The 72089-nt window shown below is 38.4% G+C and overlaps 1 pseudogene; it reads right to left on the bottom strand.

The window, feature by feature from the left end:
- Positions 1–36384: 36384 nt before the first annotated feature.
- Positions 36385–49029, bottom strand: LOC114651149 (uncharacterized; annotated as a pseudogene).
- Positions 49030–72089: the final 23060 nt, after the last annotated feature.

Genomic DNA, 72089 nt, shown 5'->3' with positions numbered 1-72089 from the left:
CAATCAAATGTGTGCAATGTCACGTATCCCAAAACCCCATGTGTGCATTTTAACAAAAAAAAAAGGTTCGTCTGAGGGACCAAAATAAATGACAGAAGAACAACAGAGGAAGCGACGTCAGAGATTGAGACATGTGTGACCCTTTCATCTGGACGTCTGAGAATGTGATCTGTGAAGAACAGTGATTGTTATTCAAAAGCTACCAAGGACATCATGGAAACTTTGATATTTCTGATTTTCAAGACTGTTTATATCCAGACCTCGCTATCTGTTTTATTTTCCATTACATTTTCTTCTATTTGGTATTGTTATATGTTAATAAATACCACTTAATAAATACCACTTTGCTTTTACACTTTCTATACTTTGTCTTTTATCTTGTGTGAATGACATAATATGAGGGCATCTAGTATGGGGAGATTGCTGATTTCTTGCCCACATGGTTTATCAAGGCTATTGCAGTTAAAACTCAATAATTGGAACAACTCTATTACAAGTAAGACATTTTTTGTTTGGTAAGTGGCATATAACCAAAACAGTTGTACTTTTACATGTGTTTCGATAACATGCTTGTTAGTGCTGGTGATAGTGGGTCTCTATCTTATGCGGAATACTCGGAGTGACTTTGTTTGGCTACAATCTCTTTGTGTGTGTAAAGAGAATTCTTTGTGGAATATTGCAGAGTGACAGGCAGCTGGCACAGCCTGAGACTTTAACTGGACAGGATCTCTGTTTTTGTGTGTGTTAATCTTCAAGGGAGGGAGTAGATTAATTATCTTGATTAACGTGCCTGGTAAGTCTCATAAACTTCATGATAATACATTTGTGTAGAACTTTTTGCTTGCTCAGAGCACTTCCAGAAGTTTAGAAATACTTGTGCAAAAATAGTAAACTGCTAAAATTTAAGTCAGTAATATACACAAACACTAAAACTACATTGAATATGGATAATAAAGAAGGCTCTTTGTCATGTAGTTTTAATCTCTTATTTAGTAACTAATTTCTGCTTCTGAAGGAACATTTTTTATTTTTTTGCTTTAATTTTAATTGACTTGCTTTTTAGATTCAAAACACTTCATTGCTTACTATTTTATTAACCAGCAGCCAAAAAATAATGAGATGCAAACCTAGCCAATAGATAACTAGGTAACTGAGAGGTTTCAAATAGTCCTGGAAGGCAACTCCATCCAAATACCTGCATAACTGTTAATGAAATGCGTTTAAATTCAGAGATTGTTGGCTCTCTCATTCATGCACAACAGATATTTCTAAAGCTGTTGATTTCCTTTATTCCGAGAGGTCCAACCAAATATTTCGTAGACCAGAGCAGACATTTTTTTTCAGACCTTAGCTTTTATTATTTTCACATTTGTATTGAGATGGGGATTGTATTAAAGTTAGTCTGGTTATCTATTGGTTTTTCACCTCATCAATTTTTTTTTTTTTGGCCACAGGGTAAAGAAGAATGAAACTATTAAAATCAAGGCAACAAAGTCTGCTTTATTAGTGGCAGTAATTGGTTGCTAATGAAGAACATGGAGGGGATGCGGCCCTCTAGGATCTGAGTTTGACACCCCTGCTGTAAGTTATATTTGGAAAATATTCAGGGATCAAAATGAATTAGGAACAAACATTTTCTCTGATTTAAAAAAAGTAAGTACACATCCGCTCATCCATTTTCTTAATCTGCTTATACTTTCATTAATTACAAAAGAATTTTCATACTGTATACTGTATGCTAATTTTCAATTAAAACAATTATTAAGTAGAATACTGAACATAATGGACAAATATAATTAAAATCAGCATGCAAAGAAACAAAATAATATCTCTATAATAATCAGCTGAATTGCCAATTTGGTCTTGGGAGGTCCACATGTATCATGCCATCTCATTGCAATGCTGCAGCCGCAGACAGACTTTAGCTTCCAGCCATAAGTGTAGGGTTACAGCACCAGCTGTAAGGAGGTCAAACTCTACGAACAAACAACTCAAGGCAAAACTGGACTCCACGTGCTGATTTCTATTAGTCACAATACAAAACAGACAAGGTAAAGTTTTACAAAGAACACATTTTTTATTTTATTTGTACTAATAAAGTTGGCATCTGCAACAGAAAAATAAAAAAAATGCAAAAAAAACCCCTCTCAGAGCTAAACAAGTTCTGTACTACTACCACTATCTTTCCCACAGAGCCACCTGGATCTCCTATTGAGACTGTTTTCTAGCAGATGGTGGCTTTTTGAAAAGGTGCCTTCAGATATTTATATCAGACAGCAGGATGTCATTTAAGATTTCAGAGAATCAACAACATCAAGCACATGATCATTTATTTGAAAAGTTCCGTTCAGCAAACCACACGAAGGTTCCAATCAGATTGCCACCAGTTATTTTATTAGTTGAATATTCATTTAAATCTAATTCAAAAATAAAAGAACAGTAAACAATTAACTTGTTTTGAACAGAATTATTATACAGACATGAGTGGCAGCAAGCATTTACCCGCATATTTATTCCCCTTATTTTGCTGTAGAAAACTTTATAGCATACATCAAAATCTCCTAGTGAGTTGAAATGAGTCACTTTTACTAGATTGCAGCTTGGCATTGATTCCGTAACTTACCAAGACAAGTGCATGTCATTCTCAAGGGCAACAAATGGCAAATCACTTTACAATAAAAGGAAATTACACAGTTATTCAATGTATTGATGTAGAAACATTATCAAACTGTATCCCTGTCTCCATTGTGCAAGAAATTGCACCAAATGACTTCGACAGCATGATACATACTTAAAGCTTCTCATTTATCAGGATTCACACTAAACAGTAAACCAATATGGAGATCAGAGTCAGAGTTTAAAGGCCTTGTTTTGTCCAGGCTACGTATGGAGTAACTCCTTAACTAAAACTAAGTTTATTTGCCCAGATTTTTCTACCATTTTGTATTCATTTTGTTTATTCCTTTCTTACACAAGCTTAAAATTTGTTATTTCGAATATGTGTTATTAATTCTTTTTTATTTTGTTTATAATAGCGCTGTTATTAGTTTCTGTGTGATATATATTTGACTTCTTTTACTGTTCTTCATTTCTTATTATGAACTACTAGCTGTGTAAGCCCATGCTGTAAAAAGCCAGGGGTCCTAGAAACTATTGAAATCATCAGAAAAAAAACTGAAATGTAGAAATGTCAGGTAATTGAAAGGAACTACTCTGGGAATCTCTCTCTCTCCACGTTTTCCCGACGTGCTTGCATCACTTGTGTATTAGCGGCCGGAGGAAAAGTAAAAGGGATACTGTTTTGCTGATGTCAGTGGCTAAGCGGACTTTGTCTTTCTTCTGAGGTTTCGTTTTGCTGATGTGCTGGCCCAGCTTGTGCTATTAGCGGCTAAGCGAGTTTTCTGTTTCCTCGGAGGTGGAGCCTTTACCCCCACTCCACCTCTCACTTGTGGGTCAGACAGACACACACACTTCCACGCGGACACTTTTATATATAAAATGAGGAAAAATTGAGAAAGTTAACCTGTTTCAGTTTAAGCAAACAGAGTTAAAGAAATTACACAACTGTAATGTTTAAAATTATAAACAGAATTACTATAGTGGATCCAGACTTTGACTTTAAAATAAAATCTTCAACAGGAATGTATGTACAATGGAAATTTGTTAAGGACAAATTTCACACAGTCCTGCGGTGGGTTGGCACCCTGCCCGGGATTGTTTCCTGCCTTGTGCCCTGTGTTGGCTGGGATTGGCTCCAGCAGACCCCCGTGACCCTGTGTTCGGATTCAGCGGGTTGGAAAATGGATGGATGGAAATTTCACACAAATGTTAGAACTTTTTTCTGCACACAAAGAACCATAGAAATGTGAAGCAAATTACCAAGTAGTTATATAAAGAGTGGGACTTTATGGACCTTCAAATCTTGGCTTGATATTACTTTGCAAGATCTACTGTATCCACATTACTAACCGAGAATGGTAAACCGGATGGATGCAGGGACATCCGGCAATGGGCCGTGGCCGCAAAAGACGTACTGCGCAGGCGCCCCACAAATCTCCCCCCGTCCCCCCCCCACCCGCAAGCAACGGGAACCGGATGGAATGCAACGTAAAATAAGAAATGAGGCGTCGCGCACACAAAAAAGGAGTCAGACCACAGAAAAAGGGAGTCAGACGCCGTTGCACATGAAACGGGACACACAAAGAGGAGGATTCAACAAGCCCCTAGCACACAAAAAGAAAGAAGCCGCGAGCACCACACAAAGCCCATTGGACACGAAACGGGACAGACTACGGCCATAGCACACAAAACGTACACAAAAACGATGATTCAGACCCTCGACCACAGTAACATAAATAACAAATGACACACAAAGCCCCATTTCTAAATGAACCGTCCGTATTAAACATACGTCATCTCAACACGTTCACACTATGCAGCATAGGTGGATCTCATTACAATAAGGCACTATTAACCGTTCAACCGCAGAAAAGGCTCCATATTAACAGTGAGTGCGATCCTCCTTATTACTTATCCATATTTCTCACGCTGAAGAACAAACAAGTCATGAATTCACGATCACGGGTACAAAACAATACGGCTCGGATAACGGGAACAAACACAATTCACACTATGCAGCATAGGTGGATCTCATTACAATGAGGCACTATTAACCGTTCAACCGCAGAAAAGGCTCCATATTAACAGTGAGTGCGATCCTCCTTATTACTTATCCATATTTCTAACGCTGAAGAACAAACAATTCATGAATTCACGATCACGGGTACAAAACGATACGGCTCGGGTAACGGGACCAAACACACGAACCCACATGATAAAAAACAATACACGTCGGCTCCAACGTGCTTCTGAAACTCTGGAAGAAAAAATGTCTCGGCTCCAAAAACGCAAAGCTCAACTAACACAGTTACAGAAACGAACCCAAATGGACAGACACACTGAACGTGGACGTATGCAGCGCGCGTCTCACAGTACTGCATCGAAACAGGCACGGGTTCAAAACGAAACACCTCCCGTCTCAGACATACAGAAACAGCAGCGAAGGGACAAAATAAATAAACGCAGACGTCTACACTGCGCATCTGGACTGCCGGAAAACAAGCACGCAAGGCTCCAAAAAGAGAAAGCTCAACTTACCGACATACAAAAACGGGCAAGGCTCAATACAAACAATGCACGCCATAAACTACAACGGGCTTCTCACACAGCACAGGCAAATCGATTACACCTCCAAAACAACACGTCCCAAATAATGGACATACAACGACGCGACTCTCAAACAGCACAAGCAAAAGATACACGTCACAGACATCAACGACAGACACCTGCTAAACGCTTGCGCCAGTTAGCTGACAACGCGTTCAATAATGAGTCCACTATTCAGGAAAATTCATTGGGATTAATGAATGTCATTTGCAATCATTGTCATTCACTTAACTTCCCTGAAGAAACAACTGGCAATACAAATAATGAATTTACACGTTGTTGTCAAAAGGGTCAAATTAGACTGCCTCCTTTACATTCATATCCTGAATATCTACAGAAGCTTCTAACTAACGATGTACCTGACAGTAAAAACTTTATGAACTGCATTAGATCCTACAAATCGGTATCCACTATGAACATGAACAGTAGCACTGCACGTGACATCCGTCTTGCAAAACTGTTAATTATTGATGCATGTACAATGGCATCCAGTCACTTACTCAACACCATTCATAAACTTCTACAAACATTGATGAATAATAATATTCCCTTTGGAGGAAAGGTACTTTTATTAGGAGGAGATTTTAGACAGTGCTTAGCTATTGTTCAGTGCACCTTAAAATACGCAGACAATTGGCATTGCTTTCAAAAGATACAGTTAGTACAAAACATGCGATGTCCAGATCCAGATCATAACAATTGGTTATTACAACTGGGAGATGGTACACTCACCAATACAGATAGACTTCACCCAGATATTATTACAATTCCTCAAGCCTTTATCTGCGACGACTTAGTTACAGACAGATTTGGAACAGCAATCTCATTAGACCAATTGCCCCTTTTAACACAACACACTATATTATATCCAAAAAATATTAATGTGGAAAACATAAATACCCAAGTCATTGCATTACTTCCTGGAGAGACACAACTCTTTCTAAGCTCTGACAAAGTTGACTCTGATCACGACAATAACCATCTTCATTGACCTTACAAGTTCCATCCATCCATCCATTTTCCAACCCGCTGAATCCGAACACAGGGTCACGGGGGTCTGCTGGAGCCAATCCCAGCCAACACAGGGCACAAGGCAGGAACCAATCCTGGGCAGGGTGCCAACCCACCGCAGGACACACACACAAACACACCCACACACCAAGCACACACTAGGGCCAATTTAGAATCTCCAATCCACCTAACCTGCATGTCTTTGGACTGTGGGAGGAAACCGGAGCGCCCGGAGGAAACCCACGCAGACACGGGGAGAACATGCAAACTCCACGCAGGGAGGACCCGGGAATCGAACCCAGGTCCCCAGGTGTCCCAACTGCGAGGCAGCAGCGCTACCCACTGCGCCACCGTGCCGCCCACCTTACAAGTTCTCACCTGGAATTACCTTTTACACTTAAACGGCGTGTACAAAGAAATTTTCCAATAAACCTTTACACTGTGCCACACACTTTATTATTTGCTTTCTATTTGCATCATCTACACCTTCACACTATTCTATATTTCATTCATACATCACGCTCTTTGTCATTCCCAACACCAGGGGTTGGCAAGCGAAGTGAGCAGGGGGCGGAGCCCCCTAGTATGAATAGGATTGGAGACCATGCTTGGCTGAATGGCCTGCTTAAAAGTGTTCTTAATGTTCTATTGTGAGTGCCACAGTAGTTAATGCTCATGCTTTATGGATTAAGTGTCCTAGATTTGAATTCTACTCTGGTCATTGTGGACACTGAATGTTCTCTCTGTGTTCATGCACAGAATGTTCTCTTTGTGTCTTTTTCTTCATCTCATAGTTGTACTTGTTGTTATCTATAAATTGGCCCATGGGCACAAATATGACAAAATAAAACATTTAACAACGTTCCACTACATCCCAATAGAAATTCTCATATAAATTATATATATATATATATATATATATATATATATATATATATATTCATTGCATTCGTAGTCTGTGTCACAATCTGATTGTATGGGTGGTTACCTACCAGGTAACGCTTGTGGTTGGTCAGCAAGTCAGCTAACATCCGCCACGGTGCCCTCATTTCAGTTGAGAGTAGCAGATCGTAGAATGGTTGAAATAGTTTACTGTCAAATAATGCAAAGAGTGCGCGACACGTGTTTCGCCCTAATTCTGGGCTCATCAGGCGTACATACTCACTGCACCCCCCTGTCTCTGGGAATTGAACCTCGGACGTCAGCAGCGAAGCCTCTAACGTTGCGCCACGGCGTGTGGTTCATTCATTTGACAGCATGTAGATCGGGGTAATTACATTATAATAATAAATATATTGTGAAGAAAACACAGAGACAATGTTTAAGGGTTGGGGATTCCATCCCCGTATACTGTAAACCACTGTCAGAAATGCAAAATAACGGTCAGTTTATGAGATACACAAGTGACAACCAATGGGGGAAACACAGATGTATTTATGAGGTGGGAATGGAAGTAAGAATGCTGGGAAAGATAACATGAAGGATCTTGGCATGTTGGTGATGTCATCTGCAAGGGACCGGAGGTGACTAGACAACCCGGAAGCGGCCCGGTCGTCCAGATAGGGCTTTGGAGATGAACTCAAGGTGCCGTGTTCTTTTGTTGCTCATCTTTCCTGTTCAAATAACGAGACAGCGGTTAGCACATTGTCCCAGTCCCCTGTCTTGTGGTTTTGCGCGGCTTGTCAGGCCCTTTAGCTGCCCCTAGCACTCGTGTGTGACAATATCTATATATATACAGTATATATATATATATATATATATATATATATATATATATATATATATATATATATATATATATATATATATATATAATATATATATACATATATATTACAGAATACATTTTTGAAGTTAAAAAGGGCATATGCTGATTGCCTAAATTCATCACGTCAGCATAACACTATTCCCCGACATTGTATCTTGCTAGAAAATGTGTTGGCACAAATCAGGCATGATGGATAATGATGGAACAGTTTTCTGTGTTCAAACCGTTTGATATTTTCGACGTAAATAGCAACTTTTGATACACAGTTGAACACAGTTATTGCTATACCGATTTTGATGAAACGTAGCCCATATGTAAAGATTTTAAAGTGTATGCTCAAATAACATTATGCACAGTTTCATACAATGGTTTAAATATGAAAATTCAGAATACATATTAAGAGATTGCATTACATTAGTAAGAATGTTATTGTAATAATTAAAACACCATCAAATGTATTAAAAAATAGTTTATTTCGAAGTTACAAAGTAAAAATACAAAGAAAAAATAACAAATTAATGTGAAGGGTGAGCCTGATGCATTTTTAAAAGTTTGTTAATATCTGGTTCCACTTTCGTTAAAAACAGTCGTAAATCGCCAAGCTCAGTTATATGCAATCGGTTCCTTTTCTTAAATAGTAAATTCGCTAAAGCACTAAACCCACCCTCAGCTAAATAGGAATATGGAAATGCAATTAAAAATTTCTGCACTATTTCCCATAATCCAGGGTACAGTGTCAGTATTGATTTCTGAATCCAGAATTCTTGGTATCCACTTTTGAATTTTATTTTTAGTTCTTCATTTGTTGTGAGTTCTATGAGTTCCACTTCTAAATTTGATGATCCTGCTATGTTTACATGTGAGAAAGGATCTAGAACCCAATTTGGTATATTCATGTTTAGAATATCCTTGAATTGCTCATTGAAATCAGCATGGAGAACCTCCAAGTGTTGGCAGTATGTACAGTAAGTAAATCTTCCTTTTTGAGAGACACTGCTGATAAATTTGAAAAGTGGCCTAGATTCTGCTTGAACAGAAGAAGTTTCCCCACAAAAGCAGCAATAACATTTTTTGTTTTAATTAAATTCAATTTATCACCTTGTAATTGTAGATTGCTGTCATTAAATATTTTATAGAGGTCTGTCAAATAAGCAATGTCATTTTTGGATGTAATCAGGTTGGCCCACAATCCGTCGTCTCTGTTTTCTAGGAACTCTCATACTGAATCAAACAAATTATAAAATCGATTCAGACAAATACCTTTTGAAAGCCAACGAACTTCTGTGTGAAGCGGCAAACGATTGAAATCTTCATTGTTTTCAATACAAAGTTGGCTAAACTATCTGTCACTCAATGAATTGCTTCTAATCTTGTTGACTGCTTCAATAACGTAATGGAGCGACGTATGCAGGTGTTCACTTAAATTCTTCGCAACCAAATGTTGACGATGAAGAACAGAATGTATAGCGAGTACATTTGGTACTGCTTGTTTCACATGCACTATGAAACTCTTGTGGCACCCTGTCATTGCAGGAACACCATCAGTAGCAGCAGGACAAAATATTACGAATAGGAATGTCTTTCTCTTGAAAAAACTTATTCATAGTATTAAATATAGATTCTCCCTTTGTATCCGCTTCCAAATTTTTAGCAAATAATAATTCTTGACAAACTGTTTCTTCTTTTAAGAATCGTATGTATGATAAGAGTCATGCTTCATTATTTGGGAGAGTTGATTCATCGAGTTGAATGGAAAATTGGCATGTCTTCAAATAATCGCACAATGATTTTTCAATGTCTTCAACCATTTCATTGATTCTTCTTTGCACTGAATTATTGCTCAAAGGAATTTTCCTGATGATATCTGACGCTGGCTTATGAAGCACAGTGTTTATTACTTCTTTTACTGCCGGCAAGATTAATTTCTCACCAATTGTGTGTGGTTTTCCCGCTTTTGCAATTAATAATGAAATATTATAAGAAGCTTGTAATCCATTATTATCTTGTTTAGTGGACGACGCAAAAAGTTTTGATATAGTTGGACGTTTAAAATATTTTTCTACTAGTACTTGAAAATAAGACAAATCTTTATCCTTTTTGTCAGCATGCATTTTAGTCAAATGATCTTGTAGCCTAGAAGACTTGAAGACATTGCTTCATTTGAAAATACTTTTTGGCAAATCAAGCACATAGGTAATAATTGGTTTGTAGGAGACTGAATAAACCCATATTTCAAATACTCAATACTGTACTTCTTAGATTCAGACATAATGAAGTAATCAAATTTGCAACAATATTCACAAAATAAAAGATTTAATTTACACTTTGTATGACTCCACTTATCTATCACACTTCAACTGATGATTGCTGGCAAAGCACACAAAAAATAATGAAACTTATTCCTAAACCACTGGTATTTATAGATTTGAAATCCAGCCCAAACTGATTTGCATGCATTGACTTGTTCACGATACCATCGTACTCGTACTGTGAACAAGTCAGTGCAAGTACCCATATTCCTGTCGAAACATGCTGAACTGCGTGAATTACCTACATAGTAGTTGTCCGACATATTACTAGTTAAGACTCGTCTGCTGCGCGGATAGACTAAAACCTGTATGACACGATCAATTTTTACAATAGCAGAAAATGAATACATTTTTTAAGTATATAAAAAATTGAAGTTAAAATATCCTGTATGACACATTCAATTTTTTTATTTTGCACGTAAGCGCATTTTGTTCGTCCGACCACGACATTGTCCGAATAATTATAAATAATAATTAATAAATAAAATAATTACACAAGATATAAACACTAAACCTACAAAACATAAGTTTCAAATAATATTTGCTTTGTCTTTTCCCTCTAGTTAGCAATATAAGTTGGTACTAACTAGGCTAACTAAAATTTACAATTTTATTTCTTTCTTGCCATTATTATTTTTACTTGTAATATTAAATTATATAAAACTGGGTTTATTTTTGTACAAATCAATTAGAAAAGTGAATTTATATATATTTTATATATATTTTGGAATGAAATGTAATGAATATATTTGCTATTGTAAACATGACCTATTGTACACACATATATACATGCTCTATTTTCTCATTGTCATAGAAAATTGACATATATTTCTGTCAGACATGGTCAATTTTCAAATAATTAAATAATTGAAATAGAAAATTGATGAAAAAATTGATCGTGTAAGACGGGCATAAGATAAATTAAAATGCAGAATTTAAGTTTTAAATGATTATTCAATCGCAAAATCAACAAAAATAATTAATTTTTTAAAATATATCATTAATTTCTCCTATAAGGAGCCACCGACCCCTAGACTGCCTGAACGCCCCCCAAATGCTTCTGAACCCACTATCGCCCTCCTAGAAGGCTTCAGCGCCCAATTGGGGGCGGTACCGCCCATTTTGGGAACCTATGTCGTAGAGTATCAATCTTATGTAGGACAGAGATGATATTCTCACAGACTATTATTATTGTTAGGAGAGAGTGGGAGAAGTCATTTAAGGTAATTCTTTAAGGGATTTTTCAGAGAATACTCATGGATGAAAGCACTGGCCTAAACACACAAGTTGTAATGTCTTTTATAAAGAGTCAAAGCTGAAACATAATACTTGTTTTCTTGATGGCACTTTGGGACATTTCTCACTGTGTGTAGCCTTGTTTTATAATGCAGTTATGATGACATCAGTGTGAGCAAAGTGCACTTGAGTTTGTGCCATGGCCATAGATTCAAAATGACCACTCTATAGAAGCAACTGCACAAAAGAAGTGAGACAAGTGTGAAAATGAGTAGCAAACATAACACGACAACATGCTCCTGATACAGAGCACTTGGCTATCAGTGTCTTAAGTTTTCATTAAAAAATAACTTGTATTGCCAAGGTTAACTTCATCTGGCTCTGTCCTACAAATGAACATCATCCAGTGAACAATTTACATTATAGCTTCTTGTGGCTCACCCACTCCAGCCTCCAGGAGCTTGCTAACTTGATTTTTGATAACATCATGATGGAATCTGATTTTTAGTTCCACCTTTGATAGATCATTTAGATTGATTTTCTAACAGTATTTCTAACAATTAAGGTTATCATGAAAGGAGACTGTGCAGAGCATGGAAGAAGGGGCATGATTAGGGAGCACTTACCTACAAGCAATTTGGAGATACTTCTGTGTTGCTAGTCTAGTTGTATGACCACCTCCAAGTCTCCCACCGAGTTGTGGAAAGTGAGGCAGATGAAGTGAGGTGCAAGGTGGAGCTGAACGTCTAAGCAGTGAACAAGGCAGATGAGAGAGTGTGTATCAGCATGGAAGGGGCCACTGGTGGCTACATATCACAGTGGTATGGTGAAGTAAGGAGACAGTACATGGCATGAGAGGTGTGACACCTACGAAAAACACCCTACTTTCCGCCCTGGTCATTCCAATATACAGTACATCCATACAGAGGCAGGGGTGCTGTAAGAATTATGTTTCTGGACTTCTCTAGCGCCTTCAACACAATCCAAGTAAGTTCGGAGAATGACTAACAGATGTGTGCAGCAGAAAGAGCACATTGAAAGTTGTATTGCAAGTCAACAATTTTTCTGTCCTTATTTATAGTGATGGGCTTTGGCAAGCAATCAAAGAATTAGCTCATTGGTAAAAAAACAGGGATTATAAAGGTCACTCAGAACAGCAACAAAAACTGAAAGCAAAACACAATTTTTCACAAAACAAAACAAATCTAAAATGTTCAAATTTTAAAAACATGTTAACAGATTGATAATATTATCATTTCTTCCTTTTGTCATGAAATTATATATATATATATATATATATATATATATATATATATATATATATATATATATATATATATATATATATCTGTCTATTATATAAAAAAATCGAGATGTGATCTTCTCGGAGAGACACTTTGAAGTCCTGCAAGACTACTTGCACGTCATGCCCTACTTACAAACAATTTCTCTTTAATGTCCTGTGAGACAAAGAAGTGAGACAAAAGGACAGCTGCTGTACAGGCTTTTAAATGATTGTCGTGCTGCTGCCAGCTGCTACTTATGCCATGCTGCGTGCTCTGCATATACAGTATATATATATATATTGTAATAAAGCAGAAGACACTCATAAAGGTTTGGGGTTTAGCCCCGTATACTGCAACAAAAATTAGTCAATAATTTCAATTCAAAAAATCATCAGACATATAAGGATAGGTAGACGGACAACTTATAGGGTTGGACCGGAAATTAAACAGTGGGATGCTGGGAAAACCGTGGTGATGGATGGGAGACTGATGTCATCAAACAGGGACCAGAGGGAAGAAAGGGACCCAGAAGAGCTGCAGATCTTTTGGTCGTCCAGGCGATATTATGGCGGCGGTGCCTCGTTCTTTCTGAGGAAATAAGAAGAGAGAGGTTAGTACGCTGCTGTTGTCCTGTGGCACTACTTGTCGCGGTATGCATCGGGTCCTTAAACTGCTCCCCATGTGCTCATGCGTGACAATACATATATATTTATATATATATATATCTTAAACATTTTCCCTGTAAGCCTAAACACCATACTTACCCAGCAAGTATAGGGCACAAGGCAGGAACAGTCCCTAGACATGGCACCAGCCCATCACAGTAAGTCTAAATATTTCTCAAGTAGTACATCCCACATAACAATTTTCAAAGCTGGGTGGTAGCAGCAAAATCCATACAAAACAATTTTTTAGCTGTACTTACTGGTAACAAATATGCTTCCTCTTCCTGTTACTTAGGCCAATGTTGAGTTTGCCTTTCATGCCTCAAATATGTCTTGTCAATTTAAATGAGAAGATGTTGGAAGATAACCTGTTTATTTGTCTAAACAATCAAAGAAATCTACATTAATCAAACATTGTTTTTTTAGACACAATTGTACAATTAAATGTATCATTAGTAGGCTAAAAACACCATTAATTCTATGTTACCTTGTTGCCTTTTTGTAGGCAGATGTAGAAGGATGACATTTATTATTTTTTGTTTGATAGATGATGTTGGTAGTTTATACAATAAAAGCAGTTATTGTTGAATATTAGGTTACTGAAACATTGTTTTGTGAGGTAACAGGTTTTGTGACATGGTTTATTATTGTTCTGATGTATAAAATTAGTCCTTTTTTTATAACTTGTGAAAGATAGAGGCACTGTCGTCCCCTTGAACCCTCAGATCAGACGCCAGACAGCAGATAAAAATCCAATTATTATTTATTTTATAATAATAATATGCACCAAGCACCCTTCTCTCCACAATACTCATAAATAATCACCAATACACACTACAATAATCAATCCTCCACTCCCAGACGCGTTGCCACCCTTCCACCCAGCTCAGCTCACTCGTCTGGGGTTTCCCAGAGTCCTTTATAGTCCCTGACCCGGAAGTGGTTCCATCCCAACAATCCATAAGTCCTCATCACTTCCGGGTCAGATTAAAAGTCCTTTTTTTCAACCCGGGAGCATGTCTTTCCTTCCGGTCATGTGACCATGACGCACTTCTGGGTTATAGGGCACATAGCCTTCTGTAAGTCTCCCTACAGCGGCTCCTGGTGGTCCCCATGGTATCCAGCAGGGTTATTTATAACAACTACAATGTCCATAATGCCCTGCTGGAATTTCGGGACCTCCCATGCTGCTGGGAGAGCTCCATATGGCGGCCTGGAGGTGTGGACCGGAATATTTGGCTGGCCGTCCCTCACAAACTGCAGACTGTTTTTTAATTTTACTCAAACAAACCATGAATGACTGTAAAGGACTTTACAGGACCCTTCAGCAACTGACTTAATTAATTTACAAAGGGAATACTTATCTAAGTATCAACTTATCTAAAAGCTTATCAACTTATCTAAATACATCAGAAACCCAGAGCACACTGGAAGGTTTATGTTCTGGCTGAACAAGCATTACCGGATCTCCCATTAGGAGCTGAAGACTACTGCCTGCAATCATTGCAGTCATTGTTATTAAAGACTAGGGGGCTCCACACCCTGCTCGCTTCGCTCGCCAACCTCCGTGTTTGGTTAATCAGATATACAATTTTAAAAGCTTGTTTTTTTTCTTTGGAATTGTTTGAATTTCATTATTTAAACTTTTACTTTAAAGCTTCAGTAAAAACAATATTTGGAATTTCCTTTTCTTCAAGATCGCATTGAATTTTTATTCTGTTTTTGGACTTACATCGTAACAACGCAACGTATACCATAACTGCCCGTGAGTGAATATCATTTCTTTTTCTCTAATAAAAACTAAACATATTAATATGAATGGCATATCAAGATCTCTTTTGGTATCTAATGTTATCTGCGGAATATATACTACATTATCTTTCTTTTCGCCTGTTAAAATTTGCATCGCGTCTCCGTGATCATAAATATACACCTGACCGAATTGTGGTTTCTTAGAAATTAAATTTGTCGTTGCTTTAACTGTTGCGGGACCACGGATTCTCATAGCATATGGTCCATTATTGTGTAAATCTACGTTCTGAGCATTGAATGAGGAAGGAGAAAAGATTATTGTAGACTTGTAAATTTTGCTTACAGTGTTTGTGGATTCTGTGTGGGCTGGCGCTCTGCCCGGGGTTTGTTCCTGACTTGCGCCCTGTGCTGGCTGGGATTAGCTCCATCAGACCCCCATGACCCTGTGTTCGGATATAGGGGGTTGTGAAATGACTGACTGTTTGTGGATTTCACTTTCCCCAAACATCAAATCTTTTAATTCTTGCGGATACACCTCCTCATTGTGTAGAAACACTACTTTTCCCTGATGGCAACACAAATTAGATGATCTACAAGTCTCTGACTTAAACTTCAAAGCCTTAAAATATTTCCATACTTCTGACATATCACCTATGTCCATATATTCGATCTCTATTCGTCTTTCCATTATTTCACCAAGTAATAATTTCTCTTTGTTAGCGCTAATGCTATCTTTACTATCTTATTTTGATATTTTCTGCTTTTATATTCTGTAACTTGCTCTGCATGTGTTTCGCCCCCTCGTTTTTGAACCTCTTCATGATGTTTTACTTTGTTTTCTACTCTTTATCTTTTATTTCTGATCTTGCTTTGTCCTGCTATTTTTTCAATTACACCTGGTCCGTGATGTTTATTTTCCCTTTTTTCGAGTAATAATTTCTATTTGTTTGTGCTAATGAAATCTTCACTATCTCTTTTTTGATACTTCAAATTTTACTGCTGTCATATTCTTTAGCTTTCTCTGCATGTGTATCGCCCCATCGTTTTTTCTTTTGAGCCTTTCGAATTCCACTGCTTTCATAATATCCTATCTGCATTTTTTTCTCTCCAACTCTTTTGGGTGTCTTTTCTCTGCTCTTCCTTCTTCACTTAGTCATTGATGTTTCATCTAGAATGTATTGTCCTTATACGCTTTATATGAGCTGAGAGCAGAGGATCTGTGTCTGCTAAAAGCCTTTACACGACTGAGAGTTTTGATGACCGTGGTCTTATTTGAAAATGGTTGTAAGTAGTGCATGACTTGCAAGAATCTCATGTTCCACATCCCCGCGAGACGGTCCTGGGGCAATCACTTGGCACCAAGTCTCATGTTTAAGGTCCCTGGGAGACGCTCCGTGGCCAATCTCTTTCGTCTCACAACTCTTTTAAGTGTCTTCTGTGAAGATTACGTCTCATCTACCAGGTCTCCCTTCTAAGATTTTTTTTTATAATACAGAGATATACAATATTCCCTATTCAATAGGAAAGTAAATAAAAACTATTCATTTTTAACTCATAATCAGCAGCTAGGTAATGTTCTTATAACTCTAAGTTAATTTAAGTGAAATCTTGCATAGTACACAAGCAAGCTCATTTTATTGAAGTAAACATGAGTGTTTAGGCAGTGCTGTGCAGAAGAAAACACACTATTTTGAATATGACAAGTTTGGCTTCTCTCATTTTTAGGTACAACTCTCCCTCTATATAAATAAACTGGATACCACTTCTAAAGCATCTCTGCCACCAGACGTATTACAGCATTCCATGCAGATTTAGTTATGCGCTATGCTCCTTACTCATACTTTTGTGTTACTGAATGGAAGAAGTTTCAAGTATTGCACATGTTGTTTTGTTCAAGCACCTGTGCACATTGTAACCCATCTACAGCAAGTCTGCCCATTTTCTCATTAATGGCTCCTGGGACCATGCACATTACAGCTCCACACACCTACACCCACAGAGCCTGGACTGCACTGTTTTTATTTAAAAACTCACACACTGCCACGGATCCCTTACTTAGTTCACCACAGGGGTATATTGGACTTGGAATGAACAGCAACATACTGTATGTAAAGTCAAGCAAGTCAAACAACCTACACTCTACATTCCTAAACATTTGTTCCCAGATTGCTCATCTGAAAAAAAAAAAAAAAATTCCCTTGAATTTTATTATACTAAGGTATGTTTGAAAGGTTTAAGAGCAAAGAATGAACTGTCAAATTGACATTGACAAATGGGACATGTCTAAAAATCAGCAAAAGGATTTGAATCTGAACATCTGGCCACACAAAAGCATGCATCAGAATTAGCCATAAAAATTCTAGTCAGTGTACTTTCAATCTAAGAAAAGCCAAGAACTATAATTAAACTTTAGTGAAATTAAAAATATTTTAAATTTAAATCTTTTGGGTGTATGGATTTGAATATTTAACTTATTTATCAGTATTTTAGAAATGAAGAAAAGAATAATGTCTACGTTTAGCACATTGAGCTACAGTGTTTTGTATGAAAATGTGCTATGGAAATAAATGTTGATTAACTGCAGCCATTTCACTTTGTGTTTCATACAAGTTCAACTACTACCAGCTAATACTACTTTTCATACAGTACACACTTGTAACTGCTTAATATATAGTTCAGAACATGAGTCTATCCAATCAACACTGGGCACAAGGCCAGAAGCATTCCTGGACAGGACACACACACACTAACAAGGGGACAATTTACAGTTGCCAAATAATCTTTTCTGGGCACAGGGAGAACGCAAATAGACTAGGTGTGTATTTAGACTCATGTCTCTGGATCCAAGAAGCAGTATCAGTAACTACTGCACCATTTTCTTTGGCTAGATATTAAGGCAAATTATTTAATAAATTAAACCAGAAAGAGCCTAATATGTGTGTGGTCTGGGGGATCATCATGTATCTTTCAGTTTACTTTAAATAAGTATATGGTAGAGACAGAAAATGGTCAGCTAGATACCCAAAACCTATTGCTGTATTTTAACCCTCACAAACTTTAGGACATTCAAATTTTAAAACATAATGTGCTCTTGTGTGTATGCAAGCAAATTAAAATCACTTTCACATAAGTTATATAATCATGTGGCATATTTTGTAGGTTTTCCAGCTCAATCTAAATAAAAGTCATGCTTCATGAGACTGTGACCTCTGCCTCAAGAAGCATGACTTCACCTTCTTCCACAACATGGTTATCCAGCATTTTGAAGTAATTAACATATGAATAATTTGTGGTAACATGAATAGACCACCATGGTTCACCTCCCTTCCCTCCACTCCCCATTTTGTGACATGATCTGCAGCAATGTAAAAAATATTTTGTTAATCTGTAAGTAAATTGACCATGTAGAACTGCAGGCTTTATTGAATAAAGGCAACAGTTTTGAATGTCTTTATTTACAAAACTAAATCAGTCAGTGCAATGCATTTTTAAAATGTTCTTGTATTTTAAAGAACAAAGCACATACAACAGCGTACAAATCAGTCAAAGATACACTCATGTGAGCAAGCAACAGTACAAGCATGATGTTACAGAAAAAAACCAAAATAAAACCTTAAACTTGCCAAACACTACAAAATTATGGAACCATTCTTTAGTGAATATTTCATTTTTTCCAGTTTAAGACACCCATTTTTCATTTCCTTATGGGAGATGACTTAAGATTCTTTCAATTAAGAAAAATGAGCCTTCTTGAAAGGAATGTAGTGTAGGGTTCCACAACAGGTTTTCCCTTAGATAATGTTATCCCATATGGGTGACTCCAAATATTGCTAAAACACTCCCAACCCCTTGATCATTTGTTTATTAACATCTTTACCTAACAAGTTAGATAAATGATGAAGTAAAAGGTAGAAACAAGGTAAGCACAAAACTATATTAAAGCTATGGCTAAATTTGTGAAATAACAGAAACACTGTACTATTCCACTTTTCCAATCTTTAGGTTTTTTGGGGTTTTTTTGTATCTATCGTCAGGTTAAAAAATGTTCTTCTGTCTGTGTCAATAATCCAGTTGGGCCTAACAGAAGTACAACTGGAGTGGCACTGTGGTTAGGAAGCTGCTTCAGAGTTCCAGGTCTTGTTCTGGTCAGTGTTCGGGCAGAGTCTGAATTGTCTCCACATGCCCAAAATACTCCAAAAGTAGGTTTCCTCTTAAATCACAAATTCTGTGAACATAAGGTCAATTGGCCTGGTCTGTAATAGTTTATGCCCTGAAATAAAATGATGGCCCATCCAGGGAGGGTTCATGTGCTGCAGGGCTCTAGCCTCCAAGAATCCTGTATCAAATAAAAGCAGGTTAAGAATATGGACTGATAATAAAAAAGTCCATTAAGGACTGAAAAATAATACACAGTGTTCAAGGTGTTGCTTCCATTCGATGGAACTGAAGTTGCTGCAGAGCTGAGGATGTGACAATGGTACACAAATTATAAATGACCAGTAATGGCACACTGCATGATAACGTGTAGTGAATACACTTGACTTTAGCATTCATAGTTTTCATCCTCTTTCTCTGTATGTTTAGCATTCGTTTGCTCAGAGGTTGATGCGCTTGCTGCTTCCTGAGCAGCTCTTCTTTTCTCCACCCTAGCGCCCAGCTTCTTCTCTTCTTTTGTCGGCATTTTTCTGCATTAAAAGTGATTAAGTCAGTGTTTGTATTGCAATTACTTTGTACGTTTTAATTAATTTTTCACTTAACCTGGCACTTAAGTCTTCAATCTGCCTCAAGAGTGATTTAAGATAGGAAGAGGTAGGGGAAGTGACGGCAAAGGTGGTAGGGAATGAGAATGGCGCCTGTACACCACTGCCGAGACTTGATTCTACAATAAAATAAAATAAAAATAAAAAGAGGAATAACCTTGGAGGTCAATCATCACCCTGAAAGCGTATAGTAGATGTCATGTAGCATATGTTTACCAAATTTCAGGTCAATAGGTCAAACGGTTTGTGAGCTACAGGTGATTTAAAATCCTGGACAGACAAACGGACAGCCACGGTAGCGTATTATATAAGAAGATAATATCAAGGCCTAAGGTGACTTGAACTTTCATTAGTAAAAATAATTAATATAATCAAAAAAGACTTGCTAAGATATTGCTTAATTTTAATGAAAAAGTGTAAAAATTGGGGACATGTCTCTCTAGACTTCAGTTCTTATAAAGTTTTTACTATTTATGAAAAGAATACCACCTTCAGGTTAGTTTGTGAAGGAAATATTAAAAATATTCATGGAACAAATGTTTTCCCTAAAGAGAATTAATCAAATACCTCAGGGCATGGCTGACAGCTGAGAACGAGTAATGAGAAATTACCACTATACAGTGGCATAATACCTAACAGCTGGTATCAAGTACCATTAAATGTGTTTAGCCAGCAGCAAATGTACCAATGACCTAGATTTCTTGTTCAACCTCAACTAAATTTTATGAGTTTATTATTAATGTAGATCTTATTAAAAACTGAATAACATAGTTTTACAGTGTTAGCCTATATACACCAATCAATTTTCTGAAGTCACTAAATCTAGGAGCCAAAGCCTGTCCTGGCAGCATGGACACAAAGCAGATGTGAGTCCATTTCAGGGCACACTCAGAAGGAGGTTAGTTTAGCGGTGTCAGTTAACCTAGTCTGTACAGCTTATGGAATATGGGACCTTGTGATCCTGAATACTTTGAATAAAGGATTGATGAAACTTACATTGAGCGTAATTATTTCTACATATATTTTTCTCTTTGATTTAAAAGGAAATCTCAAAGATAGAAATTTCCAGTTTTTAACATTATTGATATTTGTGTTATATAGTTCCACTTCACAGATTCAGATGACTGAGTTTGACTCACAGCCTGATCACCATTTTTTGTAGATTTTTTTTCACATTACAAAGAAACTCAGGTTATGTTAACTAGCAAGTGTTAATTGGTCTGATATAAGTGAGGACAGGTTTGTTAATGTACGTGTTCTAAGAAGGACTGCCAGCTCTTTCAGGGTCGGATACTGCTGCCTTGCTGTAAAATGTTCAGGATAAGGTCCAGCTCCTAATGTCTGTAATGTAATAAGTGATTTCTGAAAATGAATAGATGGTTTAATTTTTTTCTCTATAAACCTTTCTATCATATTACATTCTGTTAGACACCAGCATTAAAGTTTGGCCTTGACCAGCATTTTTACATCCTCAGTACTTCTTCCATCAAGTAACCTTACTTCCATTAGATTAATAAATTAGCTGCTAGTTGCATTTATATTTTTCTGTAATGTTACATTTGAAAATGGCATCAACAGAACCAGATAATTTACAATCTCTTTATTAAAACTGTCACAAATTCTAAAATATAATTGCAAACTAAGGATTAGGAAGTAGACTATGTGGATAACAGTAGAGTCCTCCCTCAGTTATCAGAGTTTCTCAGGTTACCAAGTCAACTCTTTTTGACTTAAATGAACAAGTACAAGAATTTAAGGACACTTGCCATTTGAAGAAAAGTGCACAATAAGAAAAAACGAATCTATTTTGGGAGATGTGTAAGGCCAATCCCCTACTGTGCTTTAAAAAATCCCAGAGTGCAAAAAGGCATTCTTTAAAACAGAGAAATGGAAATGTATAAAGCAACTGGACTTGATGGTTAATAGCAATTTATTTAATTATTTACTTCAATGTTCAGAAGATAAGTGCTTTTCACTGGGATGTGATTTGCCAAAAATCTCATGCTGTTCTAATCCCACTTCGCTTTAGAATGATAAAAAAGGACTTGTTTCTATAAAGGTTTACCTGAAAAAATGGAAATTGATCATTTGGATTAATGTAGCAGAGCAAGAAACGTAGCTGAACCTGTCCTGCTGGCACTATTATCTAAAGTAACGGCAGTTGATAAACTATGCTTAATGCTGAATGGAGATTAATTGACTGATTAATCCCATGTAACCCCACTAGTACCCATTGTGGTTAACAATGAAGCGAAAAGAAGGACCTACTGAAGATAAATTAAAAATAATGATTGCATATTTTTGAATATTTACTGTATGTGTACTTTAAAATAAATTCCCTCACTAGCTAAGGTCTTATGATAATTTAAAATATTCAACAGGTAATATTATTACAATTAGCGTGAAACAAATTTTTTTTTTATTTTATTAATTTTATTGTAATCATTCCATACAAATAGATACATTTTTACAAAAGATAGGATTGAAAACAAGTCGCCCCCCACCCCTGAGAGAGAGAGCATGGTTAACAGAGTAAAACTTAAGGCTTGTAAACATACCTAAATTGATGAGTTTAATAGGGTAATAGAGATTGATGGAGAAGAAAAAGAAAAGTGGAGATAATTGCTGCCTCGATGCATTACAAGCTTATTCTAAGATATTATTGATTAGATCCTGCCAGATTTTGAAAAAATTCTGTACAGATCCTCTAACTGAATATTTGATATTTTCTAATTCCAAATAGTATAAAACATCGGTTTCCCACTGACTTAAAAGAGGAGAGTTAGGATTTTTCCAGTTTAGCTAAATAAGTCTGTGTGCCAAAAGTGTAGTGAATGCAGTCACAGTTTGTTTGTCCTTCTCCACTTTAAAGCCATCTGGAAGAACACCAAACACAGCTGTTAATGGGTTAGGAGGGATTGTGACCCCAAGGCTGTCTGAAAGGCACTTAAAAATTCTGGTCCAAAATGATGTTAATTTGGTGCAAGCCCAGAACATGTGACCCAGTGAGGCTGGGACTTGATTGCAGCGTTCGCAGGTTGGATCTTGCCCTGGAAACATTTTGGACAGTTTTAGGCGAGACAGATGTGCTCGATATATAATTTTGAGTTGAATAATTGTATGCTTTGCGCATATGGAGCTCGAGTGAAGTCTCTGCATTGCTATTTTCCACTCCTTTTCTGATATATTGATTAAGAGATCTTTTTCCCATTTTCCTCTTGGATCTTTAAAAGGGAGGGACTGCAAGATAATTTTATATATTGCAGAGATGGTGTCTAAGTCCTTGAAATTGAGCAATATTTTTTCCGGCATGGAGGAGGGTGCAAGATGAGAAAATCAGGCAGGTTCTGTTTAACAAAGTTCCTAATTTGAAGATAGTGAAAGAAATGTGTGGCTGGAAAGTTACATTTGGACTGTATTTGTTCATAGGATGCAAAGACGTTGACTATATAAAGATCTCTAAGCAATTTAATCCCAAATCTTTTCCAAATATTAAAAACTGCATACAGTATGTTTGTGAGGGTTGAAAGAGGTGGTTCTCTTGCAGAGGTGCCACGGATAAAAGATTCAACATCTTAAAATGCTTTCTACATTGGTTCCATATTCTGAGTGAGTGAAGCACAATTGGGTTATTAGTATATTGCTGATAACTTGCATTTATTGGGGCACAAAGCAGGGAATATAAAGAAGTACTGCAGGATTTTATTTCTATTGTGGACCAAGCCTGTGTATGTTCATCTATTTGTGTCCAGGTTTTAATAGCTTATGTTTGCTGCCCAGTAATAAAACTGAAAGTTGGGTAGAGCCATGCCACCTTCTGCCTTAGGTCTTTGTAGGGTCGCTCTTTGGATATGTGGATGTTTTGAGTTCCAAATAAATAAGGCTATTGTTGAATATAATTGCTTAAAAAATGATTTATTAATGTATATTGGAATGTTTTGAATTAAAAAAGAAGCTTAGGAAGAATATTCATCTTAACAACGTTAATTCTTCCAGCTAGATTGAGATGAAGGGTTGACCATTTATGCAAGTCTTGCTTAATTTTTTCCATACAGATGGCGAAATTTTGTTGATAAAGAGCTTTATGTTTACTTGTGATGTTTACCCCTAGGTATTTAAACTCATCTGTAATGATAAAAGGGAAGGTGTCCAATCTAATATTGTGTGCTTGAGAATTCACTGGAAAGAGCACACTTTTATTCAAATTAATTCTGAGACCAGAGATCTTTTGAAATTCTATAAGTGCTGTTAAGACTGCAGGCACAGAATTTTGTGGGTCTGATATATACAGTATCATATCATCTGCATAAAGAGAAATTTTCTGTTCCAGTCCTTCTCTGAAAATCCCCTTTATCTGATAAGAATTTTGACAGTGGACCAAGCGTGAAACAAATTATTAAAATAAAACTTGATTTTATGAAATTACTGTAACCTCAGTGTGACAGCAAACTGTTCTTTTTTTGGCATGTAACCAATTTTCTGTATTAGGGTCTCCAACGGTACTTTCATGAACTATTGTAGATCATCAAACAATAGCAAAATGTTCCTAGCAATACATATGAAAATAAATTGAGTCCATGTTTAAATTTTTGATTTAAGTATCATATATCAAATTATAGATTAGGCTAGTACCATATCTCTCTATATATAAAATCCAACATCTGTTTGTCTATCTGCTTTTCACGAGAGAACTACTGTACTTAATGGATTTAGATTGGGATTTTTTCTATAATTTGCTTGAACATTCCAGTTGATTTTACGACTTCACTCATCATGCTAAGTATCATAGTTGGCTTGTGGCAGCGATTAATAAGCAAGAATTGAAGAGAGAACCTGCAGGCTAATGGCAGGGGGAGGCAGGACCTCAGGAGTAGGGAGCTGGGCAGGGCCATTTTCACTCACGCGCCAGCCTCCTTTTGAGTCGGGTCTGTATGTCTGCCTGCTTTTCACAAGAGAACTACTTAATGGATTTAGATCAGGTTTTTTTCTATAACTTTCTTGAACATTCTGGTTGATTTTGCGACTTCCCTCATCACGCTAAGTATCATAGTTCGCTTGCAGCCAGCGATTTATAAGCGCAAAGTGAAGAGAGAAGCTGTGGGCCGAGGGGAGACACACGGTCTTGGACATACATTTCAATAAATACCATTTTAGACCACAACGATTCAATTCATTATCCTACAGAATTTTTAAATTCCATTTATCCTCCTGGCATGTGCCCCACAACTTAGCATTGAAAGTAGGGGCACCGATTATCCTTTTGAGAAACCTGAGCCCACCCAAACATTGCGATGGTACCCGTCTCCAGGTCTGTCAGCTTCAAAACAACATCATAGAAGCGATAATCATCACAGGATGTGGCATTGGCGAGAAGGTTTTAATCCCTTGTATTCCTCTAATTGCGACGGACATGCCCTTTCAATTCAAGAGATTACAGTTCCCAGAGAAGCTGTGCTTTGCAATGTCAATTAACAAGGCCCTTGGATAGACACTTAAATTGGCAGGGATTGATCTTAACTCACCATGCTTCTTGCACGCTCAGCTTTACGTTGCTTTCTCCCAGGTTAGTTCTCTGAGAAACCTATATGTCCTCGCCCCTGATAAAACTAAAAATATTGTATATCAAGAGGCCCTTGGATAGGAAACCTATCAATATAAATCGTTCTCAATACAAATTAAATTTGTAAACATTTTTTATTGATTTTTAAAGTTTGCCCAGGTTATTTGCCAGCCTCTCCTATGTAACTATCTTTGTTTTCTATAAAATTCATTGACAAAAACAAAAAACACAATATTGGCAATAATGTTCTTACATTAGCTTGCCAGCTAAGGTTGAATCCCCAAAATGGTGCTTTAAAAGCTTTTCACTGAAAACTGGACAACCTTTACTGAGCCACAAGCTATATACAAATCAAGCCTAATCATGAGTAATGAGGCAAATCCATCTGTAACGGGGACTTAAAATATGCTGAGGAAAGAACTAAAATTGACTGAGTTAAAGACTGCACAATATGCAGTTGTTTTCTGAAAATTGTTTTGTTTCTATTGTTTCAATTTGTTGATGTGTATTTGTAATATCTATCATTTTGTGGTAATTGTCTGTACAATGTCTTTAATGGATGAGTTTGAACTGGTCACTCAGAAGAACGTAGGAGCCTTCTGATAGTAAGAACCCTGTATGTTCTAAGTGGAAAAGTCAAAGGCCCTGTGGCACTGTAAGGCCTTTTAGGAATGCTGCTATGTTATTTTATTGTGCGCTAGTATGAGTTAAGAATCAATTTAAATTAAATGCAGCCTCCACAAAACACAGTTTATAGTTTTACAACCTCTGTTTCTGAGTGCAGAGTAGTACATACCAATTCTGACTTGTTTTAGTGGCACTGTTTCTGAGCGTATCCCACTTCTGATGTGGTTCTAGAAGTGTCACATCTGGCTTCATAGATTTCCGATCCCTAAGCACTCTACACCTCTCACACCCCAAAAAGAAAGCCTAGGAAATGAGACAAGCAGTATTTCAGATTTATGAGCCTCAGATGAATGAGTTGATTGGAGATGAGAAACCAGAGCTGGGGGTTTGGGGGGAATGAAAGAAGTCACCAATTGCATATCCTTACAGGTTTTTAAGTGAAAGAATAGGCAAACGCGATAGTGACAGAAGTGTATACCATATAATGTAGGTCTACGGGTGTGCATTTAAGAAAGAGATTTACATATGCTGCGGTGGGCAAGGCGCCCTGCCTGGGATTTGTTCCTGTTTTGTACCCTATGTTTGCTGGGATTGGCTCCACCAGACCCCCGTGACCCTGTAGTTAGGATATAGCGGGTTGGATAATGGATGGATGAATGGATGGATGGATGGATTTACTGTACATATGTTTTAAGGATAGGTATATGCAAAAGGTTTTCCCACATAAACAATCATATTAAAAACAGAAGATGTACTATTTTCCATCAGCCGTGTAAGAACAAGTATTTTTGCACAAGGGTAAAAGGCAAGAGTGTCTGCCTAATATGTGGTCAGGGTGCAATAGTAAGGGAAAAATGGTGTATTGAGTAGCACTTTACTATAAATCAGAAGAACTATAAACATGATGTCACTGCTGGTAGTTGTCTGTTCACTGAGAAGGTAAGTGAGCTGAAAGCAAGATTGGAAAGGTAGCAGTCATTTTTCTTAAAGCCAGTGAAGAAATCCCAGGTTTCATCTGAAGTGTCATTAAAAATGTCTCATCATTTAGAATATAAAATCCCTTTACAAATAGTAGATCTGCTAACGATTAAATGATTCTCCTCTCTGAGTATTTAAAGATCACAAAAAAGGCTTTATCAGAGAATACAGTTAGGTTGAAATACAACTGTCTGTCAGCAGATACAGAGTAGCAGAAAGATACAGGCACTTGATTGAGAGTGATGAATCAGTTGACACAAGAGGTACTGCCAATATAGCATATAGTTTTTGTTTAAACTGTTTTTGAAGACTTATCTCTGTTGATATTGTAAATAACAGAGGTTCCAAAAGGTTAAACAGTTGGAGTCCCAAAAGGGAATTCCTATTTAACTGTCATAAGGCAAATCTGTTGGTCCAATGCAATAAAGGAAAAATAACAAAGGCATCTTGTGACAGCGCACTTGCTTTTATGAGAGGGCTTTCTTTTTGCAAGGTAGTCCATAAAACGACATCCATCTTTCAGCTAGTACTGTCCTTTTATTCTGATCAACTAGAAGGGTAAGGACTATCAGTCACCTTACTAGGAAGGCAAAGGGAGACTGTGTTAGTGACTGTCTCCATCCATCAGCTCCCACAAAGGAGTCATCAAGCCTATATGTGTGACAATATGCACAATACATTAAAGAACTATTTTATTGGAACAAATCAGCCTTTAGAAAAATTGGTGTCAATAACAATAGAAAGCGCCCAGCTATGAGAAGGCATAATGACTTTATTGCCCCTTACATTTTATTGTTTTTGAAGTATTGTTATATCATCCACGAGTAGGCTATTTGTGCCAATATCATGGGATTTGATCATAACATGACACCTGTCATTAAGATCATAACTTCCATTTGGGAACCAAAGCTTCACTGGAGACATGAGGATAACACTTTGCCACCTGACACTTAATGGATACTAGACCTGGTCTTTGTAACAAATGCAACAGAGAAATTAAACAGCCTGAACCGAGAATAGCAAAGCAAGGGAATGACCACCACTCATAATATGAGGAGCGCTGTAAAAGTTTTAAAAGCAAAACTAAGCCCTTTTCTCCAAGAAATGCTGTATTTTCCATCTTTGCCAAGAATGCCTGGGTAGGATTAATTTGCATATGGATCTTTGTATATTCATATGTACAGTGCACTTCTGACTAAGTTTAGTCAGGAGCTAGAGTACAGATATGCAGACTTCATACAACTGGGGACCTGTGCCATGTTTATTTCAAAACCCTTTATGGACATTTCTGAACAGATGAGTGTGGTGTTTAGTATCAGTGCTGCTTCCCTCGAGATGGAAATTATTAGTTTTCAAAGTGACATCCTATTAACATCCTATCACTTTTCTGCCAACATTTGGAAGCTTGTTGATGCAGAGAAGTATCCCAACATTAGCACAGCAGTTGTGAAGGTGGATAAAGTATTTGTCTTGACATATGTTTATGAGTCTGCTCTTTCTAACATGACTTTTATTAAGTCAGAGTTCCAAACTCATGTCAGTGATGAACACCCAGATGACTCCTTCAGGTTTAACCTCTTAGGATACATACCAATGATACTCAGAGTGAAGTCTCCCAATAAAGATGGCATGAAATAAAGTGTAATTTAAAATGTGTGAAAATATGTTCAGTGTTCACAGTTAAAGGCAGTCATAATAGGAGGTGTAGTGTGTGGCGTTTTGTTTTTTTTAAGAAGCTCTCTACTTAGTAAAGTTTGGAGACCCGAACTCTGAATAAACTATACATTTCAGATGACTACACAGCTAAACTGGAGTTCGTGAACATTCACCTTTTCCCTGAGGACTGTTTATAGATGTAGTATACCAGATGTACCAGGTTAGAGCCTCAAGAGAAAAGTCCTTTTTTCATCCCCATAATATCTGTAGAATATGAATAAGCGCTATAGTATGTCATTTCAAATAGTTAAAATGATGTCAATCGCACTTTGTTCTACTGAGTCACAATTCATTTGAACAAAGCTGAAAGAACAGAGAGAAATCCTTTTTAGGGGAGTAATGACTCTGGGCTCTGTGAAAGAAAGAAAGAAAGAAAGAAAGAAAGAAAGAAAGAAAGAAAGAAAGAAAGAAAGAAAGGATTTCCAGTGTGATTGTCTTAAAGTCAGCTCAAAGTAGTCCAGTGATTTAGTTTTAGTAGTGCCCTTTAACAGTCACAATACAAAGATTTACAATCATTTAGTGAGTCACTACATAGATAGATAGATAGATAGATAGATAGATAGATAGATAGATAGATAGATAGATAGATAGATAGATAGATAGATAGATAGATAGATAGATAGATAGATAGATAGATAGATAGATAGATAGATAGATAGATAGATAGATAGATAGATAGATAGATAGATAGATAGATAGATAGATAGATACTTTATTAATCCCAAGGGGAAATTCACATACTCCTGCAGCAGCATACTGATACAAAAAACAATACTAAATTAAAGAGTAATAAAAATGCAGGTAAAAACAGACAATAACTTTGAATAATGTTAACGTTTACCCAAAGCCCCCCCCCCCCCCCCCCCCCCGGGGGGAATTGAAGAGTCGCATAGTTTGAGGGAGGAACGATCTCCTCAGTCTGTCAGTGGAGGAGGACAGTGACAGCAGTCTGTCGCTGAAGCTGCTCCTCTGTCTGGAGATGATACTGTGTGCTATTTAATTACAAATTACTGCAATAAAATAAGCAGTGTGTGGGTGAACAAATGGAAGCCACTCCTGTGCAGGTGCGCCAACCTAGAATGCTGCCTAAAATGTAAAAGATATAAAAATTGACCACTTTGTTAAATGAACAAAGCACTCAAGATGGGTTGAACAAAAATAAGGATGAACAAATGAAAAACAAATACTGCAGCTTACCTGTTGAAAAGGTGGAGATGCATCACTAACTTGCCCTCAGCTAAGTATCACACAAGTCAATCAAGTTTCCACATCCTGGAGCCTCATTTTTCTGCCAATTGATTATTTTGACCCCACTCACCCCTGACTCAAAGTTTTGCCCTAATCTTTAGCTCAGGGTTGTTTTCAGAATGATTCTGCTTTTGCATATGGAACACAAATTGAGTGCCTTCTCTAGCTATTCTGATGGAGAAGCACATAATAATGATAGAAAACAAATAGAAAAATGATGTGAGGCCTCTAGAAGACCCTATAAAGCCTTTCTAGCCTGCTTATAATTGGGCTCACTCTAGGCAGCCTCACCTCCCACCTCCACAGTCAAATTACTTTAAATGTTCCGAAATATATCAAAATGCCTCTCAAGAGAAGCTTTAAAAAACATTAGCTTGACAAACGGGCCCACAAAGAATTTCTATAAAAGAGTAAGCTATTTGTAATAAATAAATAAAATATAATTTATATATATATATATAAATAAAATTTATTATTATTATTATTATATATATATATATATATATATATATATATATATATATATATATATATATATATATATTTTAAAAATAATGTTTTATTCATAGAAGTAGAAAAAGATAAAGAGGAAAAACAAGAATAAAAGAATTGGTAAAAAAGGGTATAATGAGGGAAAAAGACTTGCCTTAAAAAACATCTTCAAAGCAAACAAGTTTTAATCCCTAAAACAAGAGCATAATCCAAGAACAGAAGCAATAATTCAAGAAATCAATACCTGCAAGAAACAAAGCACACTCCAAATGTCAATGAACCACTGAAGGATTCAGTCCCCAGCCCTGCAATATACTGACTGAGGGTTGTCCTTCATTGGTGACATCAGCATGGGCCCTGCCTTTTGAGGTTACAAACACAAGAGAACATAGAAGCACGGTAGATGGATGTTAAATAAAAAATAAACAGAATAATGTTAACAAAAATAAATATCTACAATAAACATACAAAAAATAATTTAAAATGAACAAAGAACGCACCAAAACATAAGCTAGGGGACAAACCCTAGCTGTAATATAACACTGGCAGCCTCTAGTGTGCTTGCACTCCAGTCCCTGTCCTTGTCCTTTACCTATACTTCTGCTCTTCATAATCTCATTCTCTCAACATAAGGAAGAAAGGATCCCCTGCTGGTTTACACATCCTTATTCATCTTTGCATCTTGTTAACTCTAACCAACCACAACAGCTGCATCTACTTCTTTATTTTGCAGTAAAATTATAGCCTTTATGACCCAGGAGGTGCCATTTCTATTGCACTGGCATGACAACCTTCATCATGAGCAAAAATTTCTTTCTCTTTTTTATAGGGTCTTATAGGGTTTTATAAGGTCTGTTCTTTGATACTGTCTCTTTACCAACAATCCCTATAATCCACCAGGCTATCCATCATAGGAGGATTTGCTGGAAGTCAAAAAGGTTCTATACACCAACATCATATCCCTGCTTAAGGAAAATCTAGGGCATGTTGTTCCGATGCCACTTAGTGTGATTGATGGGAAATCAATAAATTCAAAATAATGTAGAACTGCTCCTGCAGCAAAGTAATGTGATGAATGATAATTAATTGGTATTTGTATTAGAAATGTAACCTGAGCACAATGCACAATCAGTAATATTTAAAAAGTGCCAAGTGTACAATAATTATGTCACATTTCAAACAAGATTTACACAGTTTAACCAAGTCAGTCTTTAGCACTTGAACCAAAATGTGATGATTTATACTCAGTTGCATCTGTTTGTGGAAAAATCCAACCAAGTGTACATTTTATATAACATAAAAACTGTTGGAGGTTTGTATTTATTTAAGTCAAGCTAATTACAGACAGGTATTAAAATAAATGCATTTGAAATAATGGAAAATATATTGCCCGGGATTGGTTCCCTGCCTTGCGCCCTTTGTTGGCTGGGATTGGCTCCAGCAGACCCCCGTGACCCTGTGTTCGGATTCAGTGGGTTGGAAAATGGATGGATGGATGGAAAATATATTGAAATTATTGAAATAATTATAAAAATGAAATGAAAATCAATTAACATAACATAAAATCTGGTTAAAGTCAAAATTCCTGGTAAACTGTCAGCAGCAGCTCCCTGCAGATTCCCCCATAAATGTTTCTCACATGTCTTCTGCAGTCAACCTCTCAGTTCTGCAATCCAAATTTAGGTTTAAGTGCCAAGCTGAGGAGCAGAACTGACGAGGTGGTCTTCTCTGAAGTTCTGCCTGTGTCACGTACCAGACCAAGAAGATTAGAAGGCTTAACACATGGCTCAAATCTTTGTGTAGGATAGACATGGTATAGGTTTATGGGATGTTGGGACCTATTCTTCTGTGGCAGGCTACATTTGAAATGGAGGGACACCAATGTATTGGGGAAGCATATGAGTAGGTTAGTCAAAGATTGTTTAAACTAGGAAAAGGGGAGGCAGGGAGTTTAGAACATGGCCAGGTTTATAAATTTATATGATGGGATGAACAGTACTGTAATATCAAATACAAATAGAAGCTCAATTTCTAGCCCAAAATTAAAATGATACAGTAAAATAAGCAATAAATTAAAGATTGCCTACTTGAATGCTATGTGTATCAAAAATAAAATAAGTGAGTTAGAGTTGTATGTATTTGAACATAACCATGATATTTTACATTATATAGAATCCTGGCTAAACAGAAGAGATGGGATGAGTATAACATGATTTCTAATTTTTTAGAAATGATAGACAAAAAAGGAAAGGGAGTTGTTGCCATGTATGTAAAACACAATTTAAATGCAATTCTTTTCTAGTTGGACAATCAGCCACATCTTAGTGAGGATGCCTGTATTCAGTGGGAAAATATTAGGGATACAGGCCTTATTTTAGGAGAGAGTTATAGACCCCCCAATACAGACAGTACTTTCAATGCAGATCTTTTTAGTAATATTATGAAGATACGCTTTTCTAACCAATAATTAGCTGGGTTAACCTTGGAAATAATGAGGCACAGGAGCAGGAGTTTCAGATGTCATCAGTGACTGTTTTTTAAAACTGTATATTAAAGCACCAATGTCGAGGGAAGCCTGTCCAGATTTTGTATTTTGTAATAACCAGGGTAGAATTCATGAATCACTAGGGTCAAGTGATTATAATGTACCGTAAGTGTAATATTATACAAATCTCAAGTGTTCTGGTAGAGCACAGGTGCAAAGACTAAAACTTAGGTAGACCAGATTTTGAGCAGATGTGGCAAAGTCTTAAAGGGTAAAGTGGGATATGCTTTTGGGTGTGGAGACAGTCAAGGAGCAGTGGAACAAGTCTAAAAACATTTTACATATACTACAGGACATTTTCTTTCTAAAAGTTGGAATTAGTCAGAAAAAAAAACAAACCCCGCATTGGGAATAAAAAATGAAGCTGCAAATGAAAAACTGCAGGTAAGGCATGTAAGACTAGTAACTCCAATGCTAACCATAAGGTTTGTATGAGAGCAGGAGAAAAACCATTAGAAAGGATATTAGGAGAGCTAAAAGGCAGTTAGATAGAAATATTTCAGATAAGGCGAAGGATGACCCAAAAAGATTTTTTCAGTACCTCAGTATTGAAAGAACAGTCAAGGAGAAAGTGAAGTGTATCAGGAATAGCAAGGGGCAAATTAAAATAAACAGACAGTGAAATGGCAAATACCCTAAACACGCACTTTTTCTGAAATGTTCACATGCGATGAGGTGGATAACCATCCAGCAGTAAGAGGCTACTAAGGAGGTATGGAGTGATCTGAAAATTGTAGAGGAAGAAGTACCTCTTGAATGAAATCACTTGAAATTAAACAAGTCATTAGGACCAGATAACATTTATCCCACAGTACTAAGAGGTTAGTTAGTGCTGATAACCCTTGACACATATTTTTTTAAATTTACAGTACACTAGGGGAAATTCCTAAGAACAGAAATAGCAAATATTATCTCATTATATAAAAATGGTGATTTGGCAGATCCAAGTAACTATAGACCTGTATGTTTAACATACACCACAAGAATATTAATGAAAGGAATTATTATGAAAATTGAGCAGTCAGCATGGGTTACAAAAGGGAGGTCATGTTTTACTAATATAATGAAATTCTATGAGAAAACAGTAAAAGGATACAATTAATTATTTATCAAGAAAACATTTCATAAGGACCCAAATGAGAGAATGGGCACTAAACTAAAATAAATGGGTGTTCAAATTGTAATTTGTACATATTCAGAAGTACTAGTGCTAGGGCAAGGAAGTGGGTGATGTTAAGAGTGGTGTTCCTAAGGGGTCAGCACTGGGGCCACTGCTATTTTTATTATAAATAATAGATAGCTTCCTGCTGACATGAATTCCCTATATACACAGGGTGGCAGCATCCCGCTAGTGGAACTCCCATTTGTACATGCACAGAGTATATTGGGAACTGTAATCCTGATAGGGGAATGGCCATTCTTCATGATGTGTTCATAAAGCATGACTTAAACCTGAAACATAAAATGCAAACTACTGTAATGCAATATTGGGAAGGCAATTGCTTACTTCATTACATTATCTGTCTATTCATTAAATACTGATATGCAGTTTGCTGAGAAATAGACATAGTAGGCCCCACACAACTGACTGATTTCCATATCAAGAAAACAGTCCCTGAGAATAGGTACTGTACATAACCTGCAAGTTCTAAACAGACTGTCTTGTCACTGGGGCTGTACATTTGATTTAGTTGGATCCTGTAAAAAATAAGTGTAATTTAAATATCTTGATCAAATATTAGCATACAAATCTTTTTTTTGAACAAATGAATGCGCAGAACCCATGCAGAGCCATAGAGTGTACTGAGCAAAGACAAATGACCTTTGGAATGAGAAGTGCTACGCCCTATGAATAGCCAAATGTGGTGGGAAACTGGTGAAAGCAATGTTACTAAAATACATACATCAGTGTATTTCCATGGTGATGACACAATTATTTTATTTTTTCATGTTTGTCCTGAGTATAGTTGCATCAATCACAAGCTATTTACCTGGTGTTAATAGTAGTGCTACATGTTCTGACTGATAAATTATTAAAATGACATTTGATGCTGTCTTTGTTATGCACTTCTCAGGTTAAAAAAAACAATGTGTAAAATACATCTTCTAGATGCCATGGGATGCATCTTCAGTGATGTTCCTAGGGTCATGGGGTGTTTCAGGTTTTTAACATCAGGCACCCTCACATAGGTAACCCAGCTGGGGTTAATCGAGCCCCATCTTGCAGTAGCAGCCACCCATGGATCAGCCCTCTTAATCTAAAGCCAATTGGTGGCTTTCTCTGTGACTTCACTCATGGATTTAATGGCCCTCCTCCTTGCCTCTCCTACCAGCTGATTGAGGACTTTGCAGACTGAACATCCTGCAGATCCTTTACAGCCAACCTCTACTGGCTTACAGAATATTTTCCAGCCTCTGACCCGGCACTTCTCTACCAGTTCCTGGTACTTTGCGTGTTTTTCTCATTTGCTTCTTCCATACGCTTTTCCCTGGGCACTGTGAGTTCTAGCATGACAAGGTGTTTTGTCACATCAGAGACAATGGTCATGTCTGGCTGGAGTTCAATTTCAGCTCTTTATCCAGGTCAACATGCAGCTGACAGTCAGGGACCATAGAAAGGAGGCCCATCCTTGTTTTTGGTTGTGGGCAGTGTTTCCCTCCAGCTTTTACAAAGGTAATTTTCTTTATGGTGTGATGGTACCTGCCTAGCCGGATCGCAGTGACTATACTTTTAGCAACCACACTGAGCATCTGCAGGTCGTGGCACCAGCAATAGCAACCTTCCAAAAGGGACTGTGTGGATAGTGCTTTGAGTACTGAGAAAAGTACTATATAAATGTAATGAATTATTATTATTATTATTATTTTTGGCAGCTGCTGAGGAGGTCTTCTAAGGATCCTCTTTCAGAGCACAGAGGACAGGACGGTGTCTCACTTTTGCCCCAGACATGTAGGAACCGGACATAATGGAAGTCTTCCCGCATGATGTTAGACCAGGTAATCCTGCACTGCAGTACACTCTCCCACCTTGTCCATGCTCCCTGCTGTCTGAGCCCCACTGTCCTGCTCACACGCATATCTGCTCAAACCTCTTCCTAGATAAGATGGTGTCTCTCCTCCTCCTGGGCTTTCCCAACCTGCGTGTTTGGGAAGTATCCAGTGCTTGATCTGCCATCTGCTATGCTGCCCACCAGCGCTGTTTGCCTTAGGTCTGATTTTGCACCTCCACTGCTTTCTTTGCCCTCCACGTTTGGCCTGTCCTTACTTCAATGACTGCTGATGACACCTTCTGGTCACTGAAGTCCCTGTACAGTAGGGTTTCTCTTGTGTGTGCAACCATAAACTCCTGTATGAGGCCACTGAATGTAAGCTGCAAGATGTTACTAGTCCCATGCAGATCTGCACTGCTGAGGCTGCAGGGGAAGCCCAACCACATGGGGAGAGAACTACTGATCTTCCTTTCTAGAGACTCAGCTGTTGTTAGTATCAGTTTCATAAATCATCAGAAGCCAAAGGACTTGAGGTAGGATGGAATGTTAATGAATCCATGCCTTAAATCTGCTTGGCAGATCTGACTTGTCAACTCTGGTGAGCCAGGCTTCAACGTCTCTGATGGCCTTCTGAATAGCCAGTTGTCTTTTAAAATTGAGTCAAAGACCTTCCCCAGACACTTGACTGGTTGTTCTGTTATGGAGGGTGTGGTAGTTCTGTATAATGAGAAGCCGGATTTGTCAGCCACCTTGCCCTTCTTCAGCACCATGGACCTTGGCTTTGTGGACTTAAGACTCATCCTAGCCCAGGTGATGAGTTTTTCAAGTCCTTGTAGGATCCACCTACTACCTGGGACTGATGCTGTTGTGATCATTAAGTCATCCATAAATGCTCTAATGGGGGGCTGACATACACCCAACTTGATTAGGAGGCCTCTGCATTCCACTTCGGCTGACTTTGCCATCACGTTCATGGCTAAGGGCAAAAAGAATAATGGAGATTATACAGCCCATTAATAATAATAATAATAATAATAATACATTTTATTTATATAGCGCCTTTCCCATGCTCAAGGCACTTACAGAATATAAGAAAGAATGGCAGGGTATACAGTATATAGCATTGTACAAACCAGATACATAAATAAAGAAGATTATGACAGTGAATTCAGAGAAAAAATTTAATTATTATTCCTTTTTCAAGCTGGTGCCAGTATGATGTTAGTGACCCAGAAGTGACCCTCACCCTGAACATTTCATAGTAATTCAGCATCAGCTCCTTGATCTTGCTAGGAACATGGTGACGGTGTAGTGCAAGCTCAACCAGTTGGTGTGGAATGAACCCAATAAGGATTGGCCAGGTCCAGCCACAGTACAACTAAGTCTCTTCTGTTTTCATAAGCTTCTCTGATGAGCTGCAAGACTACCCCAGTATGCTCCCAACACTTGGGAACTTCAGGAACCCCACCCTTCTGAACTCAGGGTTAGAGGTAGCTGTTTTTGAGGAGAAACTCTGTCAGTTTTCGGGAGACAATGCTGAAAAATACTTTCCCATCAACACTCAGCAATGAAATTGACCGAAGCTTACTGAGGTTCTTGAGTTTCCTCTTTGGGGATGCAGACTCCCTCTGAACATGTCCACTTGTCAGCAACTCTACCCCTTTTCTATATCACCTTCAAAATCTTCCATAGGTGTTGGAGGAGCTCTGGGCAGTGCATGTAAAAATTTAAGGTACTCCACTAGAGCCTGGGGTGAGGCTGAATGTGCTGCCTTAATGACCTCCTCAACTGTTAGACCGTTAGATTTGGCACCCTCAGTCTGAACTCAGTTGTTAGAGGGGCTCAACTAAGGGTGTCATTAGGTTTGAGCTCTTGATCCCTCATCAGTCGCTCAAGGTGCCATGGAGGAAGTGATTTACTTCATCTATTGAGCACACAAGGCGGCTACTATGTTTGTCCCCCAACAGTCGTTTCATAAAGCCAAACGGATTGGCGATGAAAGCTGACCATTTTCTGGGTCTCCCTCTACCTCTTCTCCTGTGCCACTCTGCTCTGCAGAGGGTCATAAGCCTTTTCCTAAGTTTAGTAGGTCAGCCAAGGCTTGTTTAACAGTTAAAACAGGAAAAAACATTCATTTTAATAAATCTTAGAGGTTGCGGAGCTATTGGAAGGGTGTCACCAGCTCCATCACTTGACGCTAGTGCAGCGTTGTATTTCCAATTTGGTCTGAAAATAGGATTTTTTGGTTAGCTCAAAACAATACATAACTGATGACCTGTTGGTATACGTTTTGTGAAAATTTATGGCTCACGTTCTCATTCTCTTCCATCTGCTTTCTGTCTCTGTGTCCAAACTGTATAAGTTTTTTGCCCGAAGCAAGTATTAATGAGTCTTCTCATATGTATGAATCTGAAAAACAAAACCAAAAACATGGTTATCCTAAATTTTGTGATGCTACTAAATTTGGCAAAATCTAAACAAAGCTAAGTAGTGGTTTCCCAGAAAATTGCACGGATGTGAATTGCAACTAGGAAATAATTAAAAAGGGCACACTTACAATCGCTTATATTCTTTCACTATGAATGAAGCTCATTTCATTATTTCAGTAGCTGCTTCCACCATTTGGTGACATACGAGCATAAGCATTAGGGAACCTTTTCTTCACACAGGAAATTATAGACACATGGAATAAATTACAAGTTAGGGTGGTGGATGGTAGGACTAGGACTGAATTGATGTTATTTACAAGCTTCAAGTTATTTTAAATTGGCAAATCACCCGTGGTATGTGAACGCAACATATGAAACAAATAGCTACAGAAATCTGAAAGTCAATTGTGATTTTATACTGTTAAAGCTTATAGATTTTAGGTACTTTTGCTTATAAATATTATAATTTTGATTTTCAAAAATACTAATGCATGATAGAGGTAACTCACTCAGTTCAGCTAACTAAAAAATGTTTACATAGTGGCAGGCTGTACCGAATCTCATTGTCTGTGAGCATAAAAGAAAATATCATAAACAAATAACTTGGCTTCCTTATTTTTCACTGTAGGATTTGATCATGTAAAGACAGAAAACAGACATTATAACTGCAATTCATTATATGTATAAACAAAAATGTAATTACAATCAGAAAAATACTAACCTTGCTTAGTCTAGTAGAGGGTCATATGGCCTGCAGGCAATCTGGCAGTGCTGAAAACAATACAGAAAGCAACTCTGGATGTGACACCTATCTCCGCTGTAGAGTACATTCACTGACACGCACAGTCAGTCCTTGTCATGTTGAGCTGATTTAGAGTTGCTACTCAAAACCTAAAACATATGTCTTAGGAATGAAGAAGAAAGCAGGATAACTTGCATGAAGCCTACAAAAGCACAAAGAGAGACTAGGCAGAAAATAAAACCCAAGGCTGTAGACTGTAAGGTCAGAAGTGCTAACTATTTCATTCTCAGTCTAATCAACATCTGTTGAACCACAACCAGCACAAATAGACTAACTCAAGTTAGAGCTGCATGAAATTGTTTCACCCAAGTAGCTGTATAATAATATTCAGTAGGAGCTGTAACCTTTTGCTTGTTATAAAAATTAAGTGACAGTGAAAATTAAATCAAAATAAAAGTCACCTAAACAATGATAGACAGCCAATTGTCTCTGAATCCTGTACCTGTATATTAAAAAATCCTGTATATAAAAAAAAAATAAAAGCAAAAAAACTACAAACATATGTGAAATTTCTTTCCAGTTGCAAGTCTTCTGCTACATTGACTCAAGGTGGTGGTGGAACCTTTTAAGAGAAAGCCAAATTGGAAGGAGGGGCTCCAAGGAACTGTAACCCGGAAGTGAAGTCTCTGTTGCTGCTGGTCATCTGATCTGCAAGGAATAGAGGAGGAGAAGAATTAGGCAGCAGTGCCAGCCCTCAGCTCAGGGTGTAATTACCATTAGATAAACCCTCACGTTGTGTCCCAGTTGGAAGTGTGTGGCACAGCACTCCCTTCAGTACAAACCTGTATGTGGACTGAACCAAGAGGTTATATTCCCGAGAGATAGCATTACCATTGGTGTGGAGGGATCCTCAGTAATATTGAACAATAAAATTTATATGGCTGATTGTCCAGGTACCATTTCATGACTCATGGATTTGACTCTTTGTGTAAAATAATTCACTGTAATGGTGCATGGTCTGTCACTAGGAAAAATTCATGAGTGAAAAGGTATTACCTTAGCTGCTGAATAGCCTATTTAATTGTTAGTTCTTTCAGTTCCACTATGGTATACTTGGTCTCCTGGTCAATACTTTCCGGCTCAGTTACATTATCAAGTGTACATCGCCACCAATGCTTTGGCTCAACACGGCACCAAGACCTGTTTCTGAAGCATCAGTCAAAAGAATAAAAAAGTGAGAAAAGTCAGGAGTCATCAAAACAGGTGCTGACGTGAGGGTCTGCTTAAGGTCACGAAATGCAGCTTTCACTTTTTTATGTCAAGCCACTGAATTAGGAGCACGCTTTTTCATTAGGATAATCAAGGGCATTGCTCTTTCAGAAAAACACATCACAAACCAACGATAGTAACCTGTTGAATCCAAAAAAGCATGAACCTGCTGAGGCCCGGGTCAATGCAGGATTGCAGACTTTAGGACACTGTAGACGAACAGTCCCTTGCCCCACCTTGTAGCCCAGCTATTTGGCTTCTGTTAGCCCAGAGTAACATTTTTTGGGTTTATCCAGAACATAGCTTCAGAAAGTATGAGAAGGACAGCTTGGAAAAGCCACACGTGTTCATTCCACTTGCTGAAATTGATGATAGGTAGGCGGCACTACAGGAATTTTGGGGCCATAGCATTTTATCCACCAGACATTGGTAGGGGGCTTGGCACCCCTTGTAACCCAAATGGGAGAACACAATACTGCCATTGTTGGTATGAGTCACTGCCGGAGTTCAGCATTCAGTATGCATCAAACTAGGAGACTTGATTAAGCAAATGAACCGCTGTCTGGCTTTGGGAACAAAATGATGGACCTAGACCAGGGACTAAAATATTACTTAATTACACCATTGGTCCAGTATTTGTTTGGCCTCAAGCTGCAGTTTTGCTTATTTTGATTCTGAGAGCCGGTATGGGAATTCCTTGACAAATACTTCTAGATCAGTAACAATGTCGTGTATAATTAGAGAGGTCTTCAGTGGTTTCTCATCCACCACATTTGGAATGGACTGGATAGCTACTTTGAGCTCCAGTTGTTGTTGGGATGTTAAATTGGGTCTACAACTTACATTTTCCCTATAGAATAGAGGAACATGTCTGTCTTTACCACAGGTGGGTGTAGTGCTTTTCTGCCTTTATTATTAGACCACCCCCAATTATGACAGAATATAGGGGATTCCGCATCACAGAAACAGTGAGTGTTTCGCTTTCACCTTGAAACATAATCACACATGAGGCAGATCTTTCCCAACAGATTTCTCTGTGTATGTATAGCAAACTGGTAATGAACAAAAGAATGAGATTGTGAGGAAAAGTAAACTCAGGAAAATAGTGTCTTTGTCGAGATAAGGCAAAAAAAAGTTGAACAAAACAAGCAAAGCATTGAAACCACATGTCTTAAAATCAGAATCACCAAGGAAACAAGAAGTCAGGAAAATGCAACACATGTCCCAACACTAAAATTCTTCTTGGAAGCTCCATTTACCTTCATCTATGAGAAGTAATTCATGAAAGGAGCTGGCTTTAGGACAAGAATCTAAAACTGGGGAGATTGTATCTCTTGGTTGGCTCGGGAACAACTGGGAATTCCCCAGGAATATCTCAAATATGTAGCTGGGGACAGGGAAATCTGTGCTGACCTGCTTGTCTTGTTGTTGCTGCAACCCTAATGGTTGAGCAAATAAGATAAGATCTGCATTCGCAGTGAATGGCTGCTTAATAATTTATTTTTTACCAAATTTTTATCTAGTCAATATTATAATTCTAGTGTGCTCTTGGACTTAATATTTCTACTATTATGACATGTTTTTGCAGATTTTTACAGGCAGTAAATTCATCCATCCATCCATTATCCAACCCCCTATATCCTAACTACAGGGTCACAGGGGTCTGCTGGAGCCAGTCCCAGCCAGGCAGTAAATTAGCCCACCATTATGGCCCTGGTTTTACAGCAGATGTCTCACATACTCAGCATGCTGGGATTAAATCAACATGGTCAGATTGTCTGTGGACTTTGTATGTCCATCACATCCCACTAGATGTGCAGGTTAGGCAACTCTTGTGTGAGTGAATGTGTGCTACAAACAACTGGTAACTAGGCTTGGTTCTTACCTTGCTCCTAGTGCTGCCAGGATTCCCTCTGACTCTGTAATGAAATTAACTGGTTTAAAAAAAAAAGTCACAAAAGTGCCAGAGTTTGAAAATTTTGTATTACAGCTTTATCAGATTGATTGGTAAAACAATCAATTTTACACAAATGTGATTTCAAAATATACAGTACATTTTTTCTTTAAAACATATAAACAATTCTTGCTTCATGATTCTGTCTCTATGAAGGCACTTTATATCACAGACTGCTCTCTTTTAAGCGCTAACCTAATGCAATACCATCAAGATTATCACACATGTAGGCCATGTCAAATGTTCTGGGAAAACAGCAGAGGTGAACGTCTAATGAATTACCCCACTGTGCATCCTAGCAACCAGGACACTTTGTGCTGAATACAAAAGGGCAACACCAGCGAGAAAAGAAGCTACTGGATTTCTTCTCCTGTGTTTTTAATGCCAGGAGCTGCTCAATCATGCTGCAAGGCAAGTGAAAAATGAAAAATAAAACTATCTGCAGCTCTGTATTCATATTCATGTTTTTAATTTTGGATTCCATTTTAAATACCCTCTGTCATCTAAGGGGTAACATGTTACACTCTGTAGATATGACTAGAATACAGAATATACTGCTGAGATTTATGGAAGCAGACAGAAAATGAATGAATGAATGAATTAATTAATTAATTAAGTTGGGCCTTAAATGATTTCAGCTGTAGACCAAATTTTGTAAGGATGAACATTATATTGGAATTAAACTATTGTCATGTGTTTATTGTACAGTGAAATTCTTACTTGCTTGTCTCCTACATTCTAGAGACAGTATTATAAATAACAACAAATAAAAGGCAAAAATACAACAAAATATATTAAATACAGCAATAGATAATACATACAAAAAACAGTCATGCAGTCATAAGTAGCCTTACATCCTGTGACAGTAGAAGTATAACCTAATTTTTTCTCTGTGGATGTGACATCTTATAATAATAAAATATATATATATTTTTTAATCTTGCAGTTCAATCTAAAAGCTGTAAATTTATTTTTAATAAATGTTGTGGTCATTGTGGTCAGCAGCACAGGAGCGCCGCAGGGGACTGTACTTTCTCCGGTCCTGTTCAGCCTATATACATCGGACTTCCAATACAACTCGGAGTCCTGCCATGTGCAAAAGTTCGCTGACGACACTGCTATCGTGGGCTTTGGTGGTATACTGTACATCTTAGATGCAACTCACTAGCACAAGAGTTAGATGCTGCCTCACAGTAGTCACTTTCTATATAGAATTAGATTAGATTAGATTGAATACATTTTATTAATCCCAAGCATAAATTCAGAGTATAGAATATACAGGTGAGATCTATAGAAGCAAACAGAAATTACATAAAAGAATGAATGAATTAGTCTTAAATGATTTCAGCTGTAGATTGAATTTTGTAAGAAGGAACATTATGAACATGTTCTTGACATGTAAATGTGGCTGTTTCTTTTGGTAGTCTGTTTTTCCTGCTAAAATGCAAAGACATGCAAATTAGGTTGGCAACTCAATATTGACACAAAATGAATGTGGACATGTGCAGAAGTGAGATCTGCAATGGACTGACATCCCTTCCAGGGCCAATTCTGCTTTTGGGATATGCTCTGGCCACCCCTGCGACACTGAAATGTTCAAAGTGGGTGAAGATAATTGATGGATGGATGAATAATTTACTAACTCCCTTTTTGCCCCCTCATTTTTATTTAAGTATGCAGTTTAAAAGTGATACTTTTCACTTAAGATGTTTTCACATCTAGTTGGTTTGGTGTGATTTCTTCTTTTCCAAGCTCTGGTTCAATTTCATTTAGGTCAATGTGGTCATGGCAACTGAATTAGGGTGTGGATTAAAACAACCGGACCTAGACCCTTTGGAAAGAGTGATCTCGGTGTGGTACCAAGGAAACTCTGTAGCAGTACACATGAGGTATGAATGTGATCCAGCCTAGGTCTGATCCAAGTGCAGGAAGTACTGTACATTATGAGTGAGATTGTGCATCTGCTGTTGGTAAATTAGGGAACTTCATTCACAGCAAAATGAGCAGTTAAACAAGTAAAACAATAAAAAGATTAAAAAAATAAACAAATACATAGGTAAAGATGTAACTCAAATTGCATAGAACAACTTGCATAATTTATAAGACTGCCCAAGCCGGCACAATTATAATATGTGCTGCCATCCTAGAGAGGTGCGAGCGACCAGCACTACTTCCCAACTACACCACCACAAGTACAGCAACACACCAGCAAAGGCAAAGTTGAGTTACAAGAAAATTATTATTAACTTGTAGAATAAAGCATTGGACACAACCAGCAAACCCCTGTATACATAATACCACGCTGCAGCGCTTCCAACCTCCCCACACGAATCACAAAACAAAACAATTAACAATATACAACCTAATACACAAATATAAAAAAACAAGTTAATAAAACCAGTGTCCTTTAAATATTCATTGTTAGAGATGAACATCTACATTTTGTTGTGGGGAAGGATGCACCGAACCATACCTTCTGTTCAGGGAATCGTACTACTACTCAGTCCCTTATGCTGGTTCGTCAGGTCCTCTCCTGAATGACTTCACCTCGTTCATAAAAAAAAGGAAAAATTATTCTGATAAAAATGAACCTGGGTTCACCTGACTTTTTCCATGCAGGTTGAGTAGTTTTCCCTCTTGCCTTTTTTGTGGCGTCTGCTTCTCCTTTTGGTCTGGCGCTGTCTTCTTCTTCCTCACCTTTCTCTCGCCACAAATTTATATAAGGTTGGCTCCTCCCCATTCAGTTTGTTTGGCCCTCCGAGCCATGTGCTCCCCTCCACATGTACCATTGACCGGCCTTACACATTCAACCATTCCACCCTTAACAGGAATGAGGAAATGTGCAAACTGCCAGTGATACACACATATCCAAGATAACTGTTACAGAGTCCCCACCCCAAATCCTCCTTTAGGTCATATATAATAGGGTTTCATGTTGGTCACGTGGTACAGTATATATCTGTTTTCATATTACTGTCAGTTTGCCATTGGACTTGGTAATCAATGGGCCTTAATTGTTTGATTACTTCTGCTGATGCTTTTGAGAGGTAGTGAGTCCTCAGCCAAACCCGGTCTCATTCAGAATATCTAACACTCTGCTGGGACTTATTGTAAAACCATGCTTTTTGTGCCTTGGAACGCACTAACCTCTCTCTAACAAGATCTTTTAATTTTTCAGACTAAAAGACTTTGAGGTTTTGGGAGGAATCAGGAGTTGGGGGAGTGACAATTCACCAGTACTCTCATGCCATGCTGAATTTAGGGCCATTCTTAATTCTGGAAGCCACTGATCCCAGTCCTGGTGGTGGGTACTGACATACTGTAGGAGGCTATCATAGTTTTCAGGGTCCAATTCACTCACTCCGTGATGTTGGACTGTGGATGGTATGCCATTTGTTTTCTAATGGGTTATCCCCAATCCTTCATGAAACTTTCCAGCTCAAAGCTTGTAAATTGCGGACCCCTGTCAGAAATGATGACCTTTGGGGCTCCCAAGCAGGTAAACATCTTGTTCTTTAGGGCGAAGCACAGCTATTCAGTTTTTGAGTTTGGTAAAGCAAAAAGCTCCACCCACTTAGAGAAATAATCCATTACCACTACCAGGATGGTCTTCTTACTTGGTGACAAAAGACCCATAATGTCAGTCCCCCATATCTGTCCAGGTTCAGTGATATTTATTGACTGTAATTGTCCTGCTGGTAAACCAGGTGGATTTTTGCACCGTCGGCAGGATGTATATGTTCTCACGTCTCCACATGTCCTTCTTCTCTGTGGGTCACCAGGCTAATATCTTCTTTAGGGTCTTTAATCTGCCAAGGAGGCCACTGAAAGGGCTGTCATGAAAATAGGCCAAGAACTCTGGGAGAAGGTCCTCGGGGATGACTAGTTGGTATTTCTCACCCCTGAGTTTTGATGGCACACACCAATACAATATCCCTTGGAGCTTCTGGTAATGAATATGACCAGTCTGCAACCCAAAGTTCTCCTGTACCTCCCGACAAAACAGATATGTCAAGAGGCAGGTCACAACCATGATTCGAGATTGGAGCTATTGAAGATACCTCCTGAGGCTCTGGAACCCAGGAAAGCACATCCTGAACCACGTTTCCCCTGTTCAGAACAATTTCAGTAAAAGACATTAAAAGTGAACTGCTGGAGACAAAGAACCCTCCTGGAGAGTCGTGAGGACATCTTCAGGAAATTAAATACCCAGGCCAGAGCATGGTGGTCTGTGTACACTTTGAACAGTGTTCCTCCAAGATAGTGACACCACTTTTCCACTGCCCACAAGACTACAAGACACTCTTTCTCTGACTCTGAATAGTTGAGTTCGGGGCCCCGGAGAGACCTTGAGGCACAGGCAGTGACTCATTCCTCTCCCTCGTTGATCTGTGTTAATACGGCCCCAAGTCCCACATTGCTAGTGACGGTCTGGACTTGGAAGGTGAGCAGTGGATTAGGTTGTGCCAAAATTGGCAGTCCCAACAGATGTTTCTTCAGTTGCTCAAATGCTTTTTGGCACGCCAGAGTCCAATGCCATGAGATCCCCTTCCTCATCAGGTGATGTAATGGCACTGCAGTGTCAGCCAATCTGGGTATAAACTTGTGGAACCAACCCACCATTCTGAAAAAGCACTGTAAAGAAAGGTGGTGGTAGTCCACAAGAGCCATGATTTTCTCTGTATCCACACTGATACCTTTTGCTGACACCACATGACCGAGGAAGATAAGTTGAGGCTATCCAAGGTGTCACATACTAAAGTTTAGGGTCAGCTAAGCCTGCTGGAGCTGATGGAAGATCTCATTTAGGTCCCGGAGGTGTTGCTGTAATGATGGGGAGAAGACAGTAATATTGTCAATATAGACAAAACAGTTCTTCCTAAACAACCCCCTCAGCTCTTATTCCTTAAAGTGTTGAAAAGATGCCCTTGCATTCTTCAGGCCAAAAGGCATTACTCAGAACTGGAACAAGCCATCAGGAGTGACCACTGCAGTCTTTGCCACACTGTATTCTCCCATACAAACCTGTCAATAGCCAGATTGTAAATCCAGAGTACTAAAAACCACTGCTCCTTGTAAGGGCTCATGCACCAGTGGCATAGGATAGGTGTCACTGATGGTTTTGGCATTCAGTCCATGGTAAGCCACACAAATCCGAAAGGTTCCATTGGACTTACGCACCAAAACCACCGGGGGTGCCTAGGCTGAGTTAGAGGGTTCAAGAATACCTTCCAGGAGGATACGATCAACCCACTCTTTGATGATCTTTCTCTTCATAGGAGAAACCCTGTATGCTCTTTGATGGACAGGGACTTCATCGACGGTGTATATATAATGGTGAATAACATCCATTCGACAAAGTTTGTCCGTTCATATCATACGCCATCTCCTCAGAATAGGTTGTACCTCACAGGGCTGAGAACAAATGCTGTCCTCCACTGGGCTGATATCTTTAAGTGGTACTGCCAAATAGCAATTTAATTTTGGCCACTATAATTGCCAACTGTATTTAGCCATTTGGGTGCAAAATGATGTTGGCTGCCACGATGGAATCCAGCCATAAGAGCAGTGGCATGGACAGGAATGCATCCTCCAAGACATACACTTCGACTTCTGAAGATATATTTTGCAACCTAAACTTCTTCAGAACCTTGCCACTATCCACATACGCTTGAACGTCTGCCAAGAAGAACTTTACTGTGCCACCTCCATTAAGCAGCTCACCGGGCAACTTTATTTTTCCCACAAGCTGCGATTAATTAAGCTAAAGGTGCTCCCAGGGTCAATGACAGCATCCCCGATGATGCCCCACACACTCACTGGCACCGCTAGTAAGGGCAACTGTGCACATAATGTGGTGAGCTCAGCTCCAGTTGACTGATACTTGTCCTTCTGAGATTATCCTTGGGTGCTTCTCTGCTAGAGGTTCCTCCAGGTGGATCTTTTTTACCCCTCATAGCAGCCCAATCCTCTATCACCGTGCCCCTAAGTGCTACAGCAAGCCGTGGGTTACAAGCACCTAGAATGCCTCTAACTATATGTTCTTCTGACTTATTGGGTTTCCACTTTAGACAGAGTGTACGGTTTTCATAAACAAAGTCTCTGACTGGTTGTGAAGGACCCTACCGAGCAGCCAGCAGCTGTTCGTCAACTTCAGTTAGGTAGTCAGGGGTAGGAAGGCTTCTAGAAAAGCCTTAAGGAAAGATGTCCAATCCTTAATATTATTCTTCTCTGCCTGCCGCCAGTAGCGTGGTGGTCCTTGAAGAGCCGTACTCTAGAAGCCCATTTGCTCAACTAACGTTAATGAGTGTAGCTCTAAAAACGTGTATGCCTGCTCAATAAACTGAAGCACCTCTGCAGATTTACAGGAAGCATCCAGCTTTGGAAACTGTAGTAGCATGGCAGCTGCAGATGTAGAGGAGTAGGATGGCCGCAATTCAGCCAATGGCGTTGATCGGCATGTCATTTGAAAGCAATACTCCTCCTCATTGCGTTCTGTATTTCTGCCTCCCATTGCTGATTGCGCCTCAGTAAGCAGTTTACCAGCTTCTCTTCCAGACTTCTTAGACGTACACGCACCCACTCACGCAAATCGACCAATGCCGTATCCACATATCCATGAAGGGCTTCTTCCCGTGCTACCGTACCCTCAGCCATTTCTGCTAGCCAGGTTTGAAGCTCATTCAGCTGCACCTCTGCCCATGGCGGCTCCCAGTTCAGTGAGGCATCCATAGGTCCCTGATCCTGGCTTTTGCTCTTGGAAGTCGTAATATACTAAGTAAAGTATCTAGCAAGCTCGCTGCCTCGTCCACCTCTTACTGTGCTCTGACCGTAAAGTGACATCCAGGCAATTCACCTCACTCCAATATCACACAAGAGTCAGCAAATTGTCGCTCAAAACACTCAGTTGACATTTCTGTCTCTACTTGTAAGTGGTAAATGAAATAAAGTGGATGAATATTGATCAACTGGCTCCCTGTATGGACCACCAATAATCTGTACCACTGCCTGAGCCTGCACGATTATAATATGCGCTGCCATCGTAGAGCTGCAGCAAAGAGAAAAAAATAAATAAATAAAGAAATGATCCAGGGCGTGAGTGACCAACACTACTTCTCAACTACACCACCTTGTGATTGGGGCGATGCAAACAGAGATGGGGAGTTAAAACAGTAGCGAGACAGATGATCAAGCCAACTGGTGCCATATACTGTATATGTGAGGTGCCATTTTGGAAAAAAGTATTTTTTTTTTTTTTTAAGCATTTTATTGATTTTATTAAAATCAAATAACATTCCATACAAGCAAGTCAAGTTTAACAAAACTAGGTTTGAAACAAATCAGCATCCACCCTTGAGAAAGAGAGCTAGGCCAACAGAGTAAAACTTTAAACTAGTAAAAATAAGTAAATAGATAAATTAATAAAAATAAAATTATATATCAAGCACATCTATCTCGCTTATAATTGTCCAAAACATTGTAAAGTCCCGCCAATAGTATAGTAAAGGCAACTACAGTTTGTTTGTCTTTTTCCACTTTAAGCCCATCTGGAAGTACACCAAACACAGCTGTTAATGGGTTAGGAGGTATTGTGACACCAGGGCTGTCTGAAAGGCATTTAAAAATTTTGGTCCAGAATGATGTTAATTTGGTGCAGGCCCAAAACATGTGACCCAGTGAGGCTGGAACTTGATTGCAGCGTTCACAGGTTGGATCTTGCCCTGGAAACATTTTGGACAATTTTAAACAAGATAAATGTGCTCTAGTACTTTATTTGTACTTTGGATTTAGTACTTTTTGAATAGATAGCTTGAGCATGCTTTGGATTCTGCACATATATTGGAAAGTCATTTTTAGCAGGTGAGCTTAAGACAAGAATAAGAGAATACAATTATGAAATGAAAACATTTAGTTAATACAAAATAATTTAATTTAATGCCTATTTTTTTTTTTCATATTGTAAACAACTAAACGGGAGTGACATTTTAAAATGAATGGTCAAAGGACACCATTGCTTTCTTTCTAGTAAAAGACTGATGCAGATGTTTTTATTTTGAAAAGGTTTATTAAGAAAAATGTATTTTTTCACTGAGGTACTTATTTTTAAATCATTAGTTTAGTTTAATGTGGCCATTAAACTATGATATGATTTCTACAGTTTAATGATCACACACATCTTTTTAAAAGGGAAATGTTTTTGAAAAAATTAAACTATAATTGCTGTAGCAATGTACAAAGAGTCTTGTACTCTTTATTCAAACTTTCTTTACCAATAACACCCAATTGCCTTAACTGAAAAAATGTAGTTATTTCAATCTTTACTCATAGCTGGCACTCTTGAAAATAGGTCTAGTTACTCATTTGTGGACCTTCTTTAGTGCTGCTACTCTGGCTTTTCTCTCACTTTCCCAAAGATGTGTCTTTAAGAAACAAGTCTTGTGTGTGAGCCTGAGTTGGCTTTACAGTCGTCCGGCATCCCATCCAGGGTTACTTTGTGCACTCTTTGCTCCTGGTACAGACTCCTGCTCCCCTGCACTTGATTACAGTATGTGGATTTGAGATGGTTAATTTTATTGATAATCCATTCATCCATTGCCTAAACTCGTTTATCCAGGGCATGGTTGTGAGGCACCTGGAGCCTATTCTGATAATTATTGGGCCATCACCAATAATCCTCTTCCTGACTCTAAGGTCCATTTTCTCCTATCAAGAGGCTGACTTTAATCCCTGTTTGGATTCCCTGTTAGTATCAGTGCTCCTGTCTATAACTGACAGGGTTCTGACTGCTAGTAACTCTCTCATAAGAGGTTCATGTGGGCATTGTCCCCTGCCCTGTGCCATCTTGTTTACCCTTTCAACCCGTTGCGTGCTACATAGTCCCATAAACCATGACCCATAAAAAGATGCCTATATAAGACACACACCCATTCAAAAACAAACAAACAAAAAAAGACATTGTTAAACTATTTTACTATTTTTAACCAGGCCTACAGCCTTCATTTAAGGAAGAAAAAAAAAATTAGCTTTTAAAATAAGACAGTGAAACATAATTGTATGGAACAGTATTACCTGCTTCTTATTTGTTTTAAAGCAACACAAGTAAAAGAAAAAAATGTTGACCTCTGTAACTATACATACATTTGAGCAATATTCATTTTTCATACTGAAATAAATAGATGCTCTACATATCAAACAATCAGCCAGTCTCTAAGTAGTGTCACTCCCAGACAGCTTTATAAATTCTATGGGCTTTTTCTGCTTGAATGATGTGAACAGGCAAGAACTAGATGGTTGTGACGTGTATTACATTATTTGTATTCATAAATCTGATTTTATTATTTCCTTTATTAGCAGCGTAGAAAAGAGGCAGGAAAAAGGGAAGAAAATGATTGTTATTTATTGTGAAGCACTTTAATGAGCATGGGCAGTACCTTGTCAGATTCATTTACTTTGGTCTGAGAGAAGAAAATTGTAGATGAGAATCATTGCCGAAGAGTTACTATTAAAATGACTAGCTTAGAAGGATTATGGCACATTTAATTTAATTAACATTCCATGAGGAGAAAATGATAAAATTAAGATTTATTTGTTTAAGTCTAGGATTACATTATCATCTTGTTTGCTTTGTAAAGTGCTACACACACTGCAAATGGTGCTTTTCAAAAACAAACCTTGATTTAGTAGAGAGTGACACAGTAGGTAGCCCTGCCAACTCATGGATACAATGTCTTTGGTTTCAATCCTATGCCCAGTTGTTGTCCATGTGGACTCTGCATATCCCCATGTCCATATAAATTTTCCTCCAAGTACTCCAGATTTCGTCCCACATACCCATTGACATACACATTCCAAATTGTGGGTGTGGGTATATATTCAGTATGCGACTGTGGGTATGTACATGAGTGGCCCCTGGAATGAATTATTACAGTCATATGAAAAAGTTTGGGAACCCCTCTTAATTCTTTGGATTTTTATTTATCATTGGCTGAGCTTTCAAAGTAGCAACTTTCTTTTTTATATATTTGACATGCCTTATGACAACAGTAGTATTTCAGCAGTAACATTAAAGTTTAATGGATTAACAGAAAATATGCAATATGCATCATAACAAAATTAGACGGGTGCATAAATTTGGGCACCCCAACAGAAATATTACATCAATACTTAGTTGAGCCTCCTTTTGCAAATATAACAGCCAATAGCCTTTGATGAGTGTCTGGATTCTAGATGGAGGTATTTTTGACCATTCTTCCATACAAAATTTGACAGTAGGTAGCAGGTATGTTTCTTGGAACGCTGTGTTCTTCTTCCACCATGCAAAGCGCTTTTTGTTATGACCAAATGTTGTGATGTGAGATTTTACATATAACTTGATGAATATTTTGTATTGTATATCTTTATTTGTAATTTAGACAAAGCAATGTAATTTAGTGTTTACCCCCCCCCCCTCGCCCCCCCTTAGGAATGGGTCTGTTAGAATTTTATGATAGGATTTGGGGGATGTGTGTTTTAAACCAGTTTGGCAAGTGTTTCCTTGCTAAAGTCATTTCTACCCCCGCAAATGGGCTAAGGTGTACTTTAACATGGTTTGGGGGCAGGTGTTAAGATGTTCTATTTTCCCCATTGGTCTGAGGTATGGCTGTTTGGAATTGGCTTGTCTCAGAGGCCTTTAAGTACCATGATGTCCTATTGGCTCTCGGGATTGGACAGAACATCTATAAATGTATGTGTTTAACCTCAGTATCTCTCTCTTACCAACCAACATATGATGAAGAAGCATCTCTCTTGCTAACCTGTGATGATGAAGAGAACACAATGAACAGCACAACTCAACAGCCATTATGAACAGACATGTGGCTGAAAGCTGAGCACCAATGATGCCTTAACTAGAGACATTTAAGTAACCAGAAGACTGTGTGCCACCTGAACTACATATCATCATTTAATCAGGTTGTATGGTTGCCAATATTCAAATGTACTTTGCATTTTGTTATTATTTATGAATATTATCAATAATACTAATACATTGTTTAAACTGTAACTTAACTTCTGCTTGTCTTTTACTGCATCTAATTGCCTAAGGTTATAGATATAGAAGGGAAGGTGGGGATAAGTTATATACAATAATACCTTATAAACAGTGGTAAGTTTGTGAGATTAGGCATTCTGACAAAGGCTACATATTAATAATACAATAGGGGAAAGTAGAGCAATATATATTACTCTACCAAGACAAAACACCAAATAAATCAATTTTTGTCTCATCAGTCCAAAGCACTTTGTTCTAAAATTAATCTAGCTTGTCTAAATAAGCATTTGCATACAACAAGCGACTCTGTTTGTGGCGTGAATGCAGAAAGGGCTTCTTTCTCATCACCCTGCCATACAGGTGTTCTTTGTACAAATTGCACTGAATTGTAGAACGATGTACAGATAGACCATCTGCAGCAAGATGTTCTTGCAGGGTTTTGGAGGTGATCTGTGGGTTGTCTGTAACCATTCCCACAATTCTGCGGATTTGCCGCTCCTTTATTTTTCTTGGCCTTCCAGACCTGGGTTTAACAGCAACTGTGCCTGTGGCCTTCCATTTCCTGATTACATTCCTTACAGTTGAAACTGACAGTTTAAACCTCTGAGATAGCTTTTTGTAGCCTTCCCCTAAACCATGATGCTGAACAATCTTTGTTTTCAGATCTTTTGAGAGTTGCTTTGAAGATCCCATGCTGTCACTTTTCACAGGAGAGTCAAAGGGAAGCACAACTTGCAATTGACCACCTTAAATACCATTTCTCATGATTGGACACACCTGTCTATGAAGTTCAAAGCTTAACGAGCTAATCCAACCAATTTGGTGTTGCAAGTAATCAGTATTGAGCAGTTACATGCATTCGAATCAGCATAATTATAAGGGTACCTAAATTTTTGCACAGCCAGTTTTTCACATTTTGTTTAATTTCATACAACTGAATACTGCTTCACTAAAAAATTGTGTTCGGAAAACACCCCAGTACTCAGATGTTCCTAGGAAATGAAAGACATACCACTGTTATCTTTTTTGTTGAAAGTAGAGTAAATTATTATGCAGGCTGAGAGGGGTTCCCAAACTTTTTCATATGACTCTATCTAAACCTGTGCTGTTTTCCATATTGAGAATAGTTCAGCCATGATATTCCCCAGCTTCCTATGAGTTAAAAAAAATAACAGTGATAATATAATGCAATTACAGGTGTTAGTAGACTACATTAAATACATGCTTTTTAACAGCACTTTACAATGAAGTTAAAATGCAGATTAAATAGGCTTGTGGTGGCTCATTAGCTTTCATACACAGCAGATTCCAATTCAAGGGATGTGAAAATGGCATTGATTGACACATGTTAGTCATGGAGGGCCAGTGACTAACTGTTGTTTAGTTTTCTTAAACATAATATTTTTGAATGTATACCCAATAGAGCAGTATCCAATAATTAGTCATTTATAATATCTATTAATACAAAATGACCAATATTAATATATAATCACTATCAATATTACTATTTGAAAGGGGAAAAGCACCTGAAATAAGTTCCCCATCCAACTATTAATATTAGTTAAAACACAAACTGTACATTTGTTAACATTACTTTAAGTAAGAACTTGGAAAGGAATTTATTTATTGTTTAACAGGAATACGATAGGTGACAGTAATTTTAAAAAAATCTGAGGAATAGGCTATGAATAAGTAGCCAGCTTCAGCCTTGTGTAATCTTAAAATCTAAAGATACATGGAAGTAACAGGGGTCCCTAAGATATGGATAACCCATAATGCATGCTCAGTCCACTACTAAGTAATACTTGCTAGTGGCAAGTGAAGTCAAAATTTCTGCCTGCAGATTAAATGCAGTTACATTTCCAGATGTGTCTGTAGGATTTGCAGGGATCGGGGTCTTTATCCTCTCTGTGATTGTCACACAATATTACACACAGATAAAAGTCTGAAGAGCTGCTTAATGTGTGACTTCTACATGTATGTAAACTTTTGTCATCCTTGGGGTTTTGCAAGTCATACATGTATCTTAAAAATAAACGTTTACCATTGATGAGAGGCTTTTTCGTATACGATGGGCAAGAAGATGAGAGACTTGCCACTATTATTATATGAAATTGTAATCTGCTTCTGTATATCTGGGACTGAGTGCCAGACTCCATTGCTAAAACTGTCTTATGTTTATATCAGTTAGGACAGCTGCACCTTTCTTCTGTACAGTATTTAATTAGTTCAAACATCGTTTAGCTGCAGGTTGTTAACAGTGGTTCTTTACAGTACTAGTCTGCAGATCATATTGCTTTATAATTGCTTTTCCCTTCCATTTGTTTCCAAAGAAGTGACTTTTTTGGTACTTTATTAGTCAACCTACCTACAGTAGCAGGAGAAGAGCTCTGTGAGCTGTTTGTGCGCACACTGTGCCTAGCATTGGGCATCTGAGCAGCTGTTGGACTAGTAAAAGAGAAAAATACATAAAATATGCAAGTTTATATATTCAGTCAACTGCTCTCAAGGCAAAAATGAAACAGTAAATTAATTTGTAGTTAAAGTAATGCAGAACGTTTCTCAGTTTTAACATGGGTGAGTCTGCAAATTCACCAATGCTTTTCAATGGGAGCATTTCAAAACTTTGCATAACACAATCTTTGAAAATTGAACTGTCTTAAACAAATTACTTTGGAGAATAAGCATTCAACACTTCAACAAAATTGGTCAATGGAGTGCTGCATGTCCTCTCTCACCATATCCATAAACGTTCTCTTAGGCCTTCCTCCTTTCCACTTGCCTGGCAGCTCTATCTTTAACATCCTTTTCCCAATATACCCAGCATCTCTCCCCTGCACATGTCCAAACCAATGCAATCTCGCCTCTCTGACTTTGTCTCCCAACTTTCCAACCTGAACTGACCCTCTAATGTACAGTACACCCCCAAAATTCATGGGGATTACATTCCTAGAGCACCCGCAAATTGTGAATAACCATGACTTTTGGATGTGGTTAAGAAATGTCTTTTAAATGCCTATTTTTATAGTTTAAACCCTAAATATGCCCTGAATGCACTTTCATTTCATTGCAAACTCAGCTTAATACATTAATACATTACCTAAAAAATTACCTTAATACATTACCTAAAAAAAGAATGTAAAGGTAAACCATCCATTGTACAGTACTGTACTGCTATGTCTCCTGTGGTGCTAGAATGTAAAATACCGATGTTACCGCTATACATACTGTAATTCATGCAAGTGCGTTTTCTTTGGTATGCACTGTCGTTTTCTTTGTTATAAGTAGAGTAAATATGTAATAATTTAATTTAATTAACATACAGTAAAATGTACGGGTACTCACCAATGATGAGTGATATTGATGATGATGATGAAGTAGCTGTGCAATACGATGCAGAGGATTTACAACTCCTCGGGTGGCGCCTCTTCTTCTGGTGCTTCAGGAGGAGTCATATCTTTGGACGGGTCTTTTTCTGGTGGGGTTTCGTGCTGGCTTTTCTTTATAGGTTTCAAGGACATTGTGATTGTTGTCGTTTCTTTATGGTGGCCAGGAGCATTTTATATGTCTGAATGGCAATATCAATGCCATTGTTAACTTTGAGAGCCCGAACCATATAGGGATCCCATGCTTCAATCATCCCTTGTAACTCCTTCTATGTCCGAATAATCTGAGGCAGATGTTCCAATGTCAGGACCTGCTCCTCCTCCTCTTGCACTGGATCTGTCTCTTCCTCCTCCTGTTCGCTGGCAGACTTTGTTAACTCCAACAAAATCTCGTTCGTCAGCGGTTCAGAGTGGGGATTGATAAGGTTGTTCACCTCATCTTGAGTGATGTCGTCAAAACCTCCGCCACCCAGTATCTTTGCTGGTTCCACGGCCTTGTCGACAGCATCGTGTTGAATTTTTTCAGGTGATAAGCCCTTGTTGTCATGGACACACTCTGGCCACAGCTTCTTCCAGCAGGCGTTGAGGGTTTCCTTTTTCATCTCCTTAAGAGCAGCTTGGATGACTGACAGGCATGTTGCGATTGTAAAGTTATGCCAGTAACCCTTTAATGTAAAATTCTCATCCGTGTCCATTGCATCCACAAGGTATTGGGGAGAAATCCATGTATAAAGAGCCTTGAAGGCATGGATTACACCTTGATCCATAAATTGGATGAGGGAGGTGGTGCTGGCAGGGAGGAACTCAGTCTGAACTCAGTCGTAATACAAATCCAAAGGGTGGCCACCAGCATTATCCATAATAAACAACACCTTGAAGTCCATGCCTAAGTCGTAGAGGTTTTCCTTGGCTTGAGAGATGAAGCACTGGCGAAACCAGTTTGAAGCAAGGATTTTGGTAATCCAGGCTTTAGGGTTGTGCATCCAGTAGACAGGCAGCAGGTTTTTATTTTTGTTTTTAAGGGCCTTAGGGTTCGGTGATTTGTAGGTGAGGCCAGGTTTCATCATGTAACCAGCAGCATTGCCACACATAATAAGTGTCATTCTGTCCTTCTGTGCCTTAAACCCTGGAGTTTTGGCTTCTTCCTTCATGATGTAAGTTCTGGATGGCATCTTCTTCTAGAAAAAGCCAGTCTCATCCATGTTAAAAACTTGTTCGGGCTTGTATCCCTTCTCCTCTATGATGTGCCTAAATGTCTCAGGGTACTTCTCCGCAGTTTCTTTGTCAGCAGAGGCTGCCTCTGCATGTAAAGAGATGCTTTTAATATTAAATCGTTTCATAAAACTATCACACCATCCCTTACTGGCTTGAAAATCTTCAGGCTCTGGTGCTGTTGATGGTCCTGGTTGCGGTTCTTCGGTACCTTCTAAAATGTCTCCTGTAGCGAACTGCTGGTAAATTTCCGTGCTTTGTCACGGATGATGTTACCATCCAAGGGGATGTTCTTCTTCCTGCAGTCCACAATGCCAAGGCAGATTCCATCCTGACGATATTTTTATTCTTCACGGTCGTTTCCTTTTTGGCACTATCACAGAAACTTACAGATACGGTACTCCTGATTGCTGCCTTGTTTTTCTTTATGTAGCATATGGTTCTTTCAGTAATGCAATAATGCCGCGCTACTGCAGCATAAGTTTTTAGTTCCCGGAGCAAATCCAGTAGTTCAACCTTCTCCTGGAGTGTTTTAAACTTCTTCTGGTGCTTAGGCTTAGTGCCAGAAGCCTTAGATGGTGCAGGGCGTTTTGGTGGCATTTTGTGCATTTAAGAATAACAAGAGGACACTCAGCTGGAGATGCGTCACAGGGCAGCAGTCAATCAGCAGCAAGGAGAAATGAATAATGCTCTCGGATTGGCTACTTTCACCATGCCAACCGTGTTTCCCTCAGCGGTTGCTTCCTGTTCTCTCTACAGCACAGTATTGCCACGAAAAAAGCCATAAAAAATTGCGGAGGATATTTGCACTTTCTGCTAACAATTATTAGTTAGGTTCTAAGGAAAAATCTGTGAACGACTGAGTCCGCAAACCCGGAACCACGTCTTCGCAGGGGTCTACTGTACTCTTTTCTAATCTTGTCCATCCTCATCACACCCAATACAAATCTTAGCATATTTAACTCTGCCACCTCCAGCTCTGTCTCCTGCTTTCTGGTAAGTGCCACCGTCTCCAATGCATATAACAAACTGGTCTCACTACTGTCCTGTAGACCTTCCCTTTCACTCTTGCTCTGTATACTCTCTTGTACTTCCCCATTCCACAACCAGGTTTCCTTTTCCTCCTTCCTCTGTCCAGACGCTAAGCACCCTTTTTCCTGTCACCCTTACTATTTCTGCTGTTCTTTAATTTCTTTAAAAAGAGAAACTTTTACTTATTTTTAAATAAGGTTCACTCAGCCTATTTATCAGTGGCAGTTTGTAATGCGGGGTACTGGAGCACCACCTCCCCTCCAAATATTTTAAAACTCTACTTAAATGAATTAGGTAATGCAAAATAATTATAAAATTTCTTGCATGTAAGGTTCAACTACAATAATCAAACTAAAGATTTTTAAAAAATATGGCATATGGTTTCTTCCACAAAACACAAAAAATGACAATATTTAACAATACCCATAGCTGCATTTGTCACGGGTTTCCAAATAGTTCAAATACAGCTACCAGAAAGGCATTCTAGCTAAAGTATAATTTGTTGTACAAATAAGAAAAAAAGAAAAAATTAAAGGGACACCTTGAAAAGACATCAGATCTCAATGGTAAAAAAGTCTTCCTGGATATGTATACTGATATGGACTGGGTAATATGTTAGGAATGAAAGGATGCCACATCGTTTGATGGAAAGGAAAATTATCAACCTACAGAGGGCTGAATTCAAAGACACCCCGAAAATCAAAGTGAAAAAATGATGCAGCAGGCTAGTCCATTTTGCCAAAATTTCATTGCAGTAACTCAAAATCATACTTAGTAGTTTGAATGGCCCCCACGTACTTGTATGCATGCCTGACAACATCAATGCATGCTCCTAATGAGACGACAGATGGCCTCCTGGGGGATCTTCTCCCAGATCTGGATCAGGGCATCACTGAGCTCCTGGACAGTCTGAGGTGCAACCTGGCGGCGTCGGATGGACTGAAACATAATGTTCCAGAGGCTCTCATCTGTGAAAAGCACAGGGCACCAGATAGAATTCTGATATTCTATGACAAATGCCAATCAAGCTCCACGGTGCTGGGTAGTGTGCACAGAGCCAACTAGAGGATGCCAGGCCCTTAGGCCACCCTCATAAAGTCTGTTTCTGATTGTTTGGTAAGAGACATTCCTGCTGGAGGTCATTTTGTAGGGCTCTGGCAGTGCTCATCCTGTTCCTCCTTGCTCAAAGGAGCAGATACCGGTCCTGATGATGGGTTAAGGACCTTCTACGTCCCTGTGCAGCTCTCCTAGATTAACTGCTTGTCTCCTGGAATCTCCTCCATGTCCTTGAGACTGTGCTGGGAGACACAGCAAACCTTCTGGCAATGGCACGTATTGATGTGCCATCCCAGAGAAGTTGGACTACCTGTGCAACCTCTGTAGGGTCCAGGTATCGCCTCATGCTACCAGTAGTGACACTAACCTTAGCCAAATGCAAAACTAGTAAAAAAATAGTCAGAAAAGGTGAAGAGGGAAAAATGTTAGTGGCTTCTACCTGTTAAACCATTTCTGTTTTGGGGGTCGTCTCATTGTTGCCCCTCTAGTGCACCTGTTGTTAATTTCATTAACACCAAAATAGCTGAAACTGATTAACAGCCCCCTCTGCTACTTAACTGACCAGATCAATATCCCAGAAGTTTCATTGACTTGATGCTATAATCTGATTAAAAAGTGTTCCTTTAATTTTTTTGAGCAGTATACATAACATGCATAATGAACAGAAAAGTATTTGCCCTTAATGGATGTCTGTCTAACTTCGATCTAAGTGCTATACTATTGTCCTGCAGAGCTAACATTAGGGACATTCTATTACCTTTAACTTGTAGGAGGTGGGACAGAATCTTCCATAATCTATGTTTAGAAATTTTGAATCCTATAACAGAACAGGAAGTCTTAACTTTGATTTTTAAAATGAAACCTATTGCTTGTTCCCCAGATCCAGTGCCAACAAAACTGTAAAAAGCACAGTGGATGCATTAAAATTATCAGTCATCAAACCATTACTGAAAAAGACACACCTAGACCCACATATATTTAACAATTATAGATCCATATCAAATGCTCCCTTTTTCTCTGAAATACTTGAAAAGGTAGTCACCAGTTAGCTTCAGTAACACCTTACGCATCACATTTTATTTGAGAAATTCCAGTCTGGCCTCTGCACTGGTCATAGTACAGAAATGGAATTAACACATGTTAAATTTAATTGCAGCATTTGACACCATTGACCTTTCTATTTTAGTACACAGCCTGAAAAATGACATTGAGCTTACAGGCAATGTCCTTGCCTGGTTTACTTCTTATTTATCAAATCGATTCCAGTATGTACAGAAATGTACCTGCAGTACACCATCATTATACACAGAAGTGAGAGATTTGGTGCCCCGCAAGGCTCAGTACTGGCACCTTTACTGCTTTTGCTTTCCATGCTTCCACTAAGATCTATCAGAAAACATAATGTTAATTTTCACTTGTATACAGATGACACCCCATTAGTCCAAATGAAGTTTCTCCATTCTTGTCTTTAATTAGATGTGTTAGTTAAATAAAGGAATGGATGAATGAGAACTACTTGTCTTTGAACACAGATAAAACAGCGATGTTAATTATTGAAGAGAATGATGCTGATTGGAACAATACTTTATCATTATTTAAATCAGTTTGTCTCACCATCTTTGACTCTAGCATGTCATTTAAAGCGTACATTGCAAAACTGCATGAAACAGGTTTCTTCCATCGTAAAAATTTTGGGAAATGAAGGCATTTTATAAATATGCGAGATACTAAGAAATTAATTCATGCTTTTATTTCTAGTAGGATTGACTACTGCAATGTGGTGTTCACTGGATGTTCAAATTGTTCTTTATACAACTTTCAGTTAATCCAAAATACTGTTGCAAGAATTATTACAAGAACAAGAAAATACAAAAACATAACTCCAGTTCTTAAATCCTTACACAGGCTCCCAGTTAAGTTTAGGTTAGATTTCAAAAGAGTCCTTTTAACATATAAAGCTTTAAATAGCCAAGGTCCGGCTTACTTGGCTGAACTTATTATTACTTACAAACCAGAGTGCACATTAAGGTCTCAAGATGCCGGTCTGCTTATGATTCCAAGGTTTAATAAAATAACAGTGGGAGGTCGAGCTTTTAGTTACAGTACCCCAAAGCTATGGAATGGTCTTCCTGCTACTATATGAGATGTCCCTCCAGTCTCAGCTTTCAAATCCCATCTGAAGTCTTTCTACTTCAGTTTAGCATATCCTGACTAGAGCTGCTGATTAACTGTGTATATTGCATCTCTGTTAGTCAGTAGCACTAAAACATAAGTAATATGATAGTTATAATTTCTTACTAACCCTCACCTATTCTGTTTCTCTTCTTGGTACTCGAATGTGTAACTTGGTCACACTGCCTTACTGCCAAGTTGTTTGTCTTCCTATGGAAAAGTCATCTATGATAAAGAGCACTGGAATCATCAGGTAGATGGGTCCTTTTGTCAGATTAGCTGGCTCAGCACTGACTCAGCTGTAGAATGGCCAGTAGTAGGGAGACAGCTTGTTGGCTAAGGTCTCCAGGAATCCTCACATGTGAATAATCTTGCATTTTGCACTGTACTTGTACTATTACTATTGTACTATTTTATTGTATTCCCGAGGTGGCAATAATAGATTACCCATCTAGATCTGTGAAGAAGATTACTTGTATTCTGTTCTGTGTATTGTATTTACCCCATTTTTTGACACCCATTGCACACCCAACCTACCTGGAAAGGGGCCTTTCTCTCTGAATTGCCTTCCCTGAGAAGGTTTTTTTTTGGGGAGTTTTTTTTCTTGTCTTCATAGGGAGTTAAGGTTCTGTAGCTGTCAAAAACAGGCCTGTTAACGCCCATTGTGGCGCTTCTTGTGTGATTTTGGGCTATACAAAAATAAATTGTTGTTGTTGCTAAAGCTACAGTATATTATATTCAAGCTAGGTAAAAGTCAGTCAGTTATTATCCAACCCACTATATCCTAACACAGGGTCACAGGAGCCAGTCCCTGCCTGCACAGGGCAGGAACAAATCCCAGGCAGGGCACCAGCCCACCGCAGGACACATGCACACACTAGAGACAATTTAGGAATGCCAATGCACCTAACCTGCATGTCTTTGGGAGGAAACCCACGCAGACACAGGGAGAACATGCAAACTCCATGCAGGGAGGACCCAGGAAGCGAACCCAGGTCTCCTTACTGCGAGGCAGCAGCGCTACCACTGTGCCACCGTGCCAATCCTAGGAAAAAGTAAAAATATAATTAACATTAACTTAAAGGATTTGGTTCTTACAATAATAATGTTGAAAAAGATTTGTTGATGTATCTAAATAATATTTATAGATTTTTTAAGTTGTATAAAAACATTGATCCACAAAAAAAACAGGCACCACTAAAAATAACATGAAATAGCATGTGACTTTTTTTTACATTTTCTCTGTCATTGTGCAACATGGCTAATTTAATTTCATTGATGCTCTGGCAGACTAAAGCAGAGAAAAAAATAATTAGAAATGCATTAACATAATGAACCAAATTAAGGTCTAAATTTAGTAGTTAATGTACCATATGGCAGAGCAAAAAATGGACAAAATAAAAAATACAAAATGCTCCGTCTTTACTAAAAGAGCAGTCAAGAGTAAATGCAGTAATAATTTAAATTAGCAAAGTATGTTTTGATTGTTTTAACAAAAAGTCAAAGAAGTAGTGGATGGCATTTTTTATTGCTAATTCTTCATCCAATTGTATTTTAAAATTGGAATCTTATTTAAAATGTTTTAAAAAGAAGCCTATTTTCTCAGTCACAGGATTTTAAATTTCGTAGTGGCTATTTTTATGTGCAAATGGATAATAGGCTGTGATGCTTTAGATCACGACTGTTTAGTCTCAGGCTTGGAGGGTCACAATAGCTGAAGGCTTTCCTTCCAGGAAATTTAATAATTTCAAGTCAGTTATCACTGATAATGAACAGATTTTGTTGGAGTTAACTTTTGTTTATTCACTTGTTAAGTCTGAGACTGTCTCTTTTATCTCATAAATAGCCACAGGCTCATTTTTAATTGCATCTTATTTGCCTAACTAGCTCCAAATTAAAAATGTAACAAATAATAAGGAAACCAACAGCTTAACAAACAGCTTGGTCCCATTTACATCTGTATATGCTCATAATAAAGAATGTGTTTAAATAAAACATTTGTGAAGAAACAAGAAAAAACAAGAAGAAAGTACTAATCTGGTTTAATCAACAAAATGTTTGAATGTTGTCCACACTAAAGCAAAATCTGCATTACAATGAGAGCACTAACAATCCATCCATTTTTCAAATCTACTATATCCTCATGGGGATGCTAGTGCCAATCCCAGCAAGCAATATTGTAAAAGGCAGAACCAGTCCCTGGACAGGGCACCAGTTCATTGCAAAATGAGCACATAGACCCCCACAAAATGCCTTTGAACTGTGGGAGGAAACCCATGTGAACAAAAGGAGAACATGCAAACTCCACCACACAGGGAGGACTTGGGACAAGAACCCTGACCTCCATGTTACATGGCATCAGCACTAACACTGCATCACTGTGCTGCCTGTACTTAACAGACACAATTAAAGTTTCATTAACAGTAAGAATTGGCTTCTAATTAAATTGGTTTAATCGAACATCTGCACCATTGTGGTCCTCCACAAATTAAATTGGGAACTTATGTTTAACAGAGAAATTTTAAATAAAGTCGGCATAAACCACATGAAAAACTAAGACACCACTTTTCACAAATAATGCAAAATAATATTAGTAGATCACAAATGTATATATATTTAAGTGAGGTTAAATATATACTAGGGGGTTCACCACCTGCTTGCTTTGTTCGCCAACCCCACGGGCCTGCGCTACACACCAGCCACTTCGCATATCTGCCTCTAGCGTTGTGAAGAGGGGGGCTGAACGCACCCCACAGAGATGCAGTCGCTCCTCCAAAACCCCCTGTTAAACGATGATACAATGGGAAACAAATACAGTTTTTTTTTCCTCCTCTTTGCTCGATCAGCTGCTAGCTTGCTGCTGCTGCCGATTCGCATGATCTACAGTACATCTCGTGTGGCGCTTCGAACATTTAAAAGCCTGTACAGCAGCTGACTTTGTTATCTACTCTTAGTCTTTTATTTACGGCCCCAGGTGTGGTTAAATCTTTTGGCACAAAGTCTCGTCCTGCAGGAGTGAGTTCTTGATATTTTTTAGTTTATAATTTAAAAATGGAATAAGAATCTGAAAGTCTAATAACATCACATTAAAGTTTGATAAACTCTGAAAAGAATGATACCAAACATATAAATGTAGGTTTTAAAATAAGCCCAATTTAAAGTGAGACAAAAAAACGTGACATAAAATCATTGCGCTTTTAGGCTTAGGATTTTATATATAGAGAGTAGACATATATATATATATATATATATATATAGAGGTCTGCTTCTCGCAACTGAAAGAGGGCACCATGTCGGATGTTTGCCGAATGGAAGACCAACCACAAGCGTTACCTTGTAGGTAACCACCCACACAATTCAGGTCGTTGAGACTCAGACTATGAATGCAATGAATTTAATTACTCCAGACCTGCAGGCGGTCAAATAAATGAACCACACGCCGTGGCGCAGCGTAAAGGTGCTTTGTCTCTGATGCTGAGGTTTGATTCCCCGAGAGGGGAGCAGTAGAGTGTGTACGCCTGATGAGCCCAAATGAGGGCGAAACACGTGTCGCATACTCTTTGCTTTATTTGACAGTAAACTATGCAATATACATATATATATATATATATATATATGTATATATATATATATATATATATATATATATATATATATATATATATATATATATATATATTTAAATGTGGCATTAAATTGTCAGTTCTGACCAGTCACGTAAGCATAGATTCAAGTGTGGACAGGGGCAGAAGTATTTTTAGGTCAAAACCTTCACTCCAGAAAGATACTGCAATCATAACTAATAAAAAAAACAGTGATATACTAATCGTTCCTTCTCCTTCTGTTAATTTAATTGTTGTCCTGACTCTGACATGTCTAACTGAGATGAAGGTGATCCCTTTTAACCAGGCCCTGGGAGTATTTCTGATATTTTGACACTGTATCCAGGAAGCACTTCTGGGTTGAGAAGAACTTCCACAAGGCACCCAAGGACCCAAATAAGCTGCCCTGTGATGGCCCATGCACTGGGACCACAGCTCACACTCAGACTCTGGGCATCTCTAACATAGCCAAACAGATTAGTAGCATAAAATGGAGGTACAGAACTAAAGAAAATATTTGTAAAAAAGGAAGTGCCAGCAAGACAAAAAAAATCTTTAAATTAAATGCAGTCCTCTGCAATGACAAAGAATTAATGCATATACAGCAATAAACAAAAATAAGTGATGGTTAATATGTACAGTATTTACAATGGCACAAAGTAAAAGTGATGAAAAAAATAAAAATAATCAGACAACTCTTCTTCTTCCTCTTCCTTCTAAGAGAACAAAAATCAAGAGGATAGAAAAAACAATTATCAAAATTAAAAGTAAAGAAAACAGCACAAGCACAAACATACAGGAAAGTCAGTGAAAAGTAACTCTATATACAGAAATGCTCTTCAAGGATTGCTGTATAATTATTTCAGATACCTTCTCTCTCTAACGCCAGACAGTCAAAAGATGACGCCTGCTGGGTGTCCCTTGGCTTTATATGCTGGGCCAATCATTAATGCCAGCCAGACATAATCCAGTCAAAGACACCACTTGTGTCCTCCCACCCCTGCAGCCTTGATTTAGGAGGATGCCCTTCTATTTCTCCGCGTCTTGTTCGTGAGTAGCTGACAGTACACATACACACACAGTTATGTCTCTAACTTCAGGCAGTTCCTCTGAAGTTCACGTTTCCTGTTTCTCAAGGTTTCCTATCTCACGGTTCCTCTGCACACCTGGCTTATGTGCCTCTATTATCAACTAGTTACTTTTCTGCAACATGCAGCCAAATGGACATCCTTCACTGGTGTGGCCCAAAGTAATGCTGGGATGTCAATGTGCCAGTGCTCAATGGTTAAAGCAGGCAACACGCCTGTCACTTCCCTTCCCAATGACCGATTATGCTGGCATTCTGACTGGAAAATGAAACACCAACCATCCCTGACTGGATGCCAGCCCATCTGTGCCATCTGCTGCAGTGTGTAGCAGAAATGGGTTGTAAAGCAGGAAAGACTGAGGCTGATACTCTGTTGGAGCAGGATGAAATAATGGGATAGCTTGTACAGACAGAATTAAAAAATACCTTTTGTGGCTCTGTTTTGCATGCCTACAACGGATAATAAAGTTCCTCCACAATTATCATGATCTGGCTGACTGGAACAATAAAAATAGTTGCTCATTTAATACATTGTTGATTTTGCTGGCTTTTTTTGAGTAGCAAAAACTGGGTTTATTATCCAATAGACTAGACTCAAAGGGAAGTTTTGTTTCCAACCATATATTCCTACAGGAAAGACAGGAGGAAGAGGTTGGGAGCATGCACTGTTACAGTGAAGTGCCATTTTGAAAATTGTTGTCAATTTAAATTCTCTGAGTATGAATATAATGTTACTTTTGTGCCCAGAAGTCGACATAAAGCAGCCATGCAGCGATGGCACCATGCCCCATGTAACTCTTTCAGCGAAACTAAAACTTTAACAATCTGGACTTCTTCATTCTATATTTTCACCTGGTTACTGTAATTTTTTTGTTTCTTTTACCAGCAGGCTGCCATCCACACTTTCTTTTATCCTGAAATCCACCTCTCAAGTAGGCTTTTTTACAGTCCTTACAGCCCTATTATGATATAGTTGCATTGCATGCCCAATTTTGAATGTAGTTTCCTCCAATCCAGTACTCCTCCTTACAAGTCTCTCATGAAAGCTGAATAGTTAGGTTGATATGCTAAAAGATTTTCATCCATCCATCCATTTTCCGAACACAGGGGTCTGCTGGAGCCAATCCCTCCCAACAGAGGGCACAAGGCAGGGAACCAACCCCAGGCAGGGCGCCACCCCACCACAGGACACACACACACACCAAGCACACACTAGGGACAATTTAGAATCGCCAATCCACCTAACCTGCATGTCTTTGAACTGTGGGAGGAAAACGGAGCACGCGGAGGAAACCCGTGCAAACACGGGGAGAACATGCAAACTCCACACAGGGAGGTCCCGGGAAGTGAACCCAGGTCCCCTTACTGCGAGGCAGCAGCACTACCAATGCCCAACCCTCCTAATAGATTTTGTGGATTACTTTTCCAATGTGCCAGTTTTTCAATATGCTTTCCTGTTTGTTATTTCTTAGATGTCAAATACATTTTTCAACAGTTCCATCAGATGAACTTGTTCACTAAGGGTTTTTAGTGTACTTCATAGTTTGTTGTGATCAGCACATTTTCATGTCATGGCATATGTACATCCTTCCATTTTCTAATCTGCTTACCTAGTTCAGGATAACTGTGAATTAGTGTCTATTTCAATGACATATGCTGCAACACATCCTCAAATAGGGCAAATTTAGAGCTGCCAGTCAGTTTAATCAGCATGTCTTTGAGATGTTGGAAAAAAGCTAGAGCACACACAGAGATGTTCATGAAGACACATGGAGCACATATTAACTCCATAAAGGCACCTGGACTTTATATATGGGACTCCAGAGCTTGAGATATTACATCACTTTTCCATACTTAACATCATACTTGTACAATCTTTTGTTTCTTTTCTTGTCTGGAATTCATCTTACGCATATGGAATGTCTCATACTATGATTGGTGCAAACCCACTTGTACAGTGTTATTTTCAACATTATTTTTCTTTTAAAAGAGTGTTCATACCAGCTACATAGTAATCTAAGACAACATTAATTGTAGGATATGCTAATACATTTTAAGTGGTTGACAAATGCAATAATTCCATGGAATGGCACCCTCTCCAGGGTTTGTTCTTGCCATCCAAGATCCCTGGGTAGTTCTTGGTCCCATGTAACTTACACATGTACAAAATTAGTTCAAGAAACAGTAATGATAAAATTACATCTTCTGCTGACAAAACCGTGGTGATAGAATTACATTATCAGCTGACAACACCTTGTCTTAATTTCCTTTGGAATGTATGAAAAGTTAGTTGAGTATTTCAGTGATACTAATGCAACCTTTTCGTTACCTTGTCAAGGCCAATTCAACTTAATTTTCTTATGCCTGCATACCGTAATAATTTGATGATTCATTATTCTTTCATTAACAGCATTCTTTAACTTGAATTCTTTTCACACAGCTTTTCTGTGTTCTCTGTCCATGTTTGGTTTAATTTCAAATTCATTTCTTTATCTTTTCATATTACTTTCTATTGAGTGAATTTTCCTCCCACAGGTTTAGCCATATTCCATCTATTTTTTTTAAATTGCCTATGTTTGCAATTAAAGATTATACCATTACTATACTCTTGTCTTAATCGCATAAATATTTTATATTATGATATTTTATAATAAATAATGAATGAATAATACAACTGTAAGAGTTTAACTATGTTATTTCGACTACATACAGCAGGGAGCTTAGTAAGGAAGTATTGATTTTAACTACAGCTACAAGAAGACTGAAGAAGAGACAATGGATGTGCTACACCATACAAACCCTACAGAGGCTGCACAGGTAGTTCAACTTCTCCAGGATGGTACATCAATACATGCCATTGCCAAAAGGCTTGCTGTGTCTCCCAACACAGTCTGAAGGGCATGGAGGAGATTCAAGGAGACAAGCAGTTACTCTAGGAGAGCTGAACAGGGCTGTAGAAGGTCCTTAACCCATCAGCAGGACCTGCATCTGCTCCTTTGGGCAAGGAGAAACAGGATGAGCAATGCCAGAGCTCTACAAAATGACCTTCAGCAGGCCACTGGTGTGAATGTATCTGACCAAACAATCAGAAACAGATTTCATGAGGGTGGCCTGAGGGCCCGATGTCCTCTAGTGGGCCCTGTGCTCACTGCCCGGCACCGTGGAGCTCGATTGGCATTTGGAATAGAATACCAGAATTGGCAGGTCCACCACTGGCGCCCTGTGCTTTTTAAAATCAAGCCATTGCTTAAAAGAAAGAACACTTTTAATTACAATAATTGTGATATCACTATTCATGTTAAGCAAGGTTGATAGAAATGTGCTTTTGAACAACAGTTTGCATATATTTACAGGTTATTTATGCAAAAATCATTTGAAGCATATAAAACATGATCTTTGTCTTTGATCTTCTAAAACTCCCACATGTTTCCCTTAAGCCTGGCCAATGTTTATTTCCCATCATTTTATTTTATTTGCTCTACCTGAGAAAATGTTAAATTTATTTTTTATTGGACTAAATTATTCAGTTTAATTTCCATGTTATAATAACAAAAGAAATAAAGAAAGTGGGACATCCTGTCTAGATATCACAAGTGAAGTGTGAGCAGATTTATTCTCCAAGTGCACCTCATTCTATGCTGTTGAGTCTATAATTATGATACTACAGCTAAACTGATATTTCAGTGATCTTCTTCAAATGTTAGCAACTGAAATTTGGCGTATACTACAATTTGCTCAGTATAAACAGAAATCATTGAATAAAGAATACCACAGTGCAGCACATAACACAATATTCATTCTTCAACAACATTGCCAAGTGTAAGATGCACTAACCTTAAGGATTCAGGTCCTATACCTGCCACTAACTCACTGTATACCTTTGAAGGTGAGTTAACTTACATGTAATCCAAGGTTGTAAAATATACATGTAAACATTTTCACTCAAACTCTGCACTTGTAAAGCAAATTCAGATGGGTTTTAAGGTAAAAAAACACTAATTTAAAAGGCAGTCTTGTTTGTAAAGACGGTGATAAACTGACTACAGGTATGCCATTTATTTTATAAAGTTCCATTAGGCATCCATCCATCCATCTATCCATTTTTTAATCCGTCTTATGTGGGGTAACTGAAGCCTGTCCCAGCAAACTTCAGGTGTAGGACTGGAACAATCTCTGAATGGGCTACCCTTTGTATTAGGCATTAAAATAGGACATATATTTTAACTCTTTTAATATACATTGTGCCAGGACGCCCTGCTGCATATGTTCCAGGGGAGCAACCATGGACAGCTCAATACCTCCCCCGGGATGTTTGGTGGCAGCCTCCCTGGCCGATGGTGAATCCCCAACCTCCCGCAGGGCTCCATGGGAGATGAGTCCTCCACCACCTGGTTGGGAGCTGGGGTGGCCGCTAGGGGGAGCTGCCTGGATTCCACAGCCCGGCTGGACAGATCTTCAGCCCCACCTGGAAGTGCAATTGGGACCAGGTGGTCAAGCACCTGGAGCACTTCCGGGTGGGGTATAAAAGGGTCCAGCCACCACCACTCAGCAGCCAGAGTTGGGAGGAGGAGGACTACGTTTGTGGAGGAGTGGTGGTAGAAGAGAGAGAATAGTGCTTTTGTGTTACTTGTGTGCTTGGGACTGTGTATTGCCTGTGGGTCACGGGGAAGATGTGCGCCCACAGGTGAAGAAAAATAAAAGTTCTTGGTGTTTTACACGTGCCTCAGTGTGAATCTGTGTCGGGTCGGGCACTATACAGCGTCTATATCACAACATCTTGTGGTCTAATGAAATGTATTATACTTACAAATGAAAATGTGATGTTTTCCTCTGCTGTATGTTCCCACACAATAATACTTGCATCCTCCAAGTTACACAAAGTACTTTAGACAAATGCCACTGAAGAGAATTGACTATTTCATACAAAATATTCAATTATCAAATACAATT

The sequence above is a fragment of the Erpetoichthys calabaricus genome, chromosome 4 (assembly GCF_900747795.2).
Source record: "Erpetoichthys calabaricus chromosome 4, fErpCal1.3, whole genome shotgun sequence".
NCBI classification, from domain to species: Eukaryota; Metazoa; Chordata; class Cladistia; order Polypteriformes; family Polypteridae; genus Erpetoichthys; species Erpetoichthys calabaricus.
Note: the sequence above shows the minus strand (reverse complement) of the source record. Positions and strands in the feature narration are given on the sequence as shown.